Genomic DNA, 69,557 nt, shown 5'->3' on the forward strand with positions numbered 1-69,557 from the left:
CTATAGGAGTCCACAAAGGGGTCTATTGTGTTGTTACTGATAGAAATGACTGGTAACAATGGAGTGAGGGATCTATTCGAGGTCTAAGCCCATCATGTCTGTTTGGGAATCTCAGGACTTCCTGACTAGGGCCTTACTTTGATAAAGTTAGCTTTGGAGTGACTGAGGAAAGTGTAATAGGAAGTAGGTGAGGAAGTTATCTAAGTCTAAGTAGACACTATTTCATCAGGAACTTTATGGTGTCTTTTTAGATCTTTCTACTTGCTTGAGAGTCCAAAGCTTTATCACTGCACCACCTCCCGGACCACTTTAGATCTTTCTACTTGCTTGCTGCATATAATGACTCACTGCAGACTATTGTGCACTTTTGCTTTCAGGTATATATTTTGTCCTAATTTATAGACACATGTGAACATATGCCCTATCTCATGGGACCTGATCTCTGTCTAGGTTTGGGGGCTTTGTTAGGGAGTGAACCACCCAAAATGGAATTAGAGAGTCTTATGAAAGGAAAGATCTCACCCAAGTAATAAGGCTGAAGGGTTGACACTTGACATGTCTGGACACAGTCTGAAGTGAAGCACGCCAGGGTGGTACTCCTTGTTTTGATTAGGTTGGGGTCAACAGATGCAATATCATTTAGTATGAATTGAGAGATGCATGCAAGAAAGTGAGCCCCACCTTAGAGGTTCCAGGACTGGGGGGAATATAGCCTCTATTGAGGAAGCAGGAGGTTCCTGCTGTCTTAGGGTTTAAAAAGACAATAGATAGTTATTGCTATAACCAAATTATTTGGCAATTGGGTTAACTTTGAAAATCCTATTGTTAGGATTTGCCGTATCATACACAACATCACCATAATTTATGTGCTTTGACATTATTTATATATAGCTGTGTCTTTTAGAGTAATGCTACCAGTTGCTTCTGTTCTCTCTGGTCTAAGCTTTAAAGAGAGTCAACATTTCAAAGACTTAGCCTATGGTCTGTACATTAAAATTTTTGAGACATTCAATCAAATTTCCCCCCTCATATTAATTAAATAGTGATTTGTATGACTACAAGTTAATAGGAGCGTACATAAACACATATCCCACCACCAAAAGGCTGTGTCCCATCCCATCCTTCCCTTATCCCTCCCCCAATGATGCTAAGCCTCCACCCACACCCTCCACCCAGGAATTTTAACTTTGGTGCCATACTCCAGACTCAGTCAGATACTGCTTTGAGTTTCCCTTTCTGTTATTCTTTCTCAACTTCTGTTGATGAGTGGGATCATCCCATACTCATCTGCTAGCTCCATCCAAGATGGGTCAGAGAAGGTGGGTTCATTGTTCTTAATAGCTGTGTAGTACTCCATTGTGTATATATACCACAGCTTTCTCAGCCACTCATCTGTTGTTGGGCACCTGGGTTGCTTCCAGGTTTTAGCTATTACAAATTGTGCTATGAACATAGGTGTACATGTATCTTTTTGGTTGGGTGTTATGGAGTCTTTGGGATATATCCCAAGGAGAAGAATTACTGGGTCAGATGGAAGGTCCATATCTAGCCTTGTGAGAGTTCTCCAGAGTGCTCTCCACAGAGGCTGGACCAATTTACATTTCCACCACAGTGCAGGAGGGTTCCTTTGTCCCCACAGCCTGTCTAGCACTTGTTGCTGCTGTCCTTTTTGATGTATGACATTCCCACAGGGGTGAAGTGGTATCTCAATGTTGTCTTTATTTGCATTTCTCTGACAATCAGTGACCTGGAGCAATTTTTCATATGTTTGTTAGCCTTTTGGATCTCTTCTGTAGTGAATATTCTGTTCATATATGTAATATATGTAAGTGAATCAATGTCATTCACCATATCAATAAAAGAAAAACCAAAAACTACATGATTATTTCAATATATGTAGAGAAAGCCTTTGACAAAATCCAATACCCATTCATGCTCAAAACACTACAAAAATTGGAATAGATGGAAAATTCCTTAAGATAGTGGAGTTTATATATAGCAAACCTATAGCCAACATCATACTCAACAGACAGAAGCTGAAAGCATCCCCCCTCAGACAGATTGAGGACTAGACAGGGCTGTCCATCATCACCATTACTCTTCAACATAGTATTGGAAGTTTTTGCCATAGCAATCAGGTAAGAGAAAGGAATAAAGGAATACAGATAGGGAAGAAGTCAAGCTCTCACAATTTACAGATGATATGATAGTATACATAGAAAAACCTAAAGAATCCAGCAGAAAGCTACTGGAAGTTATTAGTCAATATAGCAAGGTGTCAGGCTATAAAATCAATGCACACAAATCAGTGGCATTTCTTTATGCAAACACTTAGTCTGAAGAAGAAGATATCCAGAAATAACTCCCATTCACTGTTGCAGCAAAATCAGTAAAATACCTAGGAGTAAACCTGACCAAAGAAGTGAAAGACTTGTATACTGAAAGCTATGAGTCACTATTCAAAGAAATAGAAAATGAAACCAAGAAATGGAAATACACCCCATGCCCATGGATTGGAAAAATTAATATCATCAAAATTCTCCCCAGAGCCATATACAAATTTAATGCAATACCCATCAAAGTTCCACCAAGCTTCTGTAAGAGAATAGAACAAAAATTACAACCATTTATCTGGAACCAGAAAACACCTAGAATCATCAAAACAGTCTTGAGGAAAAGAAACATAAATGGAGGCATCATACTCTCAGATCTCAAACTATATTATAAGGCCATCATCATCAAAACAGCCTGACACTGGAACAAAAATAGGCATACAGAGCAGTGAAACAGAATTGAAAGCCCAGAACTAAACCCCCACACCTATGGACATCTAATCTTTGACAAGGGGGCCCAAAGTACTAAATGGAGGAAGGAGGCTCTCTTTAATAAATGGTGCTGTGAAAACTGGGTTGAAACATGCAGAAGAGTGAAACTGAACCACTTTACCTCCCCAGTAACAAAAGTCAACTCCAAATGGATCAAGGACCTGGATGTTAGACCACAAACTACCAAATACTTAAAGGAAAACATTGGTGGAACATTTTCCCACCTAAACCTCAAGGACATCTTTGATGATACAAACTCAATTGCAAGGAAAACTAAAACAAAAACAAATCAAGGGGAAACAAATCAAATTGAAGAGCTTCTGCACAGCCAAAGAAACCATTACTCAAAGAGACCCCTCACAGAATGGGAGAAGATCTATAACCAGAACATACAAAGAGCTCAGCAAACTTAGCAACAAAAAAGCAAATGACCCCATCCAAAAATGGGCAGAGGATATGAACAGAACACTCACTACAGAAGAGATCCAAAAGGCTAACAAACACATGAAAAATTGCTCCAGGTCACTGATTGTCAGAGAAATGCAAATAAAGACAACATTGAGATGCCATCTCTTCTTTTAAGAACAGTTTTAGATTCAAAGCAAAATTGAAGGAAAAGTACAAAGAGCCTGCTTATGCCTTTTCTTTTTTTAAAAAAAATTTAATTAATTAATTTATTTTCCCTTTTGTTGCCCTTGTTTTATTGTTGCAGTTATTATTGTTGTATTGATGTTGTTGTTGTTTGAAGAAGGGAGATAGAGAGGGGGAGAGAAAGATAGATGCCTGCAGACCTGCTTCACCGCTTGTTAAGTGACTGCCCTGCAGGCAGGGAGCCGGGGGCTCTAACAGGGACCCTATTGCAGGTCCTTACGCTTTGTGCCATGTGTGTTTAACCCACTGCGCTACTGCCCGGGCCCCTGCTTATGCCTTTTCTTTTCACATGTGTGGAGTTCCTTTTGTTTTTAGCATTGTCCACCAATGTGATAGAATTGATGAACTTTCATCTGCTCATCCCAGTCACCCAAGGTTTACAGTACAGTTCTCTCTTGCTATTGTACATTCTGTGGTTTTGGACAAATGCACAATGACACATGTATATGTGTATGTATATGTAGATAGTGTCACACTGAGTATGTGTGCTCACTGCCCTGAAATTCTGTGTTCCTTCTGTTCATCACTCCCCTCAATCCCTGGCAAACATTGATCTTCTATTGATACTACCTCGGTAGTTTGGTCTTTTCCAGAAAGCCTTAGGTACAGTTGGATTCATACTATGTATAACCTTTCTAGACTGAGCTCCTTGTTGCTAAACCCTGGACAGACAATCCCACCAATGTGTCCTGGAGCTCTGCTTCTCCAGAGCCCCACTCTAACAGGGAAAGAGAGAGATAGACTGGGAGTATGGATCAACCTGTCAAGGCCCATGTTCATCGGGGAAGCAATTATAGAAGCCAGACCTTCCACCTTCTGCATCCCACAATGACCTTGGGTCCATACTCCCAAAGGGATAAAGAATAGGAAAGCTATCAGGGGAGGGGAGGGGATACAGAGTTCTGGTGGTGGGAATTGTGTGGAGTTGTACCCCTCTTATCCTACAGTTTTGTCAATGTTTCCTTTTTATAAATAAATTTTAAAAATCTGAGTTGTGAAATAAAGCCATGTGTTGTCACCACCTGTGTCTAGGATGCTTGGCACAATTAGCATCTGCCCCATATGTCAAGTGCCTTGTTCACAGTAGCCATCAATCAATCAATGGATTCTAGGCCTGGGAAACAGCATGGTGGTTTATGGAATAAATTTTTATGCCTGTGGCTTCAAGATCCCAGTTTAATCTCCAGCATCATCATAAACCAGAGCTGAGAAGTGCTCTGGTTAATTATAAAGGAAAAAGAAAAAGCCATGTGTAAGGACCTAGGTTGGAGCCCCTAATCCCTACCTGCAGGGGGGGGGGAGAACTTTATGCGTGGTGAGACAAGTACTGCAGGTGTCTTTTTGTTTCTCTCCCTCTCTATCTCTTCCTCCCCTCTCAACTTATTCTCTAGATTTGGCATGCAGGCACTGAGCCCCAGCAATAAACTTGATGGCAGGAAAAATAAAATTAAATAAATGGGCTCTAGTATTATAATAACAACTTGACTGTCAAAGGGGGAGCGATTTCTTCCCCTTTTTTCCTCTTGGGGGGTGGTGTATTGCAGAAGTGGTGTGAGAGTGTGGTGTAGGATGTGGGGAAAATGAGAGGGAACAGAGATACTTTTCCAGTCAGACAAATGTACTGTGTTCTCTCCACAACTAGGCCTGTTTTGAGTTGCTTTTTTTTTTTTTGCTTTTTGAATGTTTGTTTAAGAGAATCTGGGTGACAGTGGGTATTGGAGGCATCTAAAGGCTCAGAGAATCAAACCTTTGGTCTAAGTACCCTGTAAAGTGCCTTCACCCCAGGAGAGACTTACCTCCTTCCACCCATGTCAGCCTCCCTAAACATATCAAGTGGACCTAAAAGAGAGGGATGTGGACATGACTAGTGACCCCCACTTCCCACTTGGCCTGAGAAGGTTCCAGCCTGGCCAGAGATCCCATTTCTGCTTGGTCAGGTCGCTAAGTCCCGACCTTGCCAGGACCTTCCCCTGCTTCGGAGGGCTTTCCTGTCTCACTATTGCACAAGGCCAACAGCTGTCTCTCTGCTCAGCCCCAGGGCTGGGCTGTAGAGCTGAGGCTTTGAGAAAAGAGGAAGCAACTCCCAAGTCTGCAGCTCTTCTTTCGGGGTAACCGAGCGGAGGGAGTCAACAGCACTCAGAGTTCCTTGGCCTCCTTCCTGTTCTTACCTTCCTGTGGTTTGCCTGCCCTGCAGAGACTTCCCCTGTGGACCAGGTACTTATAGCCCGGGGCTTGGAGGGTGAGCAGAAGGTTGGAAGAGCAGCTGGGGCTGGAGTATCTGGGTGGACCTCAAGCTAATCCAAAGCCAGGATAATATTCAAAGCATCACTTACGACTCAAATCCTTTCCAACCACATCCTGCTGTACCTCTGTCCACCATCCTGACCCCAGCTCTACCTAGACCAGGCAGCAATTTCATCCCAAGCTCACTCTCACCCTTTCCGTCTCATTCCAACCACTTACTTATCAGCCTTTGTGACTTGATCTTCATTGTTTAAAAAAATTTTTTTTAAATAAACCTTATTTGTTTTACTTCATAGAACAGAGAGAAATTGAGAGGGAAGGGGAGAGATAAGGAGAGAAAGACAGAGACATCTGCAGCACTGTTTCAGTACTTGTAAAGCTTTCCCCCTCTTGGTGGGGACTAGGGGCTCGAACCCAGGTCCTTGTGCACTTAACCAAGTGTGCCACCACCCAGTCTCTTGACCCTCGTTCTTACTCCAGCACCATGACACTCCCATTCATGTCATCCTTACTGCCAGATCAAATTCCATTTCAAATCCCAGCCTTTCTTTTTACAAAAGGAGCAGATAACAGCTTTGGATCATATGGCTTTCAGAGTCAGATGTGTGACCTTATTACAGGGCAATTAGTAAGTTTTGCTATTACAAAGATAACACAATTGACCACTTGGACACTGATTTCCTATCTGTGGGTCAGAGCACTCATCTGGATCACCCCATGCCCCCCTTCTCCATCCTGATAGGGAAGTTGAAGAGAACCCTGAGACTGGGAAATTGAAACTGAGTGCTACATCCAGGCAAGGCTGTCCACAGCGAAACTGCCTCTTTCCTTTCTGCCTCAGCCCTTTCTGGGCCTCAGAGACCAGGGATCAGGACCCTACACTCCACTCCACCCTCCCCAGATAGTCTGGGACATGTGCTCTTACACAGGTAGCAGACATGGGCACCCACAGTACACTGGGCTACTCTAACCCAACCCCAGCACAACACCTAGCAGTTCTCCAGTGGGAACTATAAACTCTGTGTCACAGTCGCTGAGATTTGGAGAGCTATGGATGAACCCTAGGAATTCAAGTGTAGGAGAGAACACACTCTCCAACAGCCTCTGGCCAACGGAAGGGATGTTTAAGGGCTGCGCTGCTGCTCCCTGTCCCCAAATGCATCCACTTTTTTTTTTTTTTTCCCTCCAGGGTTATTGCTGGGCTCGGTGCCTGCACCATGAATCCACCGCTCCTGGAGGCCATTTTCCCCCCTTTTTGTTGCCCTAGTTGTTGCAGCCTCGTTGCGGTTATTATTGCCATTGTTGACGTTGCTTTGTTGTTGGATAGGACAGAGAGAAATGGAGAGAGGAGGGGAAGACAGAGAGAGAGGGGAGAGAAAGACACCTGCAGACCTGCTTCACCGCCCGTGAAGCGACTCCCCTGCAGGGTCTACCTCCATCCTTTTACCACTAGGGGGTGCTGGGTGTGCAACCAGCTCAACCAAATCTGGAGGGACACTTACCCCTCAATACTAAGCTTTAGGCAAGGATGAGAAGGCCCCTCTTATGGGATTCCCCCCCCCCCCCCCGCCCCGAAATAGTCCCAGGTCCAAGTGGGAGGTGAGACTGAGCCAATAATGTGTACTCTGGTGGGACCAAGTCCTGGGGTGTTGGGACTGGGTTAAGGGTAGTTGCCACATACGTGATGGAGTTTTGGATGGTACTTGAAAAGGTCCTTTTACATGTCCTAAGGCATTAGTGTTACTGAAATCCCTCTCTTCTTCCTCAGGTTCAGCATCACCTCCCTAGCTCTACCCCCAGGACATATGAGTATCTTGTTAATGTCCCCTTCTGCATAGAGGTAACTGTCACACCTACTGCTTCCCCAAGTGTTTCCAGCAGACTTACCTTTCTCTGAGGCATTCCAGCTCAGCTGGGGCCGGCATGAGTCTCTCCTGTGGTCAGAAACCAGGTATGGGCAGGAGAGGGTCAGGTCTAGGCCTGCCCAATGGTGGGGGCTGCGCCACTGGGCCTCAGCAAATGACCAGACCTGTCCATTAAAGCAAGGCTTTTTTTAGCCAAGCCAGGCCTTTGCCTGCCCCTGCTGCCTTCCCACTTGGCTAAGTGCTGCTGGGTTATCCTGAGAGGCAATTCTGGCTCCATCTAGGCTTTAGGATTCTTCTCAGCACCACCCTAGGTGTGCTCTCTGGTAACCACCAGTATCAGCTGAGTCCTAACCCTGAGGGCTGAGGGTTGGGGGGGGGGGTCATAAATTCCTGTCCCCACTTTCTGTCTCTCCAGCCCACCCATCCCCAAACCCCACTCTGATGAGTCAGCATTTAGAACCAGGGCTAATCACCAAGTTGTCAACACGGGTTTTTGAGTTTGCTTGTAATAAAATGTATTGGGCTGTTGGAAAACTAGAATGCATTTTTGCATAGAAAAATACATTATGACTTTTCCAACAACCCAATATATAACATTAAAGTATAACAGTTTAAAATTATTTATTTATTTACTTTGGACAGAGACCAAGAGAAATCGAGAGGGGAGAGAGAAAGAAGGAGAGAGAAAGAGGGACAACACTACTTTACCACTCATGAAGCATCCTAACCTAAAGGTGTGGAAAAGGAGCTTGAACCTGGGTCCTTGAGCACTGACACTTGTGTACTCTACCAGGTTTGCCACTGCTTAGTCCCTAAACTCTAACTATTTTTAGTATATAATTCAGTGGTATTAAATGCATATAACCATCAACGCTATTTTACAGAACTTTTTCATCATACAAGACAGAGACTTTACATATTAAACACACATTCCCCATTCCCTCTTCCTCCTCATTCTCTGAGAATCTGTATTCTAATTTTTGTCTCCATAAAGTTGCCTGTTCTAGTTGTCTTGTGCAAGGGAAATCCTACAATATGTGCTCTTCTGTGTCTGGCTGGTTTCACTTAGCATCATTTCAAGGTTTGCCCTCAGTGAGACCAGCACAGAGGCTCAGTGGGTAGAGTCCATGCCTTTTACATGAGAGGCCCTTGCACAACATGGGATCGAGCATCAACGGCCTCACCAAAGATGAAAGTAGGTGCAAAAGCACCTCCAATGGTGGGGCAGTTCTTGGGAGTAGTCTCTGCCACTCTCTGTGTCTTTAAAAATGTGGCACAGAAATACTGAACCAGGGAGGCAGTCTGGCAGTGGTGTGCATGTGTAAAATACTGGTTTTGTTCCCTAGTAAAAGTAAAAATAAATAGTCATCCCTGGAATACTTGTCAGACACTCATTTTATTTTATAGGTGAATAATATGTCATTATGTTGATATAGCAGATTGTCCATTCGCCTTTTAAAAATATTTATTTATTTTTCACAAAAGAAAGCTACAGAGATAAGATATGGATAAAGAGACCAGAACACTGCTCAGATCTGGCTTATGGTGGTACAAGGGACTGAACATGGGACCTGGGAACCCTAAGTATTAAAGTCTTCTACATCACCACTATGCTGTCTCCCCTACCCACGTCTTTTTTTTTTAAAGATTTATTTCATATGAGATAGAGAACTGAGAGAAAGAAGGTAGAGTACATATACAATACATGTAACATTGGGGATCTAACCTGGAGTCTTAAATATACAAGTTCCCTACTCTCCCAAGTCTCTCACTTTTCCTGGCTGCTATTTTCTTTATTAAAATTTTTAATATTTATTTATTTATTTATTTTCCCTTTTGTTGCCTTTTTATTGTTGTTGTAGTATTATTGTTGTTGTTATTGTTGTCATCGTTGTTAGGACAGAGAGAAATGGAGAGCGGAGAGGAAGACAGAGAGGGGGAGAGAAAGATAGACACCTACAGTGTTGGTATGCATGAGACTCCTTCTGTTCACCCCCTGTTATTGTTACTTGGCGTGGTGGGTGTAGCGACGGATTGGGTCCCAAACTGGGCTTCTGTTTGTGGAAGAAGGGCACAGCACCAAGCGGGCGACCTGCTTCCTTCCCTCTTGGGGGCGGGGCTAAGGGAAGCCCCATACCTAGTTTAAATCCCTGTTTACATTTGGCAGAGGCGTGCCATTCCTATGGAACCTTGACCAACAATCTCTCCTCCAGTGAAATCCTTTCTGGCATTTGGGACAAGGCATTCGTGGTCTCTGATTCCCTGTCTGGAGGCGGGGTTGCCCTGACTGGAGGCAGGGTTGCCCTGACTGGAGGCGGGGTCATGGTCTATTTTCTGGACATTGGTTACGCCAATGCCCTTGGCGACCGCACTGAAAGCAAGCCCCTTTTTGCTTATGTAAGGTAGCTGCATAGGCTTGTAACATAGGTCCTTGAAAAGAGCTTGATCTGAGATCCTGTGTAGCTAGAATCCAAGTATCTGGGTGTTCGTTTTTAAGAATGATACAGGCCTGTCGAAAATGCGGAAGCATTCCATCCCAGACTATGGATCGCAGGAGGAGAAAACGAGCGTCAGGATTATAAATCTTCCTTTCCAAACTCGACTGGACCCTGGCAATGAATTTAGCGAGGGATTCATCAGGTTCTTGTTGCAGGGAGAGAATGGGGGCTGAGGCTGCTCCCATGAGTGGTGTTAATCGCTCCCATGCTTTTAATGCACACAGGTGTACCTGATCAAAATACCCCGGTGGAAACTTGGCTTCCGCCTGTTGAATCCCTGTTTCTAATTGGCCTGTTCCAAACAATGCATCAAAATTACCCTCTGGCTGATTTTGAATATTTTTCCGCGATTGTTGTAAACATTCGTCGTGAAAGAATGCCTCCCATTGCAGGAAGAGGGGGCCTGGGAGTGTAGCACTAGTCACATCCCTCCAATCTTGGGGGGTATTAAGGTTCTGAAGCAGGCCTTGTAAAATGGACCTGGTCCATGGGGCATGAATACCGTCATCCTTGATAGCCTGGCGTAGTTCCTTCAGGTCTGTGGTGGAATATGGATACCAGGCCTGGGGTTTTTGTCTATTGGGGGCAACATTGACCGGAAATGTGTGGACTTGCTCTGATAAGTGTATAGCGGTAGGAGGAGTCACCGAAGTGGAAGCTTCTGGACAAGTGGCCAAAGAAGTGGTTTTGGAGGCTACAGGAGAATTCGGACATGTGTCTGTCAAAACAGGGATGGGCGAAGAAGCAGCTGTGGAGGCAGCAGGAGGTTCCGGACACGTGTCTGCCAAAATGGGGGTGGCCGAAGAAGTGGCTGTGGAGTCCAAAGGAGAATTCGGACACGTGTCTGCCAAAATAGGGGCCTCAGGGCAAGATGCCAAAATAGGGGCCTCAGGGCAAGATGCAGAGGAATTAGGGTGGGTCAAGATCACGACAGGCCTTTGCTTCTTCTTGTTTTTAAGGTGCTGGTTAAGTTCTATGATCACTTCCTTTATCTCTTGGACCTCAGCCTCTAGGTCCTTAAGCCTTTTGAGAGGTTGCCCTATATATCCCTTAAAAGCTGCTATGATGATCAACAGGATATAAGGTGAAGCCCCGAGAAAAATGTCCCAGATATATAAAAATTGTATACTGGAAAAAGAATGCAGAATTTGGAAAAGATTTTCCATGGTGGAGAGATCTCAGGAAAACAATAAGAAAGAAAAAAAATCACAGTGCCTTAACACAATATTGCAGATACCCAAAAGGTGTGTACTTATCTAAGATGTCTTCTTGTAAACCTGCTGCTTACGTGTCCCCGTTCCGGGCGCCAGATGTTGTTTTCGCCGGGCTATGTTGTTTTCACCGGGCTAGCTTCACGGGCGGGTAACAGAAGACCAGGGACTCATGGTTGAGCTGTAGGCAGTATCTCTTTATTCATGCAGGACGCAGCACAATCTAAGACGAGCTAAGCTAAACTCAAGGTACAGTAAAACTCACAATGCTGTCTTTATATATACTTGCCAAGTAGGGTGGAAACAGGATGTGACATAGAGAGGGTGGAGAGAAAAGTGACTGGTGAAAATCAGAGTGTGACAAGGAGGGGATCAGGGTGTGACAAGGAGGGGGCGGAGCAGGTGAGAATCCTATCACTGAACCACCAATGCCCTGGAGGGAGGGTGGTACTTGTTAATAGTGGTTATGTAAATAGAATGAAGTGGTTATGTAAATAGAATAGTGTTAAGCAGGGGGGATTTAAACCAAATGAAACAGAAGGAGTCTCATGCATACCAACACTGCAGACCTGCTTCACCACCTGTGAAGCGACTCCCCTGCAGGTGGGGAGCTAAGGGCTCAAACCAGGATCCTTACGCTGGTCCTTGACTTTGGGCCACCTGCGCTTAACCCGCTGCACTACAGCCTGACCTCCACCCCCTTTTATTTTTTTTACCAGAGTACTGCCCAGCTCTGGCTTATGGTGGTGTGGGGGATTGAATCTGGGACCCCTGGAACCTCAGGCATGAGAGTTTCTTTGCATAACCATTATGCTATATACCCCTGCCCTGGCTGCTATTCTTTGTTGATGAATGGGTTATTTTCACTTGCTGGCTGTTGTGAGTAATGCTGTTGCAAAGTTGCTTTATGAATATCTCTTTGAGTCCTTATTTTCAGTTTTCTTGTGTATATGCCTAGGAGTAAACTCTTTGAATCATGTAGTAACCCTATCTTTGGACGATTGCACCCAAATTGTTTTCTACAGGTTTTGCATCATTTTTACATTCTCACTAGCAGTGTAGGAGGTTTCCAATTTCTTCACATTCTCACCAACATTTGTTATTTGCTAGTGTTGTCTGTTAACAGCCACTTGAATGGGCATGACGTGGAGGTCCATCTGGTTTTTATTTGCACTTCCCTAATGACTGATCATGTTGAGCATCTTTTCATACACTTGCTGGTCATTTGTGTATCATCGTTCAAGAAATGGCTGCTCAAGTTCTTAGCCTCCATCTCAAAAATTGTTTTTTTTCCTTTTGTTGTTGAGTTGTAGTTGTCTCTCTATATAAGTACATACAACACATAATACATTCCTTGTTATCTCCATAACGTGCAAGTATTTTTTCTACCATTCTATAGGCTCTCTTCACTCTCTTGATAATATACTTTGATGCGTGACACTTAAAAAATTTTTATTGGGGGTCGGGCAGTAGCTCAGTGGGTTAAGCGCACATGGCACGAAATGCAAGGACTGGCTTAAGAATCCCAGTTTGAGCCCGGACCCCCACCTGCGGGGGGGCGGTGTAGCTTCACAGGTGATGAAGCAGGTCTGCAGGTGTCTATTTTTTTCTCCCCCTCTGTCTTCCCCTCCTCTCTAGATTTCTCTCTGGCCTAACCAACAACGACATCAATAACAACAACAATAATAAAAACAAGGGCAACAAAATGGAATAAGTAAATAAATAAATGAATATACATTTTTTTTTAAAAAAGAGAATCCATCCTCTCTGGGTAATAGAGTGAGTCCTGGAGTACATCAGTGAGTCTCTTAGGGCTCTAGTTCCTCTTGGCTTGAGTAGTAGGGAGTGGGTGGGGAAGTGGGGGAAAGGGAGAAACAGCTGTTCATTTTTTGGGGGGCAGATACCTCGAGGGGCTGGGAAAGCAGAACTTGGGGTGGGGCCAGGGACACACAGAGAGCTTCCTGAGGCAAGTCACCAAACGAGGGCATTCCTGGACACACCCTAGATAGTCTAGTGGCTTCCTGCTACTGGCTGACCCAGAGTTCCTGGCAGTTCTGCTCTCCCACTGGGCGAGCCAGCATAGCACAGAGGACACTCAGGGAGCTGAACTCTCAGCAGGAGCTAGAACCGAGGTATCTTGAATCCCCTAGGGGATCCAAGTGTGCCCAGCCAGCACAGTATGGTCCACTCTCGTTTGCGGAGAGCAGCACGGGAACCCATCATGGAGCTCCTGCCCCAGCTTCTCCTCCTGGTCTCGTCAGTCCCATTAGGTAAGATCGCTGGCCATCACTGGGTAAGATCACTGGCCATGCCCACCTTCCAGGGATCATCTTTGAGACTCCAGTGCTCTATGGGACCAGGAGACTAGCTGGTGCCTATGGCACAAGGTAGCAGACTGTGCAACTACACTCAAGGACTCCCAGAAGGGCTGCTCCAAGGGAACAGAGACAGGGAAGGCTTTGGGGACCCACTGAGGCCACCTTCCAGAGGGGAGATTGAGGGCCCTGTGTTGACCCTAGGCCTGTATCACCCACCTCTCTGTCCCATCTCTCCTCTAGGTCTGGCCAATTGGGGTGTCTCTAGTCCCCCAACAGTGCAGGGCGTGAAAGGGTCTTGTCTTATAATCCCCTGCATCTTCAACTTCCCTGACACCATGAAGGTGACCAGCAGCATCACCACCATCTGGTACTATGACTACTCCAACAGCCGGAAGGTGGTGATCCACTCAGATGAGCCCCAGCTGGTGGAGGGCCGCTTCCGAGGCCGTGCCCAGCTGCTGGGGTCCGCCAAGAACAAGGTGTGCAACCTGCTGCTCAAGGACCTGAAGCCCGAGGACTCAGGCTCCTACAACTTCCGCTTCGAGATCAATGATGTAGACCGCTGGTCAGATGTCAAAGGCACTGTGGTCACTGTGACAGGTGAAGAATTAGGAGGCCTGGCTTCTCCAAGCTGGGCCTGCTGGCTCACAGCCCCAGCCTGTTATGATTGTAACTGCTGCCCCCCCCCCATTTTATCTGCAATTCCAGCTTTTTTTTCACTGTGGTTGCATTGTGGAATTTATTTATTTATTTAACATTTCCCCCTTTATTGGGGGATTAATGTTTTATAATAACCAGTAAGTACAACAGTCTGTACATGCATGACATTTCTCAGTTTTCCATATAACAATACAACCCCCACTAGGTCCTCTGTCATTCTTTTCCAGGACCTGTACTTTCCCCCTTCACCCAACCCAGAGTCTTTTTTTTTTTTTTTGCCTCCAGGGTTATTGTTGGGGCTCAATGCCCGCACAATGAATTCACTGCTCCTGAAGGTCATTTTTCCCCTTTTGTTAGTCTGGTTGTTTTATTGTTGTTGTGGTTATTATTATTGTTGTTATTGATGTCGTTGTTGGATAAGACAGAGAGAAATGGAGAGAGGAGGGGAAGACAGAGAGGGGAAGAGAAAGATAGGCACCTGCAGACCTGCTTCACCGCTTGTGAAGTGACCCCCTTACAGGTGGGGAGCCAGGGGCTCAAACCGGGATCCTTAAGCCAGTCCTTGTGCTTTGGGCCATGTGTGCTTAACCCACTGTGCTACTGCCCGAATCCTCCACCCCAAGTCTTTTACTTTGGTGCAATACACCAACTCCAGCCCTTGTCTCACTTCAGCTCTGCTTCCTCCTTTGTTCACACCCAAGTGGGTGAGAGGAGAAACTATCTCTTCTTAGGTGCCCTGCCAGGGAGCTCCTCCCTGTTGAGGTTTCCAGGCAGGAGGTCTCAGGTCCCCCATCTCTGTCCTCAGATCTACCCAGAGCACCCACCATTGCAGTGCCAGACAAGCTGATCGAGGGCATGGAGGTGGACTTCAACTGCTCCACGCCCTACGTCTGCTCACAGGAGTTGATCCGGTTGCAGTGGCAAGGCCAGGACCCTGCTCACTTCGTAACCTCTAACATCCAGAAGCTTGAACCCACAGGCATCAGCCACATGGAGACCTTCCACTCGACTCTGTCCTGGCAGGACCATGGCCGGATCCTGCGCTGCCAGCTCTCAGTGGGCACACACAAGACTGAGGGCGAGATTCACCTCCAAGTGCAGTGTGAGTGAGCTGAACACTGCCCCCCACCCCCATACCCCTGCTACTTGCTGAGCCTCTGAGACAGGACCTTCCTCCAGCCCACACAAAATAGAGCCCTTTCCCCAAGGCAAAGCTAGCTTGGGCCTTCAGCCTGGGTCTCTGATTTGAGAGACTGCTGAGCCCCAGGAGCCTTGTCTGGCGACTCCCTCCCACTTTCTGTTGGCTTCAAAGGGGCTTATCCCCACTCTGATGGGGGAAGAGAAGTGGAGACAGAGAAGCCAGGGAACTGGTGGTCTGTTGGCTAGTGCCCTGAGATTTAGCTCAGCTCTGCAGAACGATGTGGGGTGTGGTTCACTCCTGCCCTGTATTGAGATTTTCTTGGTGATCAGAGTATCTATCACCAGGACATGGGAGGAAGAGAGGCCATGGGAGGAAGCCCAAGTTCCAACCTGGTTATGTACCTTCCCAGAATAGGAAATAGGGCAGTGTGTTCTGGAACAGCCACTATCCAGAGGCTCACTGCCCTCCAGATCCTCCACAGTCTGCACAGTGTGGGGAATAATACCTTGTGTCTGTCTTGTAGAGTTCTTATGGAGATTCTAGGAGTCCACAATTCCTACTGAGTGCACAAAAATATTGGCTTCTATTATTTTCATATTTTCATGGATCTAACACTTGAGAGTGTTGCTTTTACTTTTTATCTTATTTATAAAAAGAGGCAGAGAGGAAGTGAAAGTGACCACAGTACTGAAGCTTCATTCAAATCAGTGAGGGTTGAGTTTGAACTTGACTTGTGCACATGTGAGCTATCTGTAACCCAAGAGTATGACTTTTTCCCAAAATCTTCAGAGAAAGGCTTTGGAATAGACATAACTAGACATAGTTTATATCAGGTGGAGCAACAGCTATCATAGGGCACCCCAGGAAGCAGTGGGATGCTCTTGCCCAAACAGAACAGAGGTGATGGGATGCCACCCAAGGCAGTCAGCTGTGGAAGGCAGCGTAGGCTGGTGCCAGGCCAAACTGAATTCTCAGACTTTCATCAGAGAAGAAAGGGGGTAGGCATTCCTCATAGTGGGAGTAGTGTCTGCCCCATACTATGGTAATGACACTGACAGTCTTGGTGAGCTTCCTTAGGGCAGCGTGTTGATAGAGGAAAGAAGCACACCCCCTGCCCTCCTCCCCATACCTTATCTGTCTTCCTCTCCCCCCACTGCACCTTGCAGATGCCCCCAAGGGTGTGGCAGTCCTCCTGAGCCCCTCTGGGCGGAACATCCTGGCAGGTGACCTGGTCACCCTCACCTGTCAGGTGAACAGCAGCTACCCTGAGATCAACTCTGTGCAGTGGGAGAAGGATGGGGAGAGCCTCAAAGCCCAGGGTCGAGTGCTGCAGCTGCCAAAGGCTGCCTGGGAGGATGCCGGCGTCTACACCTGCCAAGCTGGGAACAGTGTAGGCTCGTCCATCTCGCCCCCTGTCAGCCTCCATGTCTTCAGTGAGTCCTGCAGAGAACTGGGTCTGGACCATGGATAGGGAGGGGCCTGGTTGGCTGAGCCACGTTGAAGTGAGGAGGAGGGCCTGGCAGGACTTGTTGTCTCCTGAGAGACACGTGTGTCCTCATTCCAGCTTCAAACACATGGGAAGACACCTGATGGGAGAGAGGCAGAGCCCAGGCAGGGGGCTTTGCTATGGAAGGAGCACAATGCTGAATGACAGAGAAGGTGCATGGTTAGGCGAAGGGTGTGCAGGCCAGACATCTGTGGGGTCAGATTTGGGCATGAATTGAGTGGCCCTCAGTGTGCCTGTGCTGTCTCCACAGTGGTAGAGATCCAGATGAGCCCAGCAGGCCCTGTCCTGGAGAACCAGACAGTGACACTGACCTGCAACACGCCCAGAGAGGCTGCCAAACAGCTGCACTACAGCTGGTATAAGAACCAGGCTCTGCTGGGGGGTGCCCACAGCTCCACCTTGCGGCTACGCTCTGTCACCAGGGCCGACAGTGGCTTCTACTACTGTGTGGTGGAGAACATCCAGGGCAGTCAGCGATCAGATGCTGTCAGTGTGGAGGTCCGCCGTAAGTGGCCAGGGTTGGGGGCACTGGGCACAGCAGGAGCTGGGGATCAAACCCAGGACCTCTGGCATCCTAGTCACATACTCTATCACTGGACCTTCTCCCTAGCCCCTGCAGCATATTCTTAAACACATATACATTTTGCCAACTGATCCAATAATCCCCTATATGATGATTTTCTTTCTGGTTCGGGATCTGACCCAGGACTCACACTACATCCTGTCGTCATATCTTCTGTTCTCCTGTGATCTGGAGTAGTTCCTCAGTCTTTCCCAGCTTTCTCGCCATTTATTGAAATTTAAAGAGAGGCCAGCTGTTATGAGGGTCTCCCTTAGTTTGTCTGAATCATGTGAAATTAGCCTCTGCATGTGGGCAGGGAGCCCACAGACATGTTGCTGCACCCGCCCCCAGTGCCGCATCAGGGGGTTCATGATGTCAGTGTGGCCTGTTGCTGATGGAGCTCACTGTGATTGTGCGGTGGAGTTACTGCCACTGCCAGTCCCCCCCCCTCCTCCCCCCAGTTGGACCCGCCAGAGGATTGACTGGGAGGACATGGTGATTTGCGCAATTCAGGGACAAAGCCATATTCAGCAGGCACTCAGGAACTGATGGGGTTACCTCCCTGCCTTAGGTTACTGAGGAACAAAGGGGTTGTCCCTGTCTCAGGTTGACAGGCTCCTCATCTCCACACAGACCCACCCCTTGTACCAGACCTAACTGCCTTGCTGGATATGCAGGCAGGGCTGGTGGGGATCATCCACTGCTCTGTGGTCAGTGAGCCGCTGGCCACCTTGGTGCTGTCACACAGGGGCCACATCCTGGCCTCCACCTCCTGGGGAAGTGACCAGAGCCCGCGCTTCAGCGTCTCCTTCGCTCCCAACAATCTGCGTCTGGAGATACGAGAGCTGCGGCCTTCTGACAGTGGGGAGTACATGTGCTCAGCGGCCAATGTCCTGGGGAACTCATCCTCCTCCCTGGACTTCCACACCAATGGTAATGTGGGCACCTGGGTGGGTGGGTGGTGAGGGAGCCTCAAAAGGAGTCCCACAGGCTTTTCCCTAGGGCTAGGTGACCTGGCCATCAAAATCACCTGAAACACTTGGGCTGTACAGTCACCCCAACACTGTAGGAGGTTACTAGAAGCTCAGACAAAGGGGAGCAGGTTGTATTATTCCTTTTATTCTTCTTCAGACTTTGAACTCGGGGTCCTTCCTATGCCTTAATCTGTTTTTCATTTTCAAATGTTTGTGGGCAGCTCTGTGCTCAGAGTCAAGATCTAAGAGACAAAATAGAGAAGCAAGGTCTTGGGGGAGTGCGGCAGTGTTACACCAGGTTGTATATTACCATGCACAAGGACCCAGGTTCAAGCTCCCAGTCCTCACCTGTAGAGGTTAAACTTCACGAGGGGTGAAGTAGTGCTTCAGGTGTCTCTCTTTCTCCCTCCCTCTTCTTGCTTTCTATCTCTCTTTCCTTTTCAATTTCTCTCAGTCTCTGTAAAAAAAAAGGGGGGGGTGTTGGTGGTGGAATTTACCAGAAGCAGTGCAGGCACCAAACCCTAGTGATAACCCTGGTGGGAGAAGAAAAAAAAAAGTAGGTTGTTTTCTAAACCTTGATGGTTGGATACATGCTCTGCTATTTGGCATAATCTTGGCTCCAGCTCAGAATCCTCCACCAGGCTGCAGTCAGTTACTACCAGAAGAGTTGATTTGATGCTTAAGGCCAAACCCTCCTGATCACAGTGACTCCACAAAGCCTATCTCTACCTATGGAAGCATGAGGGGAAGGAGAGTGCTGGAGGATTTCCTATAGCAGGTGGTATGCAGCTACAGGTGTACAGGGGGAAACTGAGCCCTCAGTCTCCCCTACCCACCTTTTCTCCTCTCTCCCGCCAGTGGCCCGTGTCTTGATCAGCCCGGCAGCAGATGTAGTGGAAGGTCAGGCTGTGACACTGAGCTGCAAGAGTGGCCTGAGCCCCACACCCGATGCCCGCTTCACCTGGTACCGCAATGGAGCCCTGCTGCTAGAGGGGCCCCGCAGCAGCCTCCTGCTCCCTGCAGCCACCAGCGCCGATGCCGGCTCATACCACTGCCGGGTCCAGGACCACTTGATCTCCAGCGGGCCCTCCTCACCTGCCATCCTCAGTGTGCTCTGTGAGCAGCCTTCCCAGAGGCCACTGCCTGCAGTGTGGCCTGTTGATCCCCCCAACATCCCCACCTTTAGGTTTCCTTGGAACCAGTCTGACTTCCAGAGTTCACACCAGGAGGTGCTCATAGACCTGAGCACCATAGGCTGAAACTTGGGGATCAAGGCTGGGGCTTTCTGTACCTTCCTGCACATCACCCTCCAATCTCAGCCATGTTGGGGTCTTCTGCCACCATGGCACTGTGTCCAGGCTCTGTCCCCCCATACTGGGGTCTCATACCCCCTCACAGGCCCGCATAGATGAAGGAAGGCAGGACCTCCTAGCATATAAATGGCTTCATGCCAAGGGTGGGTGCTCTGAATTAGCCCAATGGGTTAAGCTGTGTTTGGAACTTAGTTTTCAAAAAGTCCCTGGTGCTGCACACAGGGGTGCTGAGCTGGGGTGTCAGGAAGAATAACTGCCTGCCAGGGACTTTCTGTGTTGTGGGTTCAGGTGGGGGTAGCGGTTACCGGCCCTCTTTCATCACCTGCCCCCAGAAGCCTCCAAGGAGAAGAAGGGTGGTGTCAACATTATCTGGGCTGGAGGAGAGATAAAAGGCAGAATGATGGAAGCCCCAGTGGTAAGGGGTGGAGTTCAGGGTGGGAGCAGAGAGCAAGATGCCGGGATTGTGGCATAGGTGACCTGCTCAGGAGCACATGGCAGCTCTGTCAGGTAACACCAGCCCATCTGAAGCCTTCGTTCCAGTAGAAACAGGTGCTTCTTCCTTTGGGGAGACTGAGTTCAGCACTAGGGCACAGCTTAGCATGAGAGGCAGGGCCTGAATCCCTCTAGTGCTGCTCTGGCTGCCTATGTGCAGCAGCTCTGGGTGCCTGCCTTTGTCCTGCGTGTTCTGGGGGCTTGTCCAACCCTAAGGGGACCCATCGGGCCCTACCTGAGGCTGTGGGGTAAGTGATAACACCCTCCCTCCCTACAGATGCCCCCCGGCAGCCCACATTCACTGCCGGGCCGGATCCTGATGCTGGACAGCAAGGTCTGCTCTTGTGCCGAGTGGACAGTGACCCCCCAGCCCAGTTGCGGCTGCTACACGGAGACCACGTGGTGGCCACTTCCCTTCCCACCTGTGGGGGCTGCTCCCAGCGTGCCAAAGTCACCAGGGCCCCCAACTTTCTGCGTGTGCAGATTCGCAGCCCAGTGCTGGAGGATGAGGGTGTGTACGTGTGTGAGGCCAGCAACGCCCTAGGCAACGCCTCTGCCTTGGCCACCTTCCACGCCCAGGGTGAGTTGATGCAGTGAGCAGGGGCTCAGTTCAGGGGCCGGCACTTGGGATTCTATTTCTCTGCAACCCCAGCTCAGTGGAGTCTCTGGTAAGGCCACTTCCTTTCTGCTTTGGGAGGAGCCAAAGCTTCCAGATGGGCAGGAGTGGGGGCTCTGCTTGCCACAGACAGGTGCTGTTCCCCATGCCCAGTATCTGGGTGTCATGGTGCATCTGGGTGATGAGGCTAAGTCATCAGGTAGGCACCTAGGTTGTCTTACCCCTTTCCTTACACTGGACCCCCTCTCTGCTCAGTGCCTCCACACTCCCAGGGCCCATCTCTCTCTCTCTCTCTCTCTCTCCATCTCCCTCTCCCTCCTCTCTCTCTCTCCTCAGTTATGATTTAATAACAATTTACTAGATTGTAGGATAAGAGGGGTACAATTCCATATAATTCCCACCACCAAAGTTCTGTATCCCATCCTCTCCATTAGAAGCATCCCTATTCTTTATCCCTCTGGGAATATGGACCCAGGATCATTATGGGGTACAGAAGGTGGAAGGTCTGGCTTCTTTAATTGCTTCTCCACTGTAGTGTTGGCTGGGCATTGGCAGGTTGATCCATACTCCCAGCCTGTCTCTCTCTTTCCCTAGTGGGGCAAGGGTCTGAGGAGGTGGGACTCCAGAGCACATTGGTAAGATCGTCTAGGGCCCATTTCTCTTAAGCTTCCCTATGAAGGAGTTTGCTTTCCTCCCCAAATTTGCAGGCATCCAGAGTCTCTTTTCAAGGACTGCTGGCACCCCAGGGTGGGGAGGGAGGCCTGTCTCTAACTGGCCGTCTTCCTGCTTTCCAGCCACTGTCCTGGTCGTCACCCCATCGAACAAGGTGCCAGAGGGCAGTGTAGTCAACCTGACTTGCAACGTGAGCCGGGAATCCAGTGGTGGCCCTTCCAACTTCTCCTGGTTCCGTAATGGGGTGCAGTGGGCGCAGGGCCCCCTGGAGACTATAACGCTGCTGCCTGTGGCCAGAACAGATGCTGCCCTCTATGCCTGCTGCATCCATACTGAGGCTGGTGCCGCTGAGCTTTCCACTCCTGTGGTTCTGACTGTGCTCTGTGGGTGATGGCCAAGGGAAAGGTTGAGCACTTGGGAGGCAGGGCGATTGGTTGAGTCAACAGAGGTTGGCTCAGGTTGATTGGTTGATTGGTTGATTGGTTGAGGCTGGGTTTGGGGAGGCAAAAGTGTGTCTTGGGTATGGGCCACAATGTGTTTGGACTCATTATGTGGACAAGGAGTGGGACATGGGACAGCTGGGATGTGGTGAGCTGGGCTGGAGGTGGCCTAATCTGCCCCTGTATATATAGACCCTCCAGACCCGCCAAAGCTGTCAGCCCTCTTGGATGTGGACCAGGGCCATGTGGCCATGTTCTTCTGCTCTGTGGACAGTAGCCCCCTGGCCCAACTGACCCTGTTTCATGAGCAGCATCTCCTGGCCTCCAGCCCACGACTCCAGCTCCCATCTCATGACCGCCTCCAAGTCAAAGCCATGGCCAACTCCCTGCAGCTAAAGATCCAAGACCTGGGTCTTGGGGACTCGGGTAACTATCACTGTGAGGCCACAAATGAGCTGGGATCAGCCAACACCTCTCTCTTCTTCCAGGTCCGAGGTGAGTATTAGTTTTCTGAGGTTGAGATAGACTCAGATGCCCAGGTGGAGGATTATTCTGGCCAGTCTGGGCCAAGTCATGTGAATTTAGTGCATAGATTTTTTTTTTTTAACCCATGGTTCTTCAACCAGGAAGAAGCTTCCCTTTGTCTCAAGCTGTCTTTTACCTGTAATAACTATAGCAACCACTAGGAGGCAGTGACAATTACACAAATTGACTTGTTTGGAGCATTGTCTGAGAGGTTACTTTTTTAAAAATACAATTTGTGTCACTCATACACAGCAAAACCCAATATATTTATAGCATTTGCATAAGTGTAATGTGTATATGAGTATGTCTATACATATAAGAACACATCTGTATTCTCCACTAATATACATGTTCTATGATAATATTTTCCTCTAAGTATTTGATAGTTTCTGGTCTAACATCCAAGTCCTTGATCCATTTGGAGTTTACTTTTTTTTTTTTTAGATTGTATTTATTTATTAATAAGAAACATCAGAGAGAGAAAGAGCCAGACATCACTCTGGTACATGTGCTGCCAGGGATTGAACTCAGGACCTCATGCTTGAGAGTCCGATGCTTTATCCACTGAGCCACCTCCTGGACCACTGGAGTTTACTTTTGTGTTTGGTGAAATATGGTGGTTCAATGTCATTCTTCTGCATATTTCAACCTAATTTTTTCCAACACCGTTTGTTGAAGAGACTCTCCTTTCCTTCTTTAATAGTCTGGGCACCTTTGTCCAAGATTAGCTGTCCATAGGTGTGGGGGTACCTATTCCCATGTATATGGATATGCATATCCATGTAGACATACACATGTATATCATGCCTGTAATTCTACACAGCATGCCTTTTTCTCCTCCCGCAATGAAAAGCAATGTCAATTTTAGACAGATTTCCTTGGACCTTAGCTCTGTAGATCTTTTCATATCTATTATATGCTTTTCACAGGGGAGAAACCGAGGGTCAGGCTCTTAGAAGCTTGCGCATGGGCTGGGGAGAGAGCATAATGGTTATGCAAATGAGTTCTATGCTTAGGCTCTGAGGTCCCAAATTCAGTCCTTAGTACTGACATGAGCCAGAGTTGAGCAGTGTTCTGGTAAATAAAAAACAAACAAAAGCTTGCACAGGACTAGCAGAGGCCATGGTAGCTCAAGACTAATTGTGATCTGATTCCAGGAACAGCCTATGCTATCAACCAGCACTCTAGCTTTCCCTCCTTTTCACTTCCTGCCCCCTCCCTCCCCTTCCCCAGAAGGGTCTAGGTACTGCCTTTCCCTGATCCCCAATTCTTGGGCTTTCCTGACCTAGAGCCTGAGTACAGAGCTGGGCTGGAGAGAACTCAAACTCAGACAGCTGCTAACTTCCCCTTCCAAGTCCTAGTCATCCATATTAAGTTCAGGTCATAGTCAGGACAATAGACCTTGGCATGACCTACATCCCTCCCATCCTAAAAGCTTTATGGGGTCAAACCAGCATGTACTTGGAGTTAACAGAGGCAGGCAGGCAGTTAGGCACTGGGTCTGGCACTGGGCTACAGGTCACATACCACTGGTACTCCGGTAGGCAAGACAGGACAGCTGAACAAAGCCATCACTCGGGTGATGGAGGCCAAGTGACAGGACAGAACCAGTGTGGAAGAGTCAGGAGCAGGAGGGGCAGAGGTGTGGAGCTGAAACGGTGTTCCCTGTGGTGTCAGATAGGAGCAGTGGCTTGGAGATGCAAGCTTGAGGGCTTGCACACTGGTGTGGACACACACTGTGGGAGGTACAGCAAAGGACTCCTAACTTTTCTCTTTCTCCCTGAAGGAGCCTGGGTCCAGGTGTCCCCATCACCTGAGCTCCGGGAGGGACAGGCAGTGGTGCTGAAGTGCCGAGTACCCGTGGGCATCCCAGAGGAGACCTCATATCAATGGTATTGGAATGGCCAGCCCCTCGAGGATTCAACCTCAGCCACACTCCACTTTGCAGCCATAACTCTGAGCCAGGCTGGTGCCTACCATTGCCAATCCCAGGCCCCAGGCTCAGCCACCCTGAACCTGGCTGCCCCAGTCAGCCTCCACATAAGCTGTAAGCACTTTCCTCTCATCCGAGTTTGGGGGGGACAACGGGTGCCCAGTGCTTAGGCTATAGGGTGGGATATGGAGTCCCTGGTGTTGGGGTGTGCTTTTGTGAGAGGGATAGGTCCTGACCACCCCCACCTTGTAGATGCACCACGACAGGTCACTCTCACTGCCCTGATGGACACAGGCCCTGGACGACTGGGCCTCCTGCTGTGCTGTGTGCGCAGTGACCCTCCAGCACAGCTGCGACTTCTCCATGGGGCCCAGATGGTAGCTTCCACTTTACAAGGTGTGGGGAGCTCTGCCCGACTGCAGCTGGCTGTGGCCCCCAACACACTGCGCCTGGAGATCCACAATGCCACACTGGAAGATGAGGGTGTCTACACCTGCCAGGCCATAAACACCCTGGGCCAGGCATCAGCTTCAGCCAACTTCGATGCTCAGGGTCAGTGTGGTGTGTGTGTGTATGTGTGTGTGTTGTGTGTGTGTGTGTGTGTGTGTGTGTGTGTGTGTGTATGCACACATGAAGACAGGGAGTCTCCTTTAAGAAGGGAGAGGGTTCTGGAAGCTTGGGGAGCTGAGAGGAAGACTGAACGTAAGGAGTGTCTCCATTCCTATCCTTTTTAAGGCCACAGTCTCCAGACTATTTATTTTAAATATTTTATTTATTGATTGATGGGAAAGACTGGAGGAGAGAGAGAAAGAACCAGGCATCACTCTGGTACATGTGCTGTCGGGCTTGAACTCAGGACCTCAAGCTTGAGAGTCAAGTGCTTTATTTATTGTGCCACCTCCCGAACTGCCAGACTAGGGTTTCATGGAAGAATCTTTGTTAAATCAGACTTTTAGGAGACTGAAAGATAGCCCACCCATTCGAACACACATTTACCATGTACAAGGACCCAGTTTTGAGTCCCTGGAAACCCCATGAGAGCACTATGCAAAGGGAAAGCTTCATAGCAGTGGAACGGTGCTATGGTGTCTCTCTTTCTCTACCACCCTTTGTCAGGAAAACAAAACAGAACAAAAAAATCCAGTGGGAGTGGTGGAATCCCACAGGTGCAAAGCCCTAGCAAAGACCTGTCAAGGAAAAAAAAGATTTACCTTCATCCACAACTAATAAAAACTAATCAGAAAGGGGGTGCTCAGGAAAAAGCGCAGCAGGGCAGGGGACTCTGCACCAGGTCAGGGGGGCATTCAGGGGACCACAGGTATACAGAGCCATTCCACACTGCCTGAAAGATGCCACTGCTCAAGTTCTAATTTCTGAGCCTCCAAGGTTAAGGGGTTCCCTGATTCCTGTAGACAGGAGGCTTGCTTTACAGTATCTCAGCCCCCTCACATGTCTCCTCGCCCTTCTTTCCCCAGCTGTGAGTGTGCAAGTGTGGCCCAACACCACTGTGCATGAGGGCCAACTGGTGAACCTGACCTGCCTCGTATGGACTTCTCAACTGGCCCAGCTCATCTACACCTGGTACCAGGATGGGCAGCGGCGCCCCAGTGCCCACTCCATTCTCCTGCCCAATGTCACAGTCATGGATGCTGCCACCTACCGCTGCAGCGTGGCAAGCCCTGGCCAGGCACCTCACCTCTCCAGACCGGTCACCCTGGATGTCCTCTGTGAGTCTGCATGGATACAGGGTGGAGCTGGAGGGAGTGACTGTGGTCCACACTAACTGGGGCACAGCCAGAACCCCACAGGGGCTCAGTTCCCAGCAGGCTGAAGAAGCACTGGACAAAGAGCACCAGAGTCTGGAGGAGTGTAGCTAGGGCCTGCTGGAGCAGGGGAGCAGTGCTGCATATTGGGTGACTGGGGTGGGAGACAAGGCCCTATCTGATTTGAATGCCACCAGCAAGCTGGGCTCCTTAGAGGCTGAGACCTGCTTTCTCCTCCACCTCCGTGCCCCTGTAGATGCACCCCGCAGCCTCCGCCTGATCTCCCTCCTGGAGCAGCAGGGTGGAAGGCGGGCTTTGCTGCTGTGTACTGTGGACAGCCGCCCTCCCGCCCAGCTGACCCTCAGCCGCAATGGCCACCTCCTGGCTTCCTCGACTGCAGCCTCTGTCCCCAACACCCTGAACCTGGAGCTGCGGGAACCACAGCCCAGTGATGAAGGGCACTACAGCTGCTCTGCCCAAAATCCCCTGGGCCAAGCTGACATGTCCCTGGAGCTGCAGCTGGAGGGTGAGGCAGGACCCAGCCCACCAGGGACAGCTGGGGGTTTGGAATGGGTCCAGCTGAACTTGAGCTCTTTGGTATAGGTGTGCAGGTGACATTGACTCCATCGGCTGCTGTGCCCGAGGGGACCCCTGTCACGGTGACCTGTGAGGACCCTGCTGCCCGCCCTCCTGTTCTCTATGCCTGGTACCACAATGCCCGTTGGCTGCAGGAGGGTTTGGCTGCCTCCCTTTCATTCCCAAAGGCTACACAGGCTCATGCTGGCACGTACACCTGCCAAGTCCAAGATGCCCAGGGCACCCGCAGCTCCCGGCCTGTGGCCCTGCAAATCCTCTGTGAGCACTGCTCCTTGGCTGGGGGCAGGGTGAATGGAGGGTGCTTCTGGGTAGCAATGGGGATGGGTGTAGGGCTGTAGTGGACCCAGGGTGCTTGAGAAAAGAACATGGGTGCAGAAGAGAGATCATAAGGCCTGTGATTCCTGCCTGGTAGGGTTGGCCCACAGGACTCCCAAGAAGGTGCTACTATCTTGGGGCTTTATTCTTACCAATGCCAAGCGAGTGGGCAGTGAACAATCAGGGTTCGCAAATAAAGTGCCCAGCTCTGCCTATCTGCCTGCAGATGCCCCTCGGAATGCTATCCTGTCTTCCTTCCTGGACTCGAGGACCAGCCCCATGGCTGTGGTGCAATGCACTGTGGACAGCGAGCCACCTGCAGAGCTGGCCTTGTCCCTTGACGGGAAGGTGCTAGCCACCAGTCGCAAGGCTCACGGCTTGGCATGGGGGATAGGGCATGTCCAGGTGGCCCGCAATGCCCTGCGGCTGCAAGTGCAAGATGTGTCCTCAGGTGGTGAGGACACCTATGTCTGCACAGCACACAACCTGCTGGGCTCTGTCAGCACCACTGCACAGCTGCAGACAGAAGGTGAGTGGACCAGGCAGGAGCCTCAAGTAGGTGCTGACAGGGGTGTCCATGTGAGAGGCCAGCCACTGCCACTAGAGGGGGCTGTGCAGCCTTGCTGATTCTGAGAGGAACCTCTCCCACTCCCACTGGTGCTAGTTGCTGGTCAGAAGGGGAGAAGCAACCTTGCCCTGGAAGGTCTCCATGCAGGGAAAAGGCATAGCAGTACCCTGGGGGATATTAGAGGAGGGAGACAGCCCTGCCATTGCAGAGACCGGTCTGAGACTGGGGCACAGCCTACCCTGGGTAGGCCTGGAGGAGAGAGACAGGATTCTCCCCTCTGGGAAATCAGTGTGAAGGAGTAGGTCCCACCTGGGGGAAGTCCTGTCACAGCACAGGATACAGCCTCACCCTGGTTTGATGAAGGAGGGAAGCACAACCCTGGATGTCCCCACTGCAAGGATGTGAGATGGCTCTGTACTCAGTGATCTCTGATAGGAGAGGCCCAGTCCCATCCTGAGGGCCCACATCCATCAAAGGCCTCTCAGACACCCAGTCCCAACCAGAGGCCCTTGTAAGCTTCTCATCATCCCTTGGTCCTTGGTCTGCAGGTGTGCATGTGGTGGCTGAGCCAGGATTGGACTTGCCTGAGGGCGCAGCACTGAACCTCAGTTGTCACCTCCCTGGTGTCCTTGGGCCCATGACCAACTCCACCTTCATTTGGTTCTGGAACGGCCGGCAACTACACACAGAACCCGCACCTACCCTTTCTTTCACCCCTGTGGGCCGCACCAACGCTGGGCTGTACCATTGTCGGGCTGTGCTGCCTTTTGGGACCACCACCTCTGCTCCAGTCATGCTCCATGTGCTCTGTGAGTGTGACACTGTCCCTTGCCTCAATCTTCCCACCTTTCGCATGCCCACGATAGGTTTTTCTCTTCTCTGTCTGCAGAGAGCAAGAATTTCATATGAGTAAGTACAGGGTTAGTATCCTGGCTCTCCCACAGACTGGTCATGTGATCTTGTGCTTCTGTGACATCATTTCCTCATCTGTGAAAAGTCAGTCCCTGCCTTTTGTAGGGAGTATGGGAGATAAAGTGTGCAGTGTGCCTAGCCTGCAGTAGACCCTCATCTGCCTCAGCCTCCTACTGCATCCTTCACCAAGACTCCATGCCCCATTCACCAGCTGTAGTTCCACAACAAGTCACCTAGTGTTTGAAACAATAATCATTTTATTTGCTCATAGCTCTGAGGCAAACTGACTGGGTTTTGCTGGGCATTTCTTGCACTGGTCTCCTTCCACGTGCCTGCAGTTGTTGTCCAGTGACTAAACTCAAACCAAACAGTCTAATAAGGCCTCACCCTCGTGGCTGTTGGTTGGGGCTGGCTATTGGGCCACATCTAACTGTCTGACTTGGGTTCCCTGTGTGGCTGTGTTCTTAAAAGAACAGAACCTCCAGAAGTCTAGTCCTAAATTCACAATGTCCCTTACTTTGCTTTTAAAATTTTTTTTTTAATTGTCTTTATTTATTGGATAGAGACAGTCAGAAATCGAGAGGGAGGGGGGTGATAGAGAGGGAGAGAGACAGAGATACCTGCAGCCCTGCTTCACCATTTGCAAGGCTTCTCCCTGCATGTGGGGACCAGGGGCATGAACCTGGGTCCTTACGCATTCTAACATGTGAGCTCAATCAGGTGTGCTACCACCCAGCCCCCCTTATTTTGATTTTTAGTGGTCTGAGGGGACCACATCTCCCAGAAGTAAGGAAGCAGGCTCTACCTTTCACAGAAGGATTAGTGTGTGTGTGTGTGAGGTTCAACCTGGGGTTTGCTTTCTGCACGCACCACACTCCCTGTCTTTCCACAGACCCCCCCGGGACACCTGCCATAACTGTCTTTGTGGAGCCCGAGGATGGCAGCCAGGGCATCCTGGACTGCCGAGTGGACAGTGAACCCCTAGCCAGCCTGGCCCTGCACCTGGGCAGCCGACTGGTGGCTTCTAGCCAGCCCATGGCTGCCTCTGCTGAGTCCCACATCCGAGTATCAGCCACCCCTAATGTCTTGAGGGTGGACATCCAGGAGCTGAGACCCAGTGACCAGGGAGAATACACTTGTTCAGCCTCCAATGCCCTGGGCTCTGCCTCAGCCTCTGCCTACTTCGGAACCAGAGGTAATGGGCCTCCATCTCCCAAGCTGCTCTACAAAAAGGCTCAGTTCTTAGGCTCAGAGGCTTCCTGGTGAGGTCTTCTTTGACTCTCTTCTGTTACAGTCTGCTGTCTATTTAGACTAGCTGTCTGGAATTTCCTTCAAGGGGGAGGTCTAAGATCAGGTGGAAGTTTGAGTTGGGTTCATCTTGGAGGAAGTCACCTGGGAGGGAGCACTAGGGGTCTGGTGCCACGGATGCCCCCTGAGTCCTGCCTCTGTGTTCTAGCCGTGTACCGCCTACATCTGTTCCAGCAGCTGCTCTGGGTCCTAGGGCTGTTGGCAGGCATCCTGTTCCTGCTCTTGGGCCTGGGGGCCACGTGGGCCTGGAGGTGGGTCAGGAGTGGAGGGTGGGCTGGGACCACCTCATCCTCTTAACACCTTCTTTTTTCCTCTCCTGCCAAATTCATAAGCTCCTTGCTTCCTAGCTGACTCCTGCACCTAAATTGGGACATTCCTTTCTGAATGAGCTAAATCTCTCTTGCTGTAGCTTTCTTTTTCTCCTCTCATCTCTTTTCTGCCTGTACTGAAGACTAGGATCATAAAAGGTAAGGCACTACCTCCAAGGTTCCCCACTGCTCTGTGCAGTGAGATATCTGAGGCCAAATGCACAGCATTCAGGAGGGGGCAGGTTTAGGTCAGCTTGTTCTGAGTTCACCCCTGTCCTTGCAGAAGGAGGTTTTTCCATATGCCAAGAGCGGGTGAGAATCTGGTGGAGATGACGTCTCAGAAGGAAACCACAAAGGTAAATTACTCCATAGGTGTGCATGTGCAGACACGACAACCAGCTAACCCACAGTGCAGGGCTGATGCCTAGAGACTACTCTAGTTGGGGGAGGACTGGGAAGAGAATATGAGGCCTAGGGCCTCCAGAGGTGATTGGGGAGGGGGGCATCTTCTGACTAGGGCAAAGAGCAGCCATGTGTTCCACAACAATTCTCAGCTGCAGCTCCACTTCTAAGACACACTTTCTGATTTCTCTGCCTATAAGCATATATATATTCTGCCACCAGGGTTATCTCTGGGGCTTGGTGCTGACACTACGAATCCACTGCTCCTGGCGGACATTCCCTACCCCCTCCTATTTTTTTTTATATTTTTTTAATTTATTCCCTTTTGTTGCCCTTGTTGTTTTATTGTTGTAGTTATTATTGTTGTTGTCGTTGTTGGATAGGACAGAGAGAAATGGAGCGAGGAGGGGAAGACAGAGAGGAGGAGAGAAAGACAGACACCTGCAGACCTGCTTCACCACCTGTGAAGCGACTCCCCTGCAGGTGGGGAGCCGGGGTTCGAACCGGGATCCTTATGTCGGTCCTTGTGCTTTGCACCACCTGCGCTTAACCCGCTGTGCTACAGCCCGACTCCCCCCCCCCCCTATTTTTTAATTGGATAGGACAGAGAGAAATGGAGTGAGGAGGGGAAGACAGAGAGGAGGAGAGAAAGATAGACACCTGCAGACCTGCTTCACCGCCTGTGAAGCGATTCCCCTGCAGGTGGGGAGCCGGGGTTCGAACCGGGATCCTTATGTCGGTCCTTGTGCTTTGCACCACCTGCGCTTAACCCGCTGTGCTACAGCCCGACTCCCCCCCCCCTATTTTTTAATTGGATAGGACAGAGAGAAATGGAGTGAGGAGGGGAAGACAGAGAGGAGGAGAGAAAGATAGACACCTGCAGACCTGCTTCACCGCCTGTGAAGCGACTCCCCTGCAGGTGGGGAGCCAGGGTTCGAACCGGGATCCTTATGCCGGTCTTTGTGCTTTGCGCCACCTGCACTTAGCCTGCTGTACTACAGCCCGACTCCCAAAATAAAGTATATTTCAAGAAGGAAAAAGAAAACAAGGGAAAGAGATGTCTCAAAATACAGGCTGAGGAGGGGGCTTCGCAGTGGCACACTTGGTTAAGCACACACATGTTACCATGTGCAGGGACCCAGGTTCAAGCCCCCCCTCCTCCAGCTTCCCACCAGTAAGGGGAATGCTTCACAAGCAGGGAAGCAGGTCTGCAGGTGTCTCTCTTTCTCCTCTATTTTCCCCTCCCTTCTCAATTTCTCTCTGTCCTATCCAATTAAAAAATAGGAGGGGGGGGAGTCGGGCTGTAGCACAGCGGGTTAAGCGCAGGTGGTGCAAAGCACAAGGACCAACATAAGGATCCCGGTTCGAACCCCGGCTCCCCACCTGCAGGGGAGTCGCTTCACAGGCGGTGAAGCAGGTCTGCAGGTGTCTATCTTTCTCTCCTCCTCTCTGTCTTCCCCTCCATTTCTCTCTGTCCTATCCAACAACAACAACAACAACAACAATAAATACAACAATAAAACAACAAGGGCAACAAAAGGGAAAAAATAAATAAAATAAATATAAAAAAAAAGAAATATACTTTATTTTAATGAGAGAGACATGCAGAGAGAGAGATACCAGAGACAGCTCAGCTCTGGTTTATGGTGGTAAAGGTAAAGGGGATTGAACCCGGGACTGTAAAGCCTGAGGCATGAAAGTCTTTTGCATAACTATTATGCTATCCTTTTCCACCATTCCTGGTACCCATTTATGAGTCTATTCATAACATAGGCAGAAATAAAATTCTGTCTCCTGCTTCTGTGATTTGTTCCTTTCTGCAAACAAACTGTTTGCTGGGTCAAGGTTTCTAGTCATGCACACACTCACCAGTCCCCTGGGGCCCTCTGCCTAAGGATGGGGGCTGTAGGGACTGTCCCCCAAAGTGAAGGATCAGGAGAAGACCACTCCCAGAGTTCTTCATGACCATGGTTTTCTCCGTGGGGAGCTCATTGATTCTGACACAACCACAATGGGACCTTGTCCTGTGACCCACCTTCGAGCTGACCCTGGTTTGCCTGCCCTCAGGAGCAGGAGGTCGCAGGAATCTGCAACACCTTGGTCCTGGAGAATGAAGCTGTGTTGGGGCCTGCTGGTCTCTGCGAAAACAATGACAACAGCGGAGTGAGAGCTGACTTCCTGTGAGCTGACTCCAACCTTAGCTCCTAAAGTAATGTGGTGGTGACAGACAGAGGTGAATCCCAGTCTACCCAGGAAGATGCAGGCCCTGGAGAAGGCTGAGGAGAAACTGATTGTTTTCCACTTTTCATTCTCTTTCCTCTGGGTCTCACCTCTCCATGTATCTTCCATCACACTGTCCTTGCCCACTGTTCTCCCTCAAGTCCTAGACTTTGAGGATCTATCACAAGAGTTGTTCGCAGTGTCCTCACATGTACAGATAAAAGCTCTCTGGACTAAGTAAAATATATTAGGTTGTTCTAGCAAGCGACCAAATAAAAGGACTTCTATATATGAGACAAGTTTGTTTTTCTCTTCCATATTTGTCTGGGTATGAGAAAGTGCTTTAAAGTGTTGAGGCTCTGGATGCTTCTGTCTTGTTATTCTCTATTTTGATATTGCCTTTGATTGGGAGGTTTTTGATGATGATCCCCACCTCCATCCACATGCCCTCTAGCCAGAAGTAGAAGGCCCATCATCCCCACTGGGGATATTATCCAGAAATTGCATGCATTAATTCACTCACCTCTAATCGTCCCAAGAATAGTCACATGGCATGCCAAGCTCCAAGGGACACTGAAAAATATAGTTTGTGCTCTGCTTCCAAAGACTTCCCTAACTATGGACTCATCCTTGAAAATACACAATTTTCTTGAAAATATACTTCAGTCAAAAAGAGTTTTTGGGTGGGGGTAGATAGCATAATGGTTATACAAAGAAACTCTCATGCTTGAGGCTCCAAAGCCCCAGGTACAATCTCCCACACTAACGTAAGCCAGAGCTGACCAGTGCTCTTGTAAAAATAAAAAAATAAATAGTTTTCTTTTTTAAATTTTTTAAAATATTTATTTATTTATTTATTTTTCCCTTTTGTTGCCCTTGTTGTTGTTTTTAATATATATTTTTATATTTATTTTATTTATTTATTCCCTTTTGTTGCCCTTGTTGTTTTATTGTTGTAGTTATTATTGTTATTGTCGTTGTTGGCTAGGACAGAGAGAAATGGAGAGAGGAGGGGAAGACAGAGAGGAGGAGAGAAAGATAGACACCTGCAGACCTGCTTCACCGCCTGTGAAGCGACTCCCCTGCAGGTGGGGAGCCGGGGTTCGAACCGGGATCCTTATGTCGGTCCTTGTGCTTTGCGCCACCTGCGCTTAACCCGCTGCACTACAGCCCGACTCCCTGTTTTTAATATTTTTTAAAATTTTTTAATTTTGATCATGATGAATAATCTTTTTTTTTAATCTTCCAAGCCCTGCCCCCACCACTTTCTTTCTTTCTTTTTTAAAAATTTCTTTACTGGGGAATGAATGTTTTACATTCAACAATAAATACAATAGTTTGTACATGAGTAACATTTCCCAGTTTTCCATATAACAATACAACCCCCACTAGGTCCTCTGTCATCCTTCTTGGATCTGTATTTTCCCTACCCATCCCCCCAGAGTCTTTTACTTTGGTGCAATAATGAATAATCTTTTTAATATATTTTTAAAATTTATTTATTTATTCATGAGAAAGATAGGAGAAGAGAAAGAACCAGAAATCACTCTGGTACATGTGCTGCCGGGGATCGAACTTGGGACCTCATGGTTGAGAATCCAATGCTTTATACACTGCGCCACCTCAATAACATAATTTTTTTATTTTAATTATCTTTTTTATTTATTGGATAGAGACAGTCAGAAATCAAGAGGGAAGGGGGTGGGAGAGAGGGAGAGAGACAGAGAGGCACCTGCAGCCCTGCTTCACCATTTGTAAAGCTTTCCCCTTGCAGGTGGGGACTGGGGATTTGAACCTGTGTCCTTCCACATTGTAACATGTGTGCTCAACCAGCTGAGCCACCTCCTGGCCCCATCTTTTTAATATATTGCTGTATCTGGTTGGCTAGAATTTTGTTCAATATTTTCGCATCTATGTTCATCAGAGATATTGGTCTATAGTTTTCTTTTTTGGTTGTGTCCCTGTCTGCTTTTGGTATCAAAGTGATGTTGGCTTCATAGAAGCTGGAAAGGAGTATTTCAGTGTCTTCAATCTTCTGGAAGACTTTTAAAAGTAGAGGTAATAGTTCTTCTTTTAAGGTTTTGTAGAATTCATTTGTAAAACCATCTGGTCCAGGACTTTTATTCTTGGGAAGGTTTTTGATAACTGTTTCAATTTATTTGGATGTGATGGGCCTATTCATGTTATCTAGTTCCTCTTTATTTAATTTTGGAAGTTCGTAGGTATCTAGGAAATTGCCCATTTCTTCCAGGTTCTCTAGCTTGGTGGCATATAGTTGTTCATAGAAGTCTCACATGATATGCTGAATTTCTGCGGTGTCTGTTGTGATATCTCCTATTTCATTTATGATACAATTTATTTGGGTCTTCTCACTTTTTTGTTTTGTGATTCTGGCTAAAGGTTTGTCAATTTTGTTCACTCTTTTGAAGAACCAACATTTACTTTCGTTGATCTTTTTTTATGGTTTTCTTATTTTCAATGTTACTGATTTCTGCCCTAACTTTAGTGATTTCTGTCTTTCTGGTTGCTTTAGGGTTCCTTTGTTATTCTTCTTCTAGGTCTTTAAGATGTGAAGTCAGGCTGTTTATTTGTGCTTTTTCTTGTTTTCTAATGTGTGTTTGTATGGCTATGAACTTCCCTCTCAGTACTGCCTTAGCTATGTCCCAAATATTTTGATAGCTTGTGTCTTCATTTTCATTGAGTTCTTCAAACATTTTGATTTCTTCCTTTATTTCATCTTGTTAAGTAGTGTATTGTTGAACTTCCACAGTTTGGGGTTATTACTAATCTTTTGTTGATTAAGTGTTAGTTTAATTCCACTGTGGTCTGAGAAGATGCTTGGGATGATGTCAATGCTCTTGAATTTGCTGATGCTGTCTTTGTGGCCTAACATATGGTTGACCTATCCTTGAGAATGACCCATGTGGACTTGAGTGAAATGTGTATTCCAGTTTCTTGGGATGAATGGCTCTGAAAATGCCCAATAGTTCTAGTTTATCTATCTCCTCATTTAGCTCCCTCATGTCTTTATTGATTTTTCTGCCTGGATGATCTGTCAAGTTGAGTGAATGAGGTGCTGAAGTTCCATACTATTACTGTGTTGCTGTTAATATATTGCTGTAGTTCTTTCAGCAGATGTTTGATGTATTTAGATGGCTTCTCATTGGGTGCATAGATGTTAATAATTGTTAAGTCCTCTTGATTGATCTTCTGAGCATTAAGTAGTGTCCATCCCTATCTTTTAAAATTTCATTCATTTTTAATGTCTATCATGTTAGATATGAGAATAGCTGTTCCTGCCCTTTTTTGTGGGCCATTGGCTTGTATGATAGTTTTCCATTCTTTCACTTTGAGTCTGTTTGTCTTGTTCAGTTATATGGGTTTCCTGTAGACACCATATTGTTGGGTTGTGTTTTCTGATCCATCGTCCTACTCTGTGCCTTTTAATAGGTGAATTCAGGTCATTGACATTTATTGATATCAAATATTGAAGATATTTTTTAAAATATTTATTTTTATTATTTATTCCCTTTTGTTGCCCTTGTTGTTTTATTGTTGTAGTTATTATTGATGTTGTTGTTGTTGGATAGGACAGAGAGAAGTGGAAAGAGGAGGGAAAGACAGAGAGGGGGAGAGAAAGATAAACACCTGCAGACCTGCTTCACCGCTTGTGAAGCGATTCCCCTGCAGGTGGGAAGCCGGGGCTTGAACCAGGGTCCTTACGCTGGTCTTTGCGCTTTGTGGCATGTGCGCTTAACCTGCTGCGTTACCACTTGACTCCCTATTGAAGATATTTTAACGCCATTCTTGTAGAGTTTCAGAGTGTTCTGCTAGATGGCATATTTATGGTGGTCTGACTGTTTATAGGAAAGCTTTCAGAACTTCTTTCAAGGTGGGCTTGGTGATAGTTGATTCTTTCAACTGTGGCTTGTCTGAGAAGGTTTTGAAGCCTCCATCTAGTCTCAATGACAGTCTAGCAAGATACAGTAGTCTTGGTTGAAAGCCTTTCTCGTTGAGCACTAGACAGATATCTTGCCATTCTCTTCTGGTCTGTAGTGTTTGTGTGGAGAAGTCTGCTGCTAACCTTATGGGTTTTCCTCTGTAGGTGACTCTTTGTTTTTCTCTTGCAGCCTCCAGGATCCTTTCTTTATCCTTATTCATTTCCATTTTAAATATAATGTGTCTTGATGTCTTTAAGTCTGGGTTAATTCTGTTTGGGATCCTTTGGGCCTCTTGAACCTTTATGTCTTTTATGTTGTCTAGACTAGAGAAGTTGTCAGCTATTATGTCCTGAAGAATGCTTTCTTCCCTTCCCTCTCTTCCTTCCTCTGGTAAGCCAATAATGTGTATATTATTTCTTCTGAAGTCATCCCATAGGTCTCTGTTGTTGTTTTCAGTATCTCTTAATCTTTTTTTGAGATCTCTTACTTCTTTTTTAGTTGTCTCTTATTCGTCCTTGATCTTGCTAATTCTGTCTTCAGCCTCATTTACTCTATTTTCTCTCCCCTCTACTGTTTTCTAGAGTTCATCTATTTTGTACTCTTTTCTGATACTGTTTTAGCTTGTTCAGCTAGTTGTGCTCTTAGCTCAGCTATTTCAGCTTTCAGTTCTCTAATAACCTTGAGGTAATTAGTGTTTTCTTCCAGAGTCTCATTTATTGTTTCTGCATTTCTGATGACAATTCTTTCAAACTCTTTACTCACTCCTGTGATTATTTCCTTAAGTAGTGTCTGGCTGTTGACCTCACTATTTTGCGGTTCAACCTTTGGGGGTTTGTAGCTGGACTCTTATCCTGGTTCATTTCTCCAATATTTCTTCTCATTGTTTTAACCATTTTATATAGTATGTCATGAGGTCCCTCTCTCAATACTTTTCAAATTACTGATCACTCTTGCCTGGATTGAGTTGTGTCTAAGTGAGGTACTTAAAGGGTTCACAGTTGTGGAAATTGACAGTTGTTTCAACAGTATTTTAATCCCTGACTTGGAGCTCAGTGGCTTAAAAGCCTCTTTTGTTCTTTTTCTCCTCTGTATGCTATGGGAGCCTGAGGACTTTAAAACTATAAGTAGGCTTCTTAGCTTAATCACTGACTCCTGACCAAGAGATAAAGCAGGGTGAGGCAGAGATAATCCAGTGGTTATGCAAAGAGACTCTCACAGCCCCACTGCTTGGCCACTGAGGTATAGATCTTCTCCTGAGTTTCCTGATTAGTTCTCTGTCCCCTGGTGTCAGCACAGGGACTCCCTACCACTGCTCCAGATTCTGAGGGTAGTAGCAATGGAGACTCACAGTTGCATTTGGTGAGTCATAGGGGGAGTCCTCTCCTCTCTTCAGTTGACTTTTTGTTGGTGAAACAGACTGGAGGTGGTGTCTCAACTGGTAAACTGCCGGACTGTTACCAGCCACTTAATCTTTCCCTAGGCCCCTCTCTGTCCATGAGCCACACGTGTTTGCACTCACCGGTGATTTGGTGGGTTCCTGAATTCGTTCTAGTCCTGTCTTGTTGTGGTCCCCCCCCTGTTGTTTTTATTGTTGTAGTAGTTATTATTGTTGTTGTTATTGATATCGTCATTGTTGGATAGGACAGAGAGAAATGGAGAGAAGAGGGGAAGACAGAGAGGGGGAGAGAAAGATAGACACCTGCAGACCTGCTTTACCACCTGTGAGGTGACTCCCCTAGAGGTAGGGAGCTGGGGGCTTGAACCAGGATCCTTGAGCTGGTTCTTGTGCTACCACTCAACTCCCAATAAAGTTTTCTGTACACCCCCATATTTTATGTTGAGTATCCACGAAAGTTTTTCCAAATTTCAGCTAATCATGCATATTTTGAGCACTTCCTTCTCCTTCTCAAAGGACAACATGCTCCCATCAGACTGTACCTTTAGGGGACATTCACCTGCATGATGTCAGTTGCACCCAGACTGTGACCTGTCATCTCCAGGTATCACTTTGTATATTTCTGTGGGTCAGACAACCTGTTCCTAATCAATTTTCAGTATGAGTCCTATTTATAGCAGGCAGGTATCACCCATTATGTGAGCTTAACTCTCACTGCAAGGATGACTGCAATTCTCACATGACATTTAGGCTACATGTTGCCTAATTTTATTAGAACTGACTGTACCAGACAATGAACAAGACACATTCATAGACCCCAGGTTGCTCAGGCTATGAAGTAGAGAGGCACAAACTGGACAGTTCCAATGATATGGGAAATGTGGTGCAAAAAGTTTGGTACTGGCAGGGACCTGACTTTGGGTCAGGCAGGACCCAAGGCAACATGTCTCCCCAGGGCAAGGAGACATCAAAACTGAGCTCTTTAGTGTGAGCAGGAGATAGCTGAGCTCTTGCTTAAATATTGTACTTTTAAAAAGGTATTGATCTATTTATTTTGAGAGAGAGAGAGAGACAGACAGAGAGAGAGAGAGAGAGAAAGGAAAGGGTCAGGGCACTGCTTACCTCTGGCATAAGGTGGTGCCAGGGATGGAACCCACTGCCTCTGGGGCCTCCAGGCATGCAAATTCTATGCTCATGTAGGCTGCAAACTATCGCCCCAGTCATTAGTATATTTTTGTCCAAGAGTTCCTCAAGGTCCTTGCTGTCTTTCCCTGTACCCGTGCTGAAGTCTCCCTTCCACAATCAGAGTACTGCTGTTCTGTGTGGGGAAAGAACAGGGGTCCACTCTAGTATCCTGGTCTTTTGAGGGTGTGGGCTACTCTAAGACTTTGGCAGGCCCTGCCAGGCCACACATATAGCTTTGTCCAGTCACCTGATCTCTAGAGCTTTTTTTTTTTCTTTCCCTTTTCCATTTCTTCTCCTTCTCCTTCTCCTTCTCCTTCTCCTTCTCCTTCTCCTTCTCCTTCTCCTTCTCCTTCTTCTTCTTCTCTCTCTTTTTTTCTTTTTTTTAGTCTCTGGCGCTCGGTGCCTGCACTACAAATCCACTGCTCCAGAAGGCCAGTCCGTGCACTTCACACCATGTGCACTTAACCCGCTGTGCTACCTCCTGGTCCCCCTCTAGAGCTTTCTTAACTGCCTCTATCCTCTTCCTCTTGGGGCTGTTTCTTTTACCATGGTTAGAATTTATATCTTTACAATTTTCCCTGCCTCAGAAACTACATTTCCTTTTGGAATATCCAGTTGTGCTTCCTCTTCAAGAGGGAATCCTACCCACTCCTACCCTCCATCAAATTGTCCTGAGTAAGAGAGGAGATGGCAAATGGAGCTTGGTAATGAAGGGCTGCTTCACTGCTGCCCCCTGGTTCACCCCATAAAAGGATTGAACAGATTCACCTTGGAAAGATGACGTCTGTGACTGTCATTTTTCCTGGTGACTCTGTTTAGTTATCCACAGAGAGAGGAGTTGACGGCTCACCAGACTGGTTACACTGTAGTCCCCACCATGAGCAAGCCTTCATGCCCTGTAGTAGGTGCAGTTCCTCAAAAAAGATTTCTTGAGTAAGTGGCCTATTAAGGATGTGTTTTTGGAGAAGACCAGTAAAGGTAGGGAAAGAGCAAGATAAGCAAAGATAGGAAGCTAAGAACACATGAATATGATTCTCCACAGCTGCATTTCATTAGAGACGATGGAAGAAATGTTTTTTCCACACAATCAGAAACTAGCTAGCAAGGAATATAAATGAGCTACAGCTATGCACATAACATCCTGAGTACATTCCACAAACTGGGGGAAAAGCTTGTATACTCCAGACAGAAAAATCACACTCATTATTTTGTAAAAAGTTTTTTGAAATAGTTAAGCTTAAGATCAATAATTCAATAGGAAAATAGGCTGCAGATATGAACACACAGCAAAGGAACTACAAATGGTTATTAAGTGTCTGAGTAAACATTCACCCTCACTCGTAAGGGAAATGTAAATTAAACTACACTTTCACTTTCAGATTAGCAAATGTCAGTGCTTGATAACTGTTGATTAGCTTTGGGCTGGCAAAATAACTCACTCAGACGGTGTGTTACTTTACCATGTGTGTAATCTAGGTTTGAGCCTGGTCCCAACGAAGTGAAAATTCGATGTTGTGGTCTCTTTCACATACTCTCTCCTTCTGCCCTTCTGTCTATAGCTAGAGGGGGGAAAAAGAGAGAATAAAAGAAAAGGAGAGAGCAACTTTATTGCATCTATCTGAATCATAAACACACAAACACATACACACACACCTCTTACCTTGTAGTACCACTTGCAAGAATTTATCTCACAGATAAATTTATGTATAATATTATCAATTATAACACTGTAATAGTAAAGGGATCAGAAAACATTTCTGTGCCTAAAAAAAGACTGCCTGATTAAACAATAGCATTCAACTACAAAAATGATAAGGTGATTGAACACCCACTAGAAAGGCTAAAATTTGGGGGCTGTGCAGTAGCACATCAGGTTAAGTGCACATGGTGCAAAGTGCAAGGACCAGCATAAAGATTCCAGTTTTAGTCCCCAGATCCCCACCTGCAGGGAGGTCGCTTCACAAATGGTAAATCAGGTCTGCAGGTTCTATCTATCTTTTTTTTTAATTACTTTATTGGGGGATTAATGTTTTACATTCAACAGTAAATACAATAATTTGTACATGCATAACATTTCCTAGTTTTCCATACAACCCCAATAGGTCCTCTGTCATCCTTTTTGGACCTGTATTCTCCTCGCCATGCAGGTGTCTATCTTTCCCTCCCTCTCTCTGTCTTCCCCTTCTCTCATGATTTCTCTCTGTCCTATACAACAACAGCAATGACAACAATAACAATAAATACAACAACAAGGGCAACAAAAATGGGAAAAAATAGCCTCCAGGAGCAGTGGATTCGTAATGCAGGCACCAAGCCTCAATGATAACCCTAGAGGCAAAAAGAAAAAAGAAAAGGAGGGAGTAGTGCAGTGGGCTAAGCGCAGGTGGTGCAAAGCACAAAGACCGGCATAAGGATCCCGGTTCGAACTCCGGCTCCCCACCTGCAGGGGAGTCGCTTCACAGGCGGTGAAGCAGGTCTGCAGGTGTCTATCTTTCTCTCCCCCTTTCTGTCTTCCCCTCCTCTCTCCATTTCTCTCTGTCCTATCCAACAACAACAACAACAACAATAATAACTACAACAATAAAACAACAAGGGCAACAAAAGGGAAAAAATAAATAAAATAAATATAAAAAAATTTTTAAAAAAATATTTTAAAAAAAAGGAAAAAGAAAGGCTAAAATTTAAGGTTGAAGCACTGTCAATTGCACCAGTGAGTTCCATGGAAGGTGAAGCAGTACTGTGGTCTCTCATCTCTCTTTCTTAAAAAATGAAGGATAGAAAATTTGTCTAGGGAGACAACTCAGTGATATTATGTCTATGTAAGGTCCTGAGTTCATCTCCAGTGCTGTATAAAAATACAATATGAAGGGTCAGGCCATGGTGTGCCTGGTAGAGTACACATGCTACTATGAACAATGACCATGTTCAAGCCCCTGCAAGATGGAAAGCTTCATGAGTGGTGAAGCAGTGCTGCAGGACTCTCTCTCTCTCCTCTGTCTCCCCTCTCCCTGTCAATTTTTGTCTCTACGTAAAATAAACACATAATATTTATTTAGAAAATATTATGTCATTCATCATCCTTCATGGACCTGTATTCTACCAACCCACCCACCCACCCACCCCAGAGTCTTTTACTTTGGTGCAATATGCCAATGTTATGCATGTACAAACTATTGTATTTACTGTTGAATGTAAAACATTAATTCCCCAATAAAGAAATAAATTATAAAAAAAGAAAATATTATGTATTTATTTTAATGTGAGACAGAGAGAAATGGTAGAAAGATAGGTAGATAGATAGGGACATGCCAGAGCATTGTTCAGCTCTGGTTTATGGTGGTGCTGGGGTTGAATTTAGGAGCTCAGAGCCTCAGGCATGGAAGTCTTTTGCATAACTCTTTTGCCCCAGCTCTATAAATAAAATATTTAAAATAAAATTTAAAAGACAGGCAATACTAAATGTTGGTGCAGAGGTGGAGGACTATTCATAGATCAATGGTAGGAATATAAATGGTAGTTACTTTGAAAAAAAAATCATTTCTTTTTTTTCAGTACCATAGAGTTATCGCTGGGGCTCAGTGCCAGCACTATGAAACCACTGTTCCCAGTGGCCATTTTTCCTCCTCCTTTTTTCTTATTTTATTTGATAGGACAGAGAGAATTGAGAGGGGAAGGGGAAATAGAGAAAGATAGACACCTGCAGACCTGCTTCATGGCTTGTGAAGCTTCCCTCCTACAGGTGAGGAGCAGGTACTCAAATCTGGGTCCTTGAGCATGGTAGTATGTATGCTTAACCAGGTGCACCACTGCCTGGCCCCCTGAAGTAAATAATTTCTTAAGCAGTTAAACGTGCTTTTAACATCTGACCCTATAGTCCTTCTCCTAGGTTTTCATAGATGAGAAATGAAAACACACATTTACACACAGACTTCCAAGGAAATTTTGCAGCAGCTGTATTTAGAAGACAAGTAAACTGGGGAAGTATACAAATGCCTATTTGAAGAATAGAGAAGCTACCGTTGGTTCCCTGACACCAGAGACCACCCTCAACTCCACAGAGGAACAGATTACTGAGACAAGAAACAATGTAAACAAATCTCAGAAGCATGAGGAGAAGAGAAATCCAGACACCGAAAAGCATATGATTTATTAGTCCATTTGTATGAGGTTCTCAGCAATAGATTCCCCTCCCCCCCCCCCAACTGCTTAGCTCTGGTTTATGGTGGTACAAGGGATTGAACCTGGGATTTTTGAGCCCCAGGCATGAGAATCTTTTTGCATAACCATTATGCTATCTCCCCCACCCCCATTTGCCCACAGACAGTAAGTTAGTGATTGTCTGGGTGTTTGAGTGGAAGAGATTGGTTGGGAAGGGACATACTGGGACTTGAGAGGTGGTGGCTATATGTATCTGGATTGTGGTGACTACAGTGTTGTACAAATTTCTCAAAACTCATCAATATACTTAAAAGGAGTGTATTTTAACAGGGTAAAAGGGGACACTTGTATATTGAAAGATAGAACTGAACTTTAGCTGTTAACCTTAATGTAATATATATACATGAGTTCCAGTGATGCCTACGTGAAACTTACAAATATTGTAATGCAGTGTTATTTCACTTTTAAATAAATAAAATCACATATCAATAGATATGAATGTGATAGACCAGGAGCTAGGTCCTCCCGTAGTTCATACCTTACCATGCAGATAGTCCTGGGTTGGAGCCTTAACACCACATCAAAACACCAGGATATGGGGGGAACCTCCATGGATGGTGGTGCAGTGTTGTGGTCTCTTTTTCCTTCTCTCTATCTCAGAAAAGAAGAAAAGGCTGGCTCAAGAGTAATGGAATCACACACGTGCGAGGCTTTAGCACCACAATAAAATACTACATTAAGTACATTAATAAAATATAAATTAAAATAATTATTATACAGATAAAATATGTTTTTTAAATAGGTACAATTTATTATATATGCATTCTACTTTAACAATACTGACTTTAAAGCTCAAAGTAATAATGATAATGGTAAGAACAGTAGTGATGAGGGAGTCAGGCGGTAGCGCAGCAGGTTAAGCGCAAAGCGCAAGAACTGCCTCAAGGATCCCAGTTCCAGCCCTCGGCCCCCCACCTGCAGGGGAGTCGCTTCACAAGCAGTGAAGCAGGTCTGCAGGTGTCTATCTTTCTCTCCCCATCTCTGTCTTCCCTTCCTCTCTCGATTTCTCTCTGTCTTATCCAACAACAATAATAACTACAACAAGGGCAACAAAAATAAATAAATAAATATTAAAAAAGAAAAGCAGTGGTGAAAATATTGTGAATGCACTAAGATGAAGGATCTACAAAAAATCAAGTGAAGAAATATGTTAATAAGAAAAAATATGTCTGTAATTGTATCAATCTAGATTTGGATATACATAAAATAATCTACCTACGTGACCCAGATAAAGTGTTTGAGTCTCAAGCATGAGGTCCTTAGTTCAATCTCGAGTGTTGCTTATGCCAGAGTGATGCTCTGGTATGCTCTCTCTTCCTCTCCCTCATAAATAAACAAATAAATAAGTAAATAAAGTAAACAAAAATAATCTAGTAGCTCAGGAGGTGGTGTAGTGGATAAGTTTTGGACTCACAGGCATACTCACAGGTACTGAGTTCAATTCCTGGCACTGCATATGCCAGAGTGATACTATGGTTCTTCCCCCCCTCTCTCTCTCTCATTAACAAATAAATCAATGTCTTAAAATAATCTACATACATCTATACAAGATATACTATATAAAAAGCTAATAATAGTGCCTTCCAATGAGAGGATATAGGCAGAAAGAGGGAGTGAGAGCTCTCTTAAATATCTTCTATTTCGTGAAGTTTGAATCAAGTCAACAATTGTTTCTCACACTGAGGAACTCTTAATATACTGATGCACTTTCAACTCTCAAAAACATGTATATCTGCTTAAAAGTCAGCACCCCTCACTACTGGAATACTCTCTACTCCCTGTCCAAATTGACTACCAAGACTACAAACCCCTAAAACAAGAAACACACAATCCTATACTAGACTAAACACTAGACTGGGGACAGGAAACTGCGGGGCATGAATTCTGTGGATGTCACTGACAGATGCCACATTGTTTCACTCCACAGTCTTTGCTGAGAGCATCTTGTGGACTAGATCTCAGTTTTCAGAGAAACAGATCTTGAGAAGCAAATCTCTGAGGAGAAAGCCAGGGAAGAGGCTCAGTGGGTGGAGCATAAAACTTACATGGACTTCCTGGTTAGATTTTCATATAACAGTGGTACCCTGACTTGTCTATCATTCCCTTTCTCTCATATGTAATAGATAAAATAAATATAATTTTAAAATATTTTATTTCTTTTTGATAGAGACAGAGAAAATAGGGCAGGAGGAGGGCAGGGGGTGGAGATAGCACAATGGTTATGTGAACAGACTCTCCTGCTTGAGGCTTGGTGGCCTCAGGTTCAATTTCCCATACCAACATCAACCAAAGCTGAGCAGTGCTCTAGAGAGAGAGAGACAGAGACAGACAGAAAGAGGTGCCTTAAGCATGGCTTCACCACTCTTGAAGCTTTCCCCTACAAGTGGGACCAGGAGCTTGAACCTGAGAGTCTCTCTCTTTTTTAAAAAAATATTTTTATTTACTTATTATTGAGTAGAGACAGAGAGAAATTGAGAGGGGGAGGGGAGATATAGAGGAATAAAGACAGAGACACCTACAGCCCTGCTTCACCACTCATGAAGCTTTCCCCCGTAGGTGGGGATGAGGTGCTTGAACCTGGGTCCTTGTGCACTTTAAAAAAATATTTATTTATTTTCCCCTTTGTTGCCCTTGTTTCATTGTTGTTGTTGTTGGACAGGACAGAGAGAAATGGAGAGAAGAGGGGAAGATAGAGAAGGGGAGAGGAAAATAGACACCTACAGACCTGCTTCACCACCTGTGAAGGGACTCCCCTACAGGTGGGGAGCCAGGGGTTCGAAACAGGGTCCTTCTGCCAGTGTTTGCACTTGGCACCACGTGTGCTTAACTCGCTGCGCTACTACCTGACTTCTGCCTTGTGTGCTTTTATGAGAGTGCTTAACCAGGTTCACCACCACCTGGCCCCACAAGAGTCTCTTTGCATAACCATTATGCTATCTCAATCAACCCACATCACAACTTTCAACAGTGCTAGCTTCTGTATTGTGAACTTTTAAATTTATTTTTTGTTTTTTAGACACACACACACACACACACACACACACACACACGAATACATACAATTGCATACATAGATTAAACCTTGGAAGAAAATTCAAAACATTCCTCTGCATTATTCAACTACTAAATTATACAACTAAATAATGTCATCGAATGTAGTTCCACAACAGCAAGAAAACAAGAAGTAGGTGTCAGTTGAGATTGAAAAGGTTCTCTTCGGTCTGAAGAGGTGTCTCCGCCCCCCACCTCCCCGTACCAGTCGAGCCTGGGCAGCATTCCCCCCTTGCCGCCTCCTCGCAGCCGCCAGCGCCACAGGCAGGTGCCCAGTGGCACAGAGACCCGTGCAGGCTGCACCTGCCAGTGGTGGATGTCCCACACTCCAGCTCCTAGGGGAGCTCGGCAGAGGACAGTGCTGGAATCTGCCGCTCTCGCTCCAGGGCACCTCAGCGCGGTCCTGGGATAGAGATTCATTGCTGGACACCATGCAGCGGGGCCCGCACCTTGGAGAGACCCTCAACAGCAACAGGTGGCCCTCAGTCCTGGACTCTGCGCCCTACCAAGGTCCTCTGAAGGAGGATTCAGGTCCCCCATCCTACCCACACCCTCCATTCCCACGACTAGGGGGCACTCTGAGACCTCCAGGGCCGAGAGAAGCGGGCGGGTCCCCAGGAGGCCGCACAGACTCCCGCCCCCGCGCGGCCCAGCCCGGCTCTGCCCCTGGACGGCAGCTCAGCGCAGCGCAGCCAGGTTCCAATCAGGCCCTGCGCTGGGTGTGGAGCGGCAGAGCTCCAACCCGGATGGAGCCCGGGACGCAGCTTCGAGGCCACCAGGCTCACTGCGATGAACCGGGGTTGCGAGAGAGCTCGAGGGGCTCCCGCGCTGCCGCTGCTGCTTCTGCTGCTGCTCCGGCTGTCTGGGCCAGCTGACACGATTCAAGGTGAGTACGGGGGGGCTGGGGCGCAGCCGAGTCCCTGCCTCCGGGACTGTGTGGGCAGCAAAACCTTGCGGGGAGTCTCCCGAGACCTGGCCATGGCCAGCTGTGCTCGATCAGCTAGGGGCCCCAGGCTTGCACACTCTGAGCAGCCCGCATTGCCCTTCCCCTCTGGCCAGCTGCCCATCCGCCTGTATTCTCCGTTCTGCCGCTCCCCAAGCCCCATCCGCTAGCCTGGAAGGTCCTTCATCACCTCCTCTCTGGGGCCCTGGGACCCCCTCCTTCAGGAAGCCCCCTAGTCCACTGCTCTCCACACACAGTTCCTGCTGTGCACTTGTGCTGGTAGTGCTGCTACACTCAGGCGCCACCCCTATGCTCAAGCCCAGGGCCTTGGAGGGCTCTGTGTATATTGTTTATCCTGTTGCCTTGTTTGGTTAGATAGAGAGGACTTCTAGATAGATAGATAGATAGATAGATAGGCTTCTAACAGAAGGGCCCTGAGGGGAGGCTGCAGCCTCTTCTCTCCCTAGAGTAACCTTTGTCAGGCCAGGATAAACTTTCCAAGTGGGTGAGAGGCTGACTGGGTCCTGCACGCTGAAGTGCTGGGCAATGGGAGAAGGCTGGAAGGGCTGGGCCCCACTGGTGTGTGTATGTATGTGTGTGTGTGTGTGTGTGTGTGTGTGTGTGTACTACAGCACCCAGGCCCTGTTCTGTCCTGGGGCCCCGAGGGTAGGGGATAGTCCCCAGCAGCTGCTACCTCCTTCCTAGCCAGTGGCGTTCAAAGGAGGCTGACAGACTGCTGGAAAGAGTAGACAGTGTGTTCCCTAACATCAGACTACCCATCCTTGAGGTGCTGCTTCTGTTCCCATACTTGAGGCACTATAGCCCCACCGCTGCCTCCCTCTCCCTCATCAAGGAGCCAGTGGCCATCTGGTGTGTAGGGTCCCATGAAGAAGCCCCAGCCCACACTCTCTCCACCCTTGGAGACCGAGCTCCCCACATCCCATCAAGTTCTCTCTGAGTGGAGAAACCCCAGCTTCCTTAAATGCACTCAGCACCCCCCCCCCTTGTGCCTCACTAACTAGTCAGCCTCCATTCATACCACACTAGGGGTCACTCCACCTCCTCACCTCCTCACCCCAGGTGTGGCTCAGTCAGGGGGAAAGGGGGACATTCCCTGGATCCTCTGCTTTTATAGATTTGGAATGATGGTGTCAGGGGGAGATGAAGGAGGAGAATTGGGGGTAACAAACAGAAGCTGAGCCAAGTCCACAGGCAACCCTTTCAGCCAAACCCAGGCTGGTGGGGGTTGGATAGTTGTGACTCTTCCGAGCTGGGTTCCCTGGGACTGAGCGCCCTGGGGTGGGGAAGATGCCTGGGGCTCTGCCTGGGGCCTGGCTCCAGGCAAGTGTGAGGATAGTTTGGGCTGCTGGGGGGCGGGGGAGCTGGAGGCATTCCAGGGGAGCATTCCAGCTGCCTTCTGAGTCATCCTTGGCTCCTGGAACCCCCCTGCACATGCCCCTCCCAGGAATATTTGGGCTGTTTTCCCCACTCCCTCCCCTAAAATGCATGAGGAGGTTTCTGCAGCCCTGCCTCCACCATGAAGCCCCTTCCATGACAACATCTGCCTGTTGTTTTTCTCAGAGGGAGAGACACAGGCCTCTGCTCCTCACAGAACTTTCATCCCAAAGCATCTGCTGCCCAGTCTAAAAATATCCAAGGCTGCCTCTTCCTGCCCTTCCCCTTAGCATGGGGAACCTCAGTTGGTATCTTCTTTGTGACCCCTGCCCCAAGTTCCCCTCCTCACCTTACCCCCCACCCCCCAGAGATCACTTGGGGTCCTATGTCCCCAGCAGAGTAGTCTCTCAGTTCCCTCAGTTCTGAGGACACACCTCAAGGGTGTTACCTTCTCTAAGTTAAACTCTAGTGTTGAGGGTGGACACCCCCCTTCTTCTGTGATAGCCTCTAACCTCATTCTTGTGTCTCCAGTAGACACCCCCGGAGAGTCAGTCACTCCTCACTGGGTCCTGGAAGGACGAGCCTGGCGCATGGTCACCGTGAAGGAGCCGGTCAGTGTCGAGTCAGCCTTCTTCACAGGGAAGCAGGGGCTCCTCGGATCCCAGACCCAGGAGCCCTCTAGGACCTCCCCTAAGGGCTGGCAGGCAGGAGTGGGGAAACATCTAGAGTGTGAGCCTGCACACATGGAAGTCATTTTCAGGCTTCCTCCCTTACCCGACCCCCCCTTGTTTCTCTTTCCAGAGTTATCCAGGCCACCCCCACCCTGCCAGGCAGAGTTGGGGCCAGTAGTGGGATAGTAAGGCCTGAAGCTTTTCAGGAACCTTTTCAAGAAAACATCAAAATGTCTTTTTCTGAATTTTCTAGAACATGTGGTTTCATTATGGTCCTTCCCATCACCCATCCAAAAGGAGACTGAAATGGCTCAGCAGAGTCCACTTCTGATGGGAGAGGGGTGGTGACTCTCCTAGTGCCCCCCCCACATACAAGTGCACCCCATTCTGTTTCATCAGGACACTCTGTCTCCTCCCAACACTCACCCAGCACACACTTGCAGAATAACCACTCCCATCTGTCTAAGCTGCACAGCTGTGCTGCAGACCCAGGCCAGAAGCCTCAGTGAGGCCCTTTCTTTCTTTCTCTCTCTTTTTTTTTCTTTTTCCCTCCAGGGTTATTGTTGGGCCTCGGTGCCTGCACTATGAAACCACTGCTCCTGGATGCCACCTTTTCCTTTTTGTTGTCCTTGTTGTCGTTGTTATTGTTGTTGGATAGGACAGAAAGAAATCGAGAGAGGAGAAGAAAAGACAGAGAGTGGGGAGAGAAAAATAGACACCTGCAGACCTGCTTCACCACCTATGAAGCGACCCCCTGCAGGTGGGGAGCTGGGGGCTTGAACCAGGATCCCTGCGGCGGTCCTTGCACTTCGCACCATGTGCGCTTAACTCACTGCACTGCCACCTGGCTCCCTGTGAGGCCCTTTCACAGAGGGGCTGACTGAATCCCAGAGAGGCTGGGAACTACCCAAGGTCACACAGCTCTGTAGCTCAGAACTCTGAGACCTGCGAAGGTCTAAGACTTCTAACCATTGGTTGATGTCCCCTGAACCTGGAAAGACCTGCTCATTCTGAATTTTCAAACAAAAGTGGAGACCACTCCTGACCCCCAGTTCATACTAGATCATACTAGAAAAGTAAGAGAGCTCTGCCATGGAGGCACACCAACAACTAAGGGCTCAGTGGGTCCCCCAAACCCTCAAGGACCCTATCTATATGGTCAAACAAAAAGCTGGTCAATAAGCACAGGAGACAGCTGGGCAAACACTGGAGTCACCCTGGCAGTGGACGTCCCCCCAGTCTGCCCTGGGCTGTGACTAGCAAGAAAAATCCCGGGGAACCTTGTTTTCCCACACATCAGGGCCCTTGCATCCAGGAAGCCTGCCAATATGAGGGTAGCTGAACTGAGGCAGGGAGTCCTTTCCCAGAGAACCCCTACCTTTCAGTCAGAGATGAGATGCACAGGGACAGGGTCATTTAGGAGGGCAGACAGTGAGGACAGCAGGGGGCTGGAAGGAGGGATAGAAGAGCTCTTCACTGTGGGGGTGGGCAGAAGGCTTCCCATCTGGCCTGCAGCTATCCCCTTAGTGTGGATCTTTGGCCAGTCAAGTAAGAGACATTCCTGCCATGAACTCATGCCTGAGGCCTCATGGAGCCTTAGGTGGAGGGTGAGGTGGCCTGTCTGCTCCCCACCTATAGAAGGCACCCCACCCCAACCTTTGAGCTATTTGTCTGGGCCTTGGCCCAGTGCACTGTGGGGCCTAAGGGCAGGTCCAGCTGTGGTGGAGGCCAGGGTTCTGAAGAGACAGCTGCTCTCTAGGGTTCCTGCAAGGCTCCAACTCCAGGCCTCCAGCCAGGCCAAGTGGGATGATGGAGCAAAGCAGATATGCCCACAGGGAGAAGAGGCAAAAAGGGGTTGGGGAAAGTGAGGCAGGCAAGAAATCCAGGCTCATCTTGAGCATGTAGCTGAGAAAGCCTGTGTTTTTCTGTGGTCCTGGGACAGGCTCAATGGAGCAGGTGTCGTGCAGACCCGCTGGAGGCCACAGGAAACCAGGAGATGGAGTTTGTCTGAAGTGGAGTCGAGGGAGTTGGGCGGTAGCGCAGCAGGTTAAGTACACATGGCACAAAGCACAAGGACCATCGTTAAGGATCCCTGTTCAAGCCCCCAGCTCCCCTCCTGCAGGGGAGTCGCTTCACAAGTAGTGAAGCTGGTCTGCAAGTGTCTATATTTCTCTCCCGCTCTCTGTCTTCCCCTCCTCTCTCCATTTCTCTCTGTCCTATCTAACAACGACAACATCAGTAACAACAACAATAAAAAAAAATAAGGGCAACAAAAGGGAAAATAAATAAATAAATGAAGTGGAGTCAAAGGAGTAAAGTTGGAATTCCACAGAGTGGGAAGCAGCAAAATACAGAAACACCTGAGCTACCACTACCTAACATTCCCCCCCAGTGACTTCAAGACCCCCACTGTCCTTGTTGTAAGGAAGTCTCCTGGGCAGGAAGAAAGAGGGCAGGCCCTTGGGTATGGCTGGGCACCCTATCCAGGCCCTCGTCTCTAGGAAAGCTGCAGTGCACACCTGGCAGCCCATGTCAGGTGACCGAATCCTGAGCTTGGACACAGCTTTGTCTGCATGGTCTCACCCCCCCACACACACTTCTCTTCTTTTTTTTAATTTATGTATTTTCCCTTTTGTTGTCCTTGTTGTTTTGTTGTTGTTGTTGTTGTTGTTATTGATGTCATCGTTGTTAGATAGGACAGAGAGAAATGGAGAGAGGAGGGGAAGACAGAGAGGGGAGAGAAAGACAGACACCTGCAGAACTGCTTCACCACCTGTGAAGCGACTCCCCTGCAGGTGGGGAGCCGGGGGCTCGAACTGGAATCCTTGCAACAGTCCTCGCACTTTGCACCACATGTGTTTAACCCACTGCGCTACCACCCAACTCCCACCCCCACACACTTCCATACCCTCCATGACAACATGGGGAGTTCTGTGTCTCCTCCAAGAACTGTCTCTCCAGCCAGCTCCATGTCATATCTGTTACCTGAGGCCCAGCATCTCAGCCCTGCACTCTTCCCACCCAGGTCTGGAAGCCACACACAGGGCTGGTGGCTGTAGAGGCTGAAGGCCGGGAGCTTCTGCTAGAGCTGGAAAAGAACCAGTGAGTACCAGGATGAAAGGGCTGGGAGTCAAGAATTGCTCCTCTCTAGGGAGGATCAGTCCCACGGGTCAGGATTCACAGGAATCCATGAGTTGGTGCTGGTGACATTACTGGTTCCCTTGGGGCTAAGGCTGCCTTGCTGTGGGCCATCTTTTTCAGCCCAACCCAGGAACATCTTGTCAGCTCCCTGCTGGAAACAAGTGAGCATCACCTAATGGGTGCTCAGAGTGTGTGGAGTCAAGAGACTGCAAGGTGTGCTCCAGGATAGGCAGACACTCCAGGCTGGGGGACTGGCAGGGACCAGGGTGCAGCAGCCACAAAAGCCAAGGAAGGTCCAGTCAGGCGGTGGCAGCTTGTCCGATCTGTGTAGGGGATCTCCATTTATAGGGGCAAGAACTGTAGGAGAGGACTTTGGGGAGTTCTAGTAGAACTAGCTCAAAGAATGCCACTTTAATGCTGAGTGTTCTGGAAGGTGCAAAGATTTTGGGCAGGTGAATGAATAGGCAAACCTGGACTGGGTTGCATGGGCATCCAAGATGGAGTATGGTGTCTTAGTGTCATCTTGAGTGCATTACCAACAGCTGTCACTTATTTAGTGTTGATTCCATGGCCGGCACTATTCTAAGCAGTTCACATATGCTTCATTCCTCCCCCACTGCCCATGGAATATTGTGGATTGAGAACAAACTGATTCCACCATGCATGCTCAGTTTCTCTGGAATTCAGTGTTCCCATGAATGAAATGGGGTGATCACATCAACTACTTCCTGGGCTATTTATGTGTATGGAGTTGGGGAGCTAAGCTGGATAAGTTAAAGGCAAGACTGGGAAGTCTTTGGTGGGGGGGGCGTTGGAAATTTGGAATTAAAGAGGTCAAGATGAGGCGGGAACTAAGCTTCTCCTTAAGGAAAGTAATTTGATTTGTAGTTGATCCATCTTTGTGAGAAGGATCCTGGTCATATAAGGCAGATAGATCACTGGGCCGAGGACATAGCACAACAGTTACACAATAGACTTTCATGCCTGAGACTCAGAGATCCCAGGTTCAATCCCCAGAGCATACTCTGGTGAAAAAAAAAAAATCATTACTGGAGTGGCATCTGGACAAGGTGGGGAGGGAGATCCTTGCTCAGGTGGGCAGGGAAGTGGCAGGGTGTGGGAGGGTGAGGAGTCTGGTTTCTTTGAAAGTAGTGTCTGGGCATCATTGAAGGACAGAGGAGGGATACATGGGATCTAGAGAAGAGGTGAAAGATGTACCAGGCAGAAATGGGCTAGAGGGTTGACCAGATGCTCAGTAAGGCAGTGGGAGTCACCAAGGGAGGCCACACCACACTTACTTAGCTCCAGGTCCCTCTTCTTTGACAGTGTTTTCTGACCCCCCTCCCCAATCACTTTTTTTTTCCAAATTATTTTATTGGGAGGGGGTGATGGTTTATAGTACAGTTGCTGAAACATGGGCACAATTTCTCATCTCCCCATGATACGTGTCTGCAAAACATTCTCACCCCCAGCTTAGGTCCTTTCCCTTCATTGGAAAAAGGGACCCCAACACCCTCTCTATCCCTTCCTATCCTCTCTTCTCCTGGAGATCTTTGCTTTGGTGCACTATACCCAGCTTCTTTCTAATGCCTCTGACCTCTGGATTCAGCTGCCTGCCACAGGGACCACAAACTCCCTCTGTTCCTGTTCCTGTGTGGTGCTGCCCATGCTCCCACTCCCCACAACTAAATATCACTGCTCTCTCCCTCTGTTCCTGTTCCTGTGTGGTGCTGCCCATGCTCCCACTCCCCACAACTAAACATCACTGCTCTTCACCATTCTCCTCACCCAGGGTTCTTCTGAGCTAAGCAAGGTACCAGCACTCCTGTACCTTCTCAAACATACATTGTGGACACTTAAGTACTAGTGCTGCCTGACTCATATTGCTGCTCAACAGCATTCAGGGAAGGAAGCAGGAGGGCTTCCTGGAGGAGACAGGGCCACATTAGGTGATTCCCACACACCCCTCTCATCAGGCTACTTACCCCAGGATACACAGAAACCCACTACAGCTCAGATGGGCAGCCGGTGGTGCTGTACCCCAACCACACGGTGAGATACTTCTATGTGCTGTGGAGACAAGGTGCTGGGGGATGCTCCCCCTGGGCCCCTCCTTACCTCTCCTCCTATTCCTAAGGAGAAGCTGGAGCCAGCCCCTACCATTCCTCTCTTACCTCTCTCGCCCCTCCCGCTTCGACCCTGCCTGAGGTCTGGGGATGGTTCTCTTGCTCTCCAGGACCATTGCCACTACCGTGGGCATGTGAGGGGCTTCCTTGGCTCTTGGGTATCCCTCAGCACCTGCTCTGGGATGAGGTAAGGAGCCCCTCAGGAAGGGGCTGGGCCTGGGTCTGGGCCTGGGATGGGCATATGGGAGCTCCCTCATGCACCTTCTGCCTCCTCTTAGTGGTCTGATCGTGCTCAGCAGCAACACCAGCTACTATCTGCACCCCCAGCCAGCTGGGAGCTCTGAGGACTTCTCCACCCATAAGATCTTCCGGACACAGCAGCTGCCTAGCTGGAAAGGAGCCTGTGGTCACAGGGACCCAGGACACAAGAAGGACATGACTAAACTTTCCCATGGCAGCCAGATCAGGGTCAGGGGCACAGGCGGGGTTGGTGAGGGCATGCAGCAGTCAACACTCTCAGTCAGAAGAGAGCTGAGTGCACAGGCCCCAGCTCAGGATGTAATGTCCTAATGCCTTTATAAAGAGGCTGAAGAAACAAGTTCTAGCAAAAATTTAAGCAAACTCTGTTCTCTTTGTGAGTTGGGTTGGTATCAGGGCTCTCTGGTCCAGCATCCTGCCACTCAGGGTCACTATTGTCTCTTCCCAGGACAGGCGCCAGATCCCAAAGAGCCCCAGGTACTTGGAGCTGTACATAGTGGCTGACCATGCACTGGTGAGAGGAGCCTGAGGATAGGGACGTGGGAAGTCGGGTGGGGATTGGCAACTCAGGCCGTCACATTGCTGCCTTTCCAGTTCCTGACCCAACACAGGAACTTGACCAGTACCAAGCAGCGGCTTCTGGAGGTTGCCAACTACTTGGACCAGGTTGGGAAAAGAGCCCCAACGTGGGGTGGGGTGGATGATGAGGACAAGGGGCTGGGCAGATCCCAGGGACATGACAGGCTTGGAGATGGCATGAGAGTACAGAAGGGAAGAGAGTGGGGTACAGGGGTATCACTTAGTCCTCGGAGTCAGCCTTGTCCCGCCCTGCCTGTCCCTACCCTCAGATTCTCAGAACCCTGGACATTCAGGTGGTGCTGACGGGGTTGGAAGTGTGGACAGAGCGGGACCAGAGCCGCGTCACCCCAGATGCAAACGCCACGCTCTGGGCCTTCCTGCAGTGGCGTCGGGGGCTGTGGGTGCGGCAGCCACACGACTCCACGCAGCTGCTCACGTGGGTGCTCGGGACCCCCACGCGGGACCCCAGCTGGGTGGCCCCGCCTCTGGGGCCCGCCGGGTCACACCGCGCTTCGCCCTCAGGGGCCGCGCCTTCCGGGGCGCCACCGTGGGTCTGGCACCCGTGGAGGGCATGTGCCACGCCGAGAGCTCCGGAGGCGTGAGCATGGTGAGCACTGTGGGGCTCCAGGGGCTGGAGAGGCGCTGGGGGCGTCCCCGCAGCCCGCAGCAACTGTCCCCGCGCCTCCAGGACCACTCGGAGCTCCCCATTGGCGCCGCCGCCACCATGGCTCACGAGATCGGCCACAGCCTGGGCCTCGGCCACGACCCAGACGGCTGCTGCGCGGAGGCCTCTGCAGAGCAGGGCGGCTGCGTCATGGCGGCCACTGCTGGGTAGGGGGCGCTGCAGAGGGCTCCTAGACGGGAAGGGGCAGGCTCCCCTGCTGCTTGGCTTTGGCCGCAGTCACCCTGTGTGTGAAGCTTAAAGGCAGGAAGCTAAGCTCATTCCCTCTAGGAGCATCGAGACTATTTTCAGAGCCACCTAACGAGGTTCCTCCAGCTTCTGGAGTAGCAGGTCTCAGGCGGGTGGGGACGCGGTGTCCTGGGCTTTCCCCACCCCCTCGGGCTCGCTCCTTGACCCGACGCGGTATCCATGGCGTCTCGGCTCTCTCGCTCTCTCGCGGGTTCGAGCTACTCGGCTGGTGGTGTGGCCAAGCCCGGGTGGCTGTGGCGGTGGCGGGGAGGGAGCGGAGACAAGCGGGGAAAGGGGTGGCCGGGCCCGCCCGACGGCCTCCGCCCGCAGGCACCCGTACCCGCGTGTGTTCAGCGCCTGCAGCCGCCGCCGCCTGCGCGCCTTCTTCCGCCGAGGGGGCGGCACCTGCCTCTCCAACCTGCCAGCTGCCGCGCCGCCCCGGCCGCCCGCGCGCTGCGGCAATGGCTTCGTGGAGGAGGGCGAGGACTGCGACTGCGGTGCAGGCCAGGTCAGCTCCGAGGGATGGGGTGTAGGAGGGGGGTGAGGGGGATCCCTGTGGCCACGCCGCCCGGCCTGACCGTCCCCGCCCGCCCGCGCAGGAGTGCTGGGACCCGTGCTGTGTGGCCCGCAACTGCTCGCTGCGCGCGGGGGCGCAGTGCTCCGGCGGGGACTGCTGCGCGCGCTGCCAGGTGAGCGGAACCGGGGCGGGGATGCGTGCGCCCCCTCGGGGGGGGGGACGGTGACTCTGCCCTGGCGCTCGGCCGTCGGCTTCTGGCCCCTCACAGTCTGCATCCTCAGTCCCCTCCCGGCGGCTCCTCTTCGCAGCTGAAGCCCGCGGGCGCGCCGTGTCGCCAGGCAGAGGGCGACTGCGACCTCCCTGAGTTCTGCACGGGCGCGTCTCCCCACTGCCCCGCGGACACGCACCTCCTGGACGGCTCACCCTGCGCCAGCGGCCGCGGTTACTGCCGCGACGGCGCGTGTCCCACGCTGGAGCAGCAGTGCCAGCATCTCTGGGGGCCTGGTAAGACCCCCGTGTCCCAGCCCCGCCCTATCATCCCGGGCCGGCCCAGTCCTGGGTGCCTTCAAACCAGCTCCAGCTTCCCCAGGCTCCCGCCCGGCCCCGGAAGCCTGCTTCCAGGAGGTGAACTCCGCGGGGGATACCCACGGGAACTGTGGCCTTGACAACCAGGTCTTCGTGCCTTGCGCCCGGAGGTAGGAGAGGAACAGAGGGGGCAGAGTCTGGGGAGATTCGGGGGCATTTCCCGCTGCTTTACCACCCTCTCCTTGGTGCCTAGAGACGCTCTGTGTGGGAAGCTGCAGTGCCAGGGCGGCCAGCAGAACCCACTGGCACCATACACTGTGTCAGTGGACTCCACAGTCCAGCTGGGCAACCTAGAGGTGACCTGCAGGGGAGTCTTCATGCTGTCCGGTGCCCGGCCGGACCTGCCTGACTTGGGCACAGTAGAGGCAGGCACCCAGTGTGGACCCAGAATGGTGAGCCCTGCCTGCCAGCCCCCTTCATGCTGCCCTGGCCTGAGGGCCAAGCCTCCTTCCCTCATGGGCCAGTGTGCACGGCCCACAGGTCTGCCAAGACGGCCACTGTCAGAACACCACCTTCCCAGAGCTGGAGCGCTGCCTGAGTGCCTGTCACAGCCACGGGGTGAGTGGTCTGGAAGTTGGGAAAGGGTGACCTGGAGGGCTCTCGGTGCCATGAGTGCCGTGCCTATATTTCTCCTCTGCAGGTTTGCAACAGTAACCGAAACTGTCACTGTGCTCCAGGCTGGGCCCCACCCTCCTGTGAAAAGCCAGGGTTCGGTGGCAGCGTGGATAGTGGTCCTATGCAGTCTGACAGTGAGCTGGGGACACAGGTGGGGGGCTTGGGGGGGCACACGTGCTCAGGACTCAGCCCCACCCTGTCCTCCGCAGATCCAGACACCTTTCTGCTGGGGATGATCCTGAGCTTCCTGCTGCCCCTCCTCCCGGGGCTTGGCCTGGCCTGGTGCTGTTGTGGGCACCTGGGACCCCAGCTCCAGCAATGCTTCTGGGGCTCACAGAGGGACCCTGAGTGCAGTGGGTAGGCCTTGAAGGCCCAGGTCCTTCCTCCTCAAACCCACTCCTGTGGTTCCTGCTCCCCCAAGCACTTCCTCCACTGGAATGCTGCCCAACTCAGGGCAAGCTGAGGGAGAGAGTGAGGGCATCTCCATGGAGGGCAGGTGCCAGCTGAGTGGGAATTATGTGTCTGTGGGCAAGGGAGCAAGGTGGTCAAAGTTTGGTATGTCAGCATGAGGCCTGCTGGGGGCACTGGGAAAACACTGTTATCAGGTGGGCGAAGTCTTAAGAGCCATGGAGATGGGTCCATAGAAATATAGAAAGAAGGGACAAGGCCTGGGAGGCAGGGTGTGAGCAGCCAATGCCTTGGAGTGAGTGGGGGCAGCAGGGCCAGGGGCACAGGCACAGCTACAACTGGGGGGGAACGCTTGCTCCTCTCAGTTACCCAAGCAATGGCAACAGCTAGAGGGGCTGCAAGCTGGAGTGGTGCCAGAGTCCCTGAGAAATGCCAGGGTTGGGGAGAAGCCATTCTGGCCGCCCTGGGAGGGCATGAGTCTCAAGTGTTGGCTGGGCCCTGAGGGCTGCTCCTGGGCAGCAGGGAGCAGAAGAGAGTGACCTGAAGGGGAGGTGCAAGACTTGGGCGTCCTTAGGGCCACAGGTTAAATCTCCACCTGTCCTCTGCCCAGACCCAAAGATGGCCTGTGCCAGGACCATTCCCCAGGCAACAACCACCCCATGGAGCTAAGGCCCATGGCCACTGGAGAGGCAAGCCCACTGGGTGAGTGGGGTGTAAGGTAGGGTACCAGGAGGGAGGTGATGGGGAAACTCTTGCCTTTGGCTTCCTTCTATATAGACCCCTCCTCTCCACTAGCTCTGGCCTCTTTGAATCCCTGATGTCCACTCCTGCCCACAGCTCACAGCATTAGTTCTCCATTCTTGCTTTCCAGACTTGGAGAATTCTGCCAGAGTCCAGCAGCCACCTTGAGAAGCATGTGCCCTTAGTCCTACCTGCACACAGAGGTATGGTATGGGCCCTGGACCACCCCCTCCTCTCCTTGTCCTGTTCCCTGAGGTTTCTGAGTGGGGTCATGATGGAAATGAGAGGTAACCCTTGGGAGAAGCTATTGTTTGGGGGCCAGATGCTAGAGGACCCTGGGATCGGGGAGGGAGGCACTATGGCTCTTGCTGGGTCATTAGCCCTCCCTGTGGGGCTTGACTTGCAGCCCTAGGTGTGTGACCCTTCCTACATGTCATTTTCAGCAGGTCAAGCAACCAAGACCCCAATCTCTGCTGAGAGGCAGCTCCTGAGCTGAGGAGGCCCGAGCACAGTTGGCTACAACCATTCCAGAAACTCAGATGTGAGGGCAGAGCCCACAAACCCGCTGACTTGCTGTGTTTTCCAGCAGCTAGGGCAGGTCGTTCCCTAAGCTGAGCTCTGCTTGACTCTCTCTAAACCCCAGAGCCTCTCCAGGCTTTGCCCAGTGCAACTTCGCTCCTCAGGCTGGGTCCAGCTGTGGAACATGCTCCAGTCCAAGAGCACATCAATGCAAGGGCTGACTTCACATCACTGGAGAGGCTGGTGTTGAGCACCTGAGGCCTCTGTCCAGGGGTCCCTGGGCGTGGCTGTCATGTGCACCTTGCCCAGGCAGCTTACATCCCTCCTCGGCCCTTCAAAGCAAGGTCCTGTGACCATCTCTCCTACTTTCTTCTCCTGCCCTGCCTTGTCCACTTCCTAGTCCTCCACCTGCAGTTTGGGGAGGTGTGTGAGGTCTGCTGCCACCTCGCTGTGCATGTCAGTCTCTCCAGTATTCTTTGGGAGGGGACATAGGGAGCCATTTCAGAGAGACACTAAAGAAAGTCAAAAGAGGGAGTCGGGCTGTAGCGCAGCGGGTTAAGCGCAGGTGGCGCAAAGCACAAGGACCAGCATAAGGATCCCGGTTCGAACCCCGGCTCCCCACCTGCAGGGGAGTCGCTTCACAGGCGGTGAAGCAGGTCTGCAGGTGTCTATCTTTCTCTCCTCCTCTCTGTCTTCCCCTCCTCTCTCCATTTCTCTCTGTCCTATCCAACAATGACAACAACAATAATAACTACAACAATAAAACAACAAGGGCAACAAAAGGGAATAAATAAATAAAATAAATAAATAAATAAAAATAAATAAATAAATAAAAAGAAAGTCAAAAGAAAGACATGCTGCTTTTGAGTTTCTGTGAGTTTGTTGTTGTTTTACCACAGCACTGCTCAGTTCTGGCTCATTCTGGTGCTGGAGATTGAACTTGGGACCTTTAGTGCCTCAGGCATGAAAGTCTGTATGATCATTATGCTGTCTCCCCAGCCTCTGAGTTTTTTGTAAGTTCAAACCCAGGAGGGCTGTCCACTGATCACAGAGGTGGGAACAGGCATGTGGAATCCCCAGATGTACTTGAGCGTGGGCCAGCGCTACGGAGCTTACCCGGCCCCTTTGTCCCACTTCTCCAGTCTGCCCTGGCGCTTCTGATAAGCCACTTATTCTTTCCCCTTACTGGAGGCAGGAATGACTGGGGAAGTTCTGTCTCACATCACTGAACCCAAACCAAACTTAGGAGCTGAAAACAACCACCCCTTCTGTGAGCTGACAAATGAGATCACTCTCAGCTGGCGGTTCTGCTGATCTTTGCTCACTTAGGGTGATGAGGACAAAGGAGATGTGTGTCTTTCATTTTCCAGCAGGCTGTCCTAGGTCATTTCACAGCATCTGGAAGGATTTCTGAGAGCAAGACCAGGATTAGAGTGTGGTGAAAGAGGTGCTCACCTGAGTACAAAGTAAGCAAGATAAATTATATATATATTTGCCTCCAGGGTTATTGCTGGGGCTCGGTGCCTGCACCACGAATCCACTGCTCCTGGAGGCCATTTTTTTCCTTTTGTTCCCCTGGTTGTTTTTATCGTTGTTGTGGTTATTATTATCGTTGCTATTGATGTCGTTGTTATTGGATAGGACAGAGAGAAATGGAGAGAGGAGGGGAAGACAGAGAGGGAGAGAGAAAGACAGACACCTGCAGACCTGCTCCACCACCTGTGAAGCGACTCCCCTGCAGGTGGGGAGCCAGGGGCTTGAACTGGGATCCTTAGGCGGGTCCTTGCGCTTTACCTCACATGCGGTTAACCCGCTGCGCTGCCGCTTGACCCCCGATAAATAATATTTTAACACACTACTGTAAAACATCGAAATTGCCTGTCCAGGAGGTGGTACTGTGGATAGAACACTGGACTTGCATGCATGAAGTCTCAAGTTCAGTCTCCAGCATTACATATGCAGGAGTGGTGCTCTGGTTTTCTGTCTCCCACTAGAAGATAAATAACCCTAAAATAAATAAATAAAGGGCTGGGGTAAATAGCACTGCAGTTCACACAACAGACTAATGGCTGAGGCCCCAAAGACCCCAGGTTCAGTCCCTGGCGCCACTATAAGCCAGAGCTAAGGAGTGCTCTGGTTAAAAATTATAATGAAATAAGTATATGATCAAAATTAAACTCTAACCCCCATACAACAAACAGAATAGCAGAATTTCATTATATAAGCAACAGTGCCATGCACAGCTATGCTGCAGCCTGAGGGGAGGAAGAACCAGTAACATTGACCCTGAGGCAAGTGCCTCATGGCCTCATCCTGGAATATCTGCCACTCTCAGCAGCCAGTTTTCCTCTGTTTCTTTCTTTTTTGTATCTAATAGGACAGAGAGAAATTGAGAGGGAAGGGGGAGATAAAGAGGGAGAGAGAGAGAGAGGCACCTGCAGAACTGCTTTATCACTCATGAAACTTCTCTGCAGATGAGGAGTGCGGGCTCAAACACAAGTCCTCACGCATGGTACCAACTGGCCCCCATGACTGACATTTATAACACTCTTTCAGCTCACATAAGTCACAGGATCAGCCCATGAAACTGTTTCCTAAAGTCCCCTCCTAACTTAATTATGCTCAGGGGAGTTTTAATTATAGAGCTAGTGATATGGAGAGGTTAGTGTCACTGACAGTTCTTATTGCTAGGAGTCCGGCGGTAGTGCAGTGGGTTAAGCACACGTGGCACAAAGCGCAAGGACCGGAGTAAGAATCCTGGATCGAGCCCCCGGCTCCCCACCTGTAGGGGAGTCGCTTCACAGGTGGTGAAGCAGGTCTGCAGGTGTCTATCTTTCTCTTCCCCTCTCTGTCTTCCCATCCTCTCTGTCCTACCTAACAACAACATCAACAACAACAATAATAACTACAACAACAATGAAAAATAACAAGGGCAACAAAAAGGGAAAAATAAATAAATAAATAAATAAATAAAAGAAGTTCTTATTGCTTATGGCTCCCAAGAAAAAGGAGCAAACCATTCCACGCAGGACTATGTGAGATATGGGGAAGTCTTGAGTTTGGTCAGGAGGCAGAAGTGAGTCAGGAGATGAACCTCTCACATGAAAGAGAGTAAGACAGCAAGCAAGAAAGAGAAGAAGGAAGGAAGGAAGGAAAAAAGGGAGGGAGGGAGGAAGGGAGAAAGGAAAAAAGAAAGAAAGGGAGATTAGAATGACAGAGGACCTAGTGGGGGTTGTATCGTTATGTAGAAAACTGAGAAATGTTATGCATGTACAAACTATTGTATTTACTGTGGAATGTAAAACATTAATCCTCCAATAAAGGAAAAAATAAAAAGAATGAATGATTGAATAACCACTTTAAAATGTGAATAACACCATAGGAGAGCGAGAATATTCAGAGGTACTATAACTGCAGGGTGGAAGGGAAACACGAACATTTTTGCCAGCAGTGTTTCCATGAGTTAGTAATTTGAATGAACTTTGCTAATAAATAAATAAATACCTAAATAATAACAATAAAGAAAGAGACAAAAGAAAGAAGTTGACCAGGAAAATTGTTCAGTGCTAGAATGCAGAACCTGCATACCATAGCCCAGAGTGTGGTTGATGGTAAAGCCCTAGGCCTGAGCAGGTTTTGCTACCACTCTCTCTGTCTCTGTCTCTCTGTTGACAAAAGTATGAATAATGATATATCTGAGGGGGCCAGGCAGTAGTGCGCCCAGCTAAGTGCACACATCACAGTGCACAAAAACCTAGGTTCAGGCCCCTGGTCCACCTGCAGTGGGAAAGCTCATGAGTGGTGAAGCAGGGCTGCAGGTGTCTGTCTCTCCTTATCTCTATCCCCCCTCCCCTCACAACTTCTCTCTTGTCTTTATCCAATAAATAAATAAATAAATAAATAAATAAGAGAGAGAGAGAGAGATTCTGAGAAAGTAGCTTGAAACAACCACACTGTCTGAGCAGGGCCCAAGGACTAGAAACTTGTATTTTTAAGAGTAACTTGTACTTTCAACCTTCTGCATCCCACAGTGATCTTGGGTCCATACTCCCAGAGGGTTAAAGAATAGGAAAGCTTTCAGGGAAGGGGATGGGTACGGAAGTCTGGTGGTGGGAATTATGTGAAGTTGTACCCCTCTTATCCTATGGTTTTGTCAATGTTTCCTTTTTATAAATAAAATTTTTTTAAAAAATAGTAAATTGATAAAGAAGTCAACAAACATAACCAAGTTCAGGGATAGTACCCAAGGAACTACAAAAATGGAGCCAAGTAGTGGTGCACTAGCTTAAGCACACATAGTATGAAGTGTAAGGATCCTAGTTCAAGCCCACGGTTCCCCACCTGTGAAGAAATGAAGCAGGTCTGCAGGTGTCTATCTTTCTCCCTCTCTATCTGCCCCCTTCAATTTCTGACCTATTAAAATAAAATAAAATAAAATGGCCTCAGGAACAGTGGATTCTTACTGCAGGCACCAAGCACCAGTGATAAACTTGGAGGCAAAAACAATCTACAAAAATTACCCTTGTTACTTTCGTGCACCCAGTTGAGTGCACACATTACAGTGTGCAAGGACCCGGGTTCAAACCCCTGGATCCCACCTGCAGGGAAAGTTTCACAAGTGGTGAGATATTGATAATTCTGCAGGTGTCTCTTCCTGTCTGTACCCAAAACAAATAAGCAAAATTGACCCTTGTTTCCTAGTTGAGGCCCAAAAGGAGACAGCCCTGTGAGGAGGATGCAGTGGGTACTACACAGATACAGAAGCTACCAGCATCTTGGTTCAGGACTTCCCAGACTTCAGAGATCTGAGAAATGAAATTCTGTCACAGCAAAAAAAAAAAAAAAAAAAAAAAAAGGAAAAGAAGCAAGCTTTTGCAAAATACTTGTAATTGCTCCTTTGTTGTTTATTTATTTATTTATCCCATTTTGTTGCCCTTGTTTTTTTTTATTGTTGTAGTTATTATTGCTATTACTATTACTATTGATGTCATCATTGTTGGATAGGACAGAGAGAAACGGAGAGAGGAAGGGAAGACACAGAGAGGGAAAGATAGACACCTGCAGACCTGCTTCACCACTTGTGAAGTGATGCCCCTGCAGGTGGGGAGCTGGGGGCTCGAACCAGGATCCTTACGCCGGTCCTTGTGCTTTGCGCCACGTGTGCTTAACCTACTGCGCTACTGCTCGACTCCCCCCGCCCTTTTAAAATTATCTTTATTTATTTGACAGTCAGAAATCAAGAGGAAGGGGGATATAGAGAGGGAGAGAAACAGACACCTGCAGCACTGCTTCACCACTCATGAAGCTTTCCCCTGCAGGTATGGCCTGGGGACTTGAACCCAGGTCCTTGTCCATTGTAATATGTGCTTATCCAGGTGTGCCATAGCCTGCCCCCCTCAATTGCTCTTTTAATAATAACAATGAAGCAACATTGCTTTCTAACAACATACAGACTTCAGGTGTAGTCTCTAGGACCACACATAACCACTGCTCTGTTTTGCCTGCCTGCCTGCCTGCCCAGGCTCTCTGAATCTAGAGCCCACAGCAAAGGGACATGTGCTCTGTGCTCATTTCCCCCCTATTTTATGGGATAGTGCTATGGACCGCTCAGGCAGGGGAGCAGCAGGAGTTTTCAGGGTCTGCTGTAGAGAGCCCCAGGTGGGTCAGGAGTCGGCTCGAGGGAGAACAGGTAGACACCACACTCTGTTGGAGGGTGAATCTGAACTCAATGTTTATTAGACAGGCAAGCGTTTATATACTTTTTTTTAAAGCATTTACATGATATTTTGAAAGCAGGAATCTGGAACAGAAAGTAAAGCATTTCTGATAATTGTGGTTATTTCAAGGGAGTGTCAACCCCTCCGGGAGTAACCTGCAGTGCATTCATGAGTAGGAGCTCTCTGTAAAAAATTAACTTTCTCAATTGTGAAAATCTAACTCCCTCCTTAATCATGGGGGGGAGGCAGCGTAAGCTAAGGCTTTGACTTCTAAGGGGGGCAACATATGATTGAGAAATCTTAAAAGTGTATGTATGTCTTCTATTCCTGATACCTCTTTTGGCTCATTACTTTTTAATATATTTACTAATTTTAATTTATCTACATTAGGGACTCTAGATCTACTGCAGTCTCTGTACCTGGTGCGCTACAAATGTGTCAACTGGGTGTATAATTTATAACGTGTACTGAGAGGAAGCAAACACCAAGGAGGTCTGCTTCTTGCTAATCTTTCTAAAAAAGGGCAAACCATTTCAGGATACATGAATGTCATTAATACTAACTTTTCTGTCACCCTGCATGTAGGCAGTGGTATAGTATAAAGGGTGGTCAGTGGGCTTAGGTAAATATTTGCAGTAAAGATAGGGAGGAAACCACAGTCCACCACCCATGGGGTAAGCTGGTGCCCATTTGGTCGTAACTGTAGGTGCTGGTCTGCAGTAGGACCCTCTGTCTGGTTTTCTAACTTGCTGAACTCTGGGTTTTTCTTCAGTTTCTATTTCTTGAAAACGTAGAGTCATCAGGGACTGTATCCCGGGCTGAGCCTCTGGGAATTAGTGACTGAGTATCCTCGTCATTTGTTATTAATCTATAGACCAGGGGAGCTTATCCCCACCTGTTCCCGCCAAACATAAGACTCATTGTGATCATAAGAATAAGGAATTGTAATCTAAATTTGATCGGCATGCCATGTCCCATTCCCAGAATCATTCTTCCTTGAAGATGTGGTTCCCGGGTGTTGACTTTGCCCTTTGTTTCTGGTTTGATAGGGACGTGGCAGGATAGTCTACATTTTCTACACTGGGCATGTTTTTCATTCTTTGAAAAAGGTACCTAGAGGGGGCCAAGCAGTGGTGCACTTGGTTAAGCATACACAACATAGAGTGCAAGGCCCTGGTCCCCCCTGCAAGGTGAAAGTGAAAACCTTCACGAGTGGTGAAGCAGGGCTGCAGGTCTCTCTCTGTCCCCCTTCCCTCTCAATTTCTCTCTGTTTATATTCAATACAAAGTAAATAAAAATACAATAAAAAGAGAATACCTCCCTTACTAAAAAAGAAAGAAAGAAAAGTATATATCTAGCAAAGGAGACAGAGAGATGCCGCAGCAGCAGTCAGTCGGGCTTCAGAGGGGCAAGGATCAAACCTAGGACCTCATGCATACATGCATACAAGTCTTACTCTCTACCATTGAGCCACCCTGAGGCTGCACTCTCCTCCCCCCCCCCCTTCAATGCACACATACTTCCGTAGAATAATATCCAGAAACTATCTACATCTCCTGAGGTGCATTCTACTCTGTGTCCACATGATGGTGACATAACACTACAATTCGCATGGTTTGTCAGCTTTCCTTCCTAATGGAGGCTGCTGCATATGTCTGACTCAGTACTTCATTTATATTGAAATGCATTAAACCAACTGACTTTGACAATCTTTAGTGCTGTTTTTCATTTCAGAGCTAGAGAGTGGCAGGCAAAATAGGACCACTGACAAGGCAGGCCAGGGATTGAACGCCCCAGGCTCTGGACTGCCTCCCATCAGCCACAGTACTGCTCTGCTCTGCTCTCTTTCTCCCCTCAGAGAGAGGGGAAGAGAGATGGGGAACACAGTGCAAGAACTTGCATAGAAGCTTGAGATGGAACTGAGAAATCATGTTTACAATGTTAAAAATGTATTCTTCTGGGCGATCTCTCAGATTCTGATTCAAAGTGTTACAGGAGGGCTGAGGACATAGCATAATCTCATAAAAATATCACAACGGAGTGGGAGTCAGGCAGTTACACCGCGGGTTAAGCGCATGTGGTGCAAAGTACAAGGACCGATGTAAGGATCCCGGTTTGAGCTCCCGGCTTCCCACCTGCAGGGGAGTCGCTTCACAAGTGGTGAAGCAGGTCTGCAGTTGTCTATCTTTCTCCCTCTCTTGTCTTCCCCTCCTCTCTGCATTTCTCTCTGTCCTATCTAATGACATCAATAACAACAACAATAAGATAATAAGGGCAACAAAAGGGAATAAATATTTTTAAAATATATCATAACAAGGGCTGGGCAGTGGTACACCTGGTTGAGTGCGCACATTACCATGCACAAGGACCTGGGTTTGTGCCCCAGCTCCCTGCCTGAAGGAGGGAAGCTTTATGAGCAATGAAACAGATCTTCAGGTATCTTTCTCTTTTCCCCTCTATTTTCCCCCTCCCCTCTCAAATTCTTTCTGCCCTATTAAGTAAAATAGAAAAAGAAGGAGGGGGAAGAGGAAGAAGAAAGGAAAAATGGCCACCGGGAGGGGGAGGCGTTGATTCATAGTGTCAGCATGGAGGTCCAGCAGTAACCTGTTGTAAATTATCTTAATAAGGGGCTTGGGGGTTGGGGCTGCTTGTGGCGCATAGAAGGAATCACTGCGGGAGCTGGGAACTGGTTTAATCAATATACTGTTTATTAGGGTGAAACAGGTAAAAGGCAAAATAAGCAATTATCATCAAGGGTTAAGCATACGCTAGGTCTATAAAGTCTGAATATGGTTATCAAAGTTTACTCCCATAATATAAACAATTATAAGCTCTGGTAAAGGTTGCTCATGGCTCTAGAGGGCTAGCAGAGTCACACGTGTTCAGTTCCCAGAAATAGCCATGGCGCACCTGACCAGAAGAAGCTTCTGACCAGCAGCAGCAGCAGCCAAAGAGGCTCACGTGCTCAAAGTCCCTTGCTTTTATGCATCCCCTTCTCTGAAGCACCTCCTCACGGTGACATCATTTGTATGCTAATAGTCTCAAACTCCTGCTGGGGTCACCACAGTAACCCTAATGGCAAAACATGAGCACACACACGTGTACACATAAAATCTCATGTCAAAAATTTAGTGAATATTAATTTAAAAGTAATATGGTAAAAAATGAAATCAAGCAATGTTGCTTCACAAAGGTCATACTCTGTCATGGGAGAGGCCAGGTCTCAGGGTCCTCAGCTGACTGGGAGGGAGCAAGCACTGGGGTCCATCAAGTATATTCAGCTCTGTATTTGGTGGCACCAGGATCCACACAGAGGCTCCTCCCCCAGAGAACACAAGTGTCAGCAGGGACACCTGGGTTGTCACTGGCGCTGACTCAGGTTGTGTCTGGAAGGGGCCACCTCTCCCAGTGGGACTCTGCCTCCAGTGGAGACCTCGCCACTGTTCATCATTTGGAATGACCCTCTCTTGGGTACCTGCACTTCTGCTGCTGCTGCTTCTGGGTGAGTGGCAGCTCCTCCCCACCCCAACACATGCACCCACACCCGGCTTCTTTGCTCCCTTCCTGAGGGATGGGCTGGAAAGGTGAGCCAGTGATTCCAACAGAAGCTGAAACTCAGGGAAGGGCACCAGCAAGAATCGTGGGGAATGGGGACACCTGGCAGAACTCTGCACTTCACCCCCCCTTTCACTTCCTCCTGAGTCCTCCCCCCCCCAAGTCCTGTCTTCACATCATTGCCCCAGGAAGGTCCTTCTTTCTATTGCCTCCCCACCCCACCCCCACTTCTCCACCTTCAATCTG

General features: G+C 48.8%; 2 protein-coding genes across 12 annotated transcripts; both read left to right on the plus strand.

The window, feature by feature from the left end:
* The first annotated feature begins 5,548 nt into the window (after nucleotides 1-5,548).
* SIGLEC1 (sialic acid binding Ig like lectin 1) lies at nucleotides 5,549-43,669 on the plus strand. Of its 5 annotated transcripts, XM_060187097.1 has the most exons (24): nucleotides 5,549-5,690; nucleotides 7,489-7,560; nucleotides 7,778-7,908; nucleotides 13,445-13,564; nucleotides 13,853-14,212; nucleotides 15,078-15,374; nucleotides 16,580-16,846; nucleotides 17,171-17,425; nucleotides 18,116-18,415; nucleotides 19,315-19,572; nucleotides 20,539-20,841; nucleotides 21,672-21,932; nucleotides 22,182-22,484; nucleotides 24,301-24,561; nucleotides 24,700-24,999; nucleotides 25,923-26,174; nucleotides 26,467-26,736; nucleotides 26,814-27,065; nucleotides 27,349-27,651; nucleotides 28,239-28,499; nucleotides 29,495-29,797; nucleotides 30,059-30,161; nucleotides 30,502-30,574; nucleotides 32,688-33,132. In XM_060187097.1, the coding sequence occupies exons 4-24, from the start codon at nucleotides 13,474-13,476 to the stop codon at nucleotides 32,802-32,804; spliced, it is 5,190 nt and encodes a 1,729-aa protein (XP_060043080.1). In that variant the 5' UTR covers nucleotides 5,549-5,690; nucleotides 7,489-7,560; nucleotides 7,778-7,908; nucleotides 13,445-13,473; the 3' UTR covers nucleotides 32,805-33,132. The 5 variants fall into 5 exon arrangements, with proteins under 5 accessions (XP_060043080.1, XP_060043103.1, XP_060043073.1 ...); XM_060187120.1 differs by lacking the exons at nucleotides 7,778-7,908; nucleotides 32,688-33,132 and adding an exon at nucleotides 43,249-43,669; XM_060187090.1 differs by lacking the exon at nucleotides 7,778-7,908.
* Nucleotides 43,670-47,099: 3,430 nt separating this feature from the next.
* Nucleotides 47,100-60,569, plus strand: ADAM33 (ADAM metallopeptidase domain 33). Of its 7 annotated transcripts, none has more exons than XM_060187125.1 (22): nucleotides 47,100-47,517; nucleotides 49,501-49,580; nucleotides 52,666-52,742; nucleotides 54,758-54,833; nucleotides 55,018-55,094; nucleotides 55,186-55,375; nucleotides 55,614-55,679; nucleotides 55,760-55,831; nucleotides 56,014-56,180; nucleotides 56,267-56,351; nucleotides 56,433-56,575; nucleotides 56,985-57,162; nucleotides 57,254-57,343; nucleotides 57,480-57,675; nucleotides 57,752-57,866; nucleotides 57,950-58,148; nucleotides 58,237-58,314; nucleotides 58,397-58,505; nucleotides 58,581-58,728; nucleotides 59,390-59,481; nucleotides 59,651-59,723; nucleotides 59,964-60,569. In XM_060187125.1, exons 1-21 carry the CDS (start codon nucleotides 47,421-47,423, stop codon nucleotides 59,686-59,688), a joined length of 2,373 nt encoding a protein of 790 aa, XP_060043108.1. In that variant the 5' UTR covers nucleotides 47,100-47,420; the 3' UTR covers nucleotides 59,689-59,723; nucleotides 59,964-60,569. The 7 variants fall into 7 exon arrangements, with proteins under 7 accessions (XP_060043108.1, XP_060043117.1, XP_060043124.1 ...); XM_060187134.1 differs by having other exon boundaries at nucleotides 59,967-60,569; XM_060187141.1 differs by having other exon boundaries at nucleotides 49,504-49,580.
* Nucleotides 60,570-69,557: the final 8,988 nt, after the last annotated feature.

The sequence above is a fragment of the Erinaceus europaeus genome, chromosome 1 (genome assembly GCF_950295315.1).
Source record: "Erinaceus europaeus chromosome 1, mEriEur2.1, whole genome shotgun sequence".
In the NCBI taxonomy this organism is placed as follows: domain Eukaryota; kingdom Metazoa; phylum Chordata; class Mammalia; order Eulipotyphla; family Erinaceidae; genus Erinaceus; species Erinaceus europaeus.

Bases quoted from the DNA above. Each gene is read 5' to 3' on its own strand.
- SIGLEC1 (XM_060187097.1), top strand. From the start codon at position 13,474: ATGGTCCACTCTCGTTTGCGGAGAGCAGCACGGGAACCCATCATGGAG. The intron at 15,375-16,579 runs GTGAGTGAGCTG...TGCACCTTGCAG, and splicing joins GATTCACCTCCAAGTGCAGT to ATGCCCCCAAGGGTGTGGCA. The intron at 27,066-27,348 runs GTGAGCACTGCT...ATCTGCCTGCAG, and splicing joins TGTGGCCCTGCAAATCCTCT to ATGCCCCTCGGAATGCTATC.
- ADAM33 (XM_060187125.1), top strand. From the start codon at position 47,421: ATGAACCGGGGTTGCGAGAGAGCTCGAGGGGCTCCCGCGCTGCCGCTG. The intron at 49,581-52,665 runs GTCAGTGTCGAG...CTTCCCACCCAG, and splicing joins TGGTCACCGTGAAGGAGCCG to GTCTGGAAGCCACACACAGG. The intron at 57,344-57,479 runs GTGAGCGGAACC...TCCTCTTCGCAG, and splicing joins ACTGCTGCGCGCGCTGCCAG to CTGAAGCCCGCGGGCGCGCC.